Source organism: Euphorbia lathyris, chromosome 3 (genome assembly GCF_963576675.1).
Source record: "Euphorbia lathyris chromosome 3, ddEupLath1.1, whole genome shotgun sequence".
Taxonomy (NCBI): Eukaryota; Viridiplantae; Streptophyta; class Magnoliopsida; order Malpighiales; family Euphorbiaceae; genus Euphorbia; species Euphorbia lathyris.
Window position 1 is genome coordinate 98373588 of NC_088912.1, and position 72089 is coordinate 98445676.

Genomic DNA, 72089 nt, shown 5'->3' on the forward strand with positions numbered 1-72089 from the left:
TATCCTTGCAAGAGAAGTTCACGGCCAGGCCGAAAGTCCTAGTCCACCATCCGCTAATATCGGGGATGGGCTGCAAAAGCATCAAGAAAAATATCAAGAGAACGGCAGATAGCTCATGAGGAAAAAGTAGCAATACGAGAGGGAGTAGATCAAGATACCTCGTGAATGGGGGTACTGCTCTTTCCTTTAGACGAGGCGGATACAGGTGCGCCGCCAATAGTAAGGGACACAGAAGTGTTCTTCTTTTTAGAACGAGAAGACTCTGTATCCGCACTTATCTTCCTCTTCCTGGTTAAAGGAAGATCCTCGGAGGCAGAAGCAGGACCTTGTGAAGCGGAAGCCCTAACCGGGGAAGCCGCCCCAATAGAAGGAATCGTCCCTCCAGAAGGATCCGCCCCTACAACGGAAGCGGTTTCCATCATCCGCTTCTTTCTTCTCGCCAGGGCTTTAGCCTCCCGATCTGCAGCGATTTGAGATAAAGGATCACCCCTGCAAAGGGTTAAAAGAAACCATCAACTTGAAAATAAAAAGTACCTTGCACAAAAACGCGATAAGGAATATAGACAACGCGATCCCCCTCGCGATACGCAATCGCTACTCGGCTCCTTAGCATATGAAAGGCCTGATCGTATGTCCATACAAAAGGAGGAGTGCTCTTCAGGAACTTGATAACGGCGGATTCTTCCTTGCTGGGATACCCGAAGTTCAAACTCTTTACGTTGGGTCGGCTCCAGCAACGAAGGAAGTTCAGGTTTTCCTCATTAAACTTGATAAAAAAGTAAGATCGATCCCACTCGCGGATCTTGTTCAGCTTCTCGTCAAAACCATAGTATCCGCTCTGGCGGATGAAAGTGAAATACCCCGCCGAGCTTTTGAAATGGTGGAGCTTGGAGAAGATTTTGGGCGAAAAGGGAACCTCCAAACAATCCGCCAAGAATTTGTCCAGAGTCAAATCGGCCCAGCCGTTAGGATGCAATTGCCCGGGCGCGATTCCGTAACCGCCTAGGACGGAAGCAATCTCATCCGCCAGCGGATAAGTGAAGCCGCAGATAATCTGGGCCACGAAAATAGTGAAGTACCCCTTTGGGTAATCGTCCGGTCCCCTATCCTCCCCAGGAATGATAGTCTCGAGACCTCGGAGCCAGGGATAATGCTCCCGCAAATCATCGATTGTCTCTTGACAAACCAGACTTCCCGACCTGTCCTTCTTTGGTAACAAACGAGGGGTTGGGACAGGTGGCGGAATCAACTTTTTGGGGTCAAAACCTAAACCCTCGTCGGTTGTATTCGCCAGATGAAGGAAGTCGGCGGGATGAGAATTAGACCCAGGAGAACTGGTTGAAGCTTCCTCAACCATCTCTTCGACCTCGTTAGAGACCTCGCGGACATAATCGTCGTCAAACGGCGCGAAGTCAAGGTCTGACATGAATGATAAAAGGAAAACAGAAGCAAAAAGCCGAACAAGGAACAAATGTGAAAAGAAAAACTTACATGAAAAAGACAACACAGTGAAGTGACGGGATTAAGAGGTCAACGTCGGAAAAGAAGTAACGGAATTAAAAGGTCGACGCCGGAGAAAACGAAAGAGGGGAAATGCACAAATTCAAAACTTTGAAATAATCGGACAAAGGCGAAGCGTCCCCTATAAAAAGACCCTAAAAGGGCTCTTGCTAGACCAATGGGGAGGCATGTGATAACCCGCGAAGCCCAAAACGGGTTATATTCATTTCGCAAGCCCATCCCATATTAAAGCCCCATGGGCTAAGATTGGACGGGACCCGAATGAAGGAAGCGGGCGCAGCGAGTAAACCGCCCCGAATTCCTAAATGGAGCGTCAAGACTCCCACTCAGAACCACGTTCGTTGCCATGAAAGCCACGAAAGGGACATGGCCTAAAAAGGGGTAACCGCCCTCAGAACGTGGCCTACTAAGGAGTAACCGCCCTCGGCGGTTACCCAAAAAACACCTATAAAAGGCCTTAAGAATAAGGGGGGAGGTACATTCACATTTTTCCCACAATATTATTGTCAATTTACCAACCCTCCTACAAAAACTGACTTGATCGTTGGAGAGTTTTCTCGGAGATCCTGTCTCCGGTTCTGTTTTGCAGGTAACTACGGCGGAGATCATCAAATCGGATCCAGCAAGTTATCAGTGTTAAATTAAAAAATTATAAACTTAATTAATAAAAAATAAAAGATTTTGAGCCTTGAGATACTTTTTTTTTCCTTAGATCTACATAGCAAGGCTTAATACATAAAACACCGATGAGTTTGTCTAAAAAATTTAATTGGCCTTCTAAATTTACATAGTGTCTCATTAGCCCTTTCAATTTACTTAAAATACTCTATTAACTATCTGAATTTGTTTAAAATGATCTATTGGTCCTCTAAAATTGTTTACAGTGATTCATTTGTCCCATGAACTTGTTTAAAATTACTTACATTGCAATTTGTTTAAATTTGTAAAAAATTCAAAACTTATAAAAAGTAAAGGCTTAATTCGTGATTTTAAATCTTTAAAATAAATTAACTTTTTAGTTTGTATATTTTTATGGTGTTTTTATAGATTTAGAGACTTAAACATGACACTTTAAGCAAATTTAGAAAGTTAATCAAGTTTTTTTTAACAGGGAGCAATTGATGTATTAAGCCATATATTGACATAAGGGTGTTTGCTTGCTCATTTTCGTGTTCCTGTTTGCCTTTTTAATACAAAATGGAGAGTTTTAGGTGTTTAGTTAGTGACCTCTTATTTGTCTTTTACACTCAAAAAGCAGTAGTAGGTGTTTGGTTAGTGATCTCCTGTTTGTCTTTTACACCTGAAAAACAGTCTTTTACAAAAGCAGAGAATCTCTGCTTTTTTTAAAAACAGATTTTTCCAACAGCAAACAACAACTAGCAACAGCAAACAGCAGGTGAAACAAATGAGACCTACTCGTTAAAATCATTTCATATTAACTTCTAATTATTGGTTAAAAAATGGAATTAATTATTGAATAAATGTATTCAAATTATTAAATATTATTTTGAATAATTACTTATCAACTCAAAATATAAGTCACGGACACTTGTTCTTATCCATATGTTATTGGTGTATTTGTGACACAAAGCCTTTCTTTCTCTGACTTTGATATTGACTAGAGAATTCTTTTTATTTTAAGTATATATTATTTTTCTCTCTTCTATTATTTAAAAGTTCAATTTAAAATTTAAATTTGACATAAAATCAATTTTTTATATTTTTTTATTTATAGTTTGTCCGATTTTTCAGTTCAAGGCTCGGCAGATACTCTTTAAATAGATTATCTACTAATTAAAGTTTCTTACATACGTTAATATTCGAACTCAAAAATTTAGCTTAAGTGACTTGATGCTCTTAACCACTCAAGTCAACTTTAATTTGATTTTTGGAAACATGTTGGGGTAAATTACACTCATCGCCACTGAACTTTATCAATTTTTACGTTATGGCCACTGAACTTCATTTCTTTCCAGTATGGCCACTGAATTTTATACTTTTTAACACCGGTGGTCACTCAATTTTAACTAACTTCTCAAAATGACCATTAACGATCGTTGACGACCTAAAAATGAAAATATTCAAGAATTAAAGTTGTTTAGAATGACATTTACCACGAAACTACATTTTTTATTTTCGAAAATCACATTGTTTAGAGCTTTCTCTCTCTAAAAATTCATTTTCTCTCTCCTAACCAAACGACACCTAAATGACCTCAAAACGAAAATTTTCAAGAATGAAAGTTCCTTAGAATATTATTAACGCTTTGGATTTTTTATTTTTAGCTGTCAACGGTCGTTTTGAGGCGTTGAGTGGCAACCGATGTTAAAAAGTGTAAAGTTCAATGGCTATACTGGGAAGAAATGAAGTTCCGTGGCCATAATGTGAAAATGGGTAAAGTTCAGTGGCCATAGGTATAATTTACCCAAACATGAACCTTAGTTATTAATTTAAGGAATAAGGTAACAAAATAGGCCCAATGATTTTTGGTGAGTATAAATTTAGATTCCATGTACAAAATAATACTAATGTAGGCCTAACGTTGATAAAAAAGTATCAATTTCGATCTTGATAACGAAACGTTACACGTTATCTATATTATTCTGTTAAGTTCTGATTTCTCTTTTCACTACTATTGGTAGAATTATATTAAGTGATATTTTTAAAATAGACCCTAAACCTAAGTGACTACCCATGCAATTTACCACACCTCTGAGCTTCTAAACACTTTAATCATAACTTTCTGAATGCTGATTTGATTCTTTGTTAGGTTTCCTTTTATGAAAAAAGAAATCTAAATGGATCAACAATTTATCATTTCTTATTAAAAAAATATATATCCAAATTTACCTTTTAACTTTTGTGAGGATTCTTAAATTTTATTTTTAATTAACATTTTCAAAAGAAATTTTAAACCTGGATAACAGAACATATAAACCGAGATTCTTAAAATTTTATTTTTAATTAACATTTTCAAAAGAAATTTTGAACCCGGATAACAGAACATATAAACCGAGATTCTTACTTGGATCTAGAGGTAGAGACAAACAATATCGATGGATCCTTCTATCGGGTACCACCTTTTCTCTTTCATCTCTTTATCTTCATCTTTAGAATACTGATGAAGAAATGTACATTTTTTTTCCGCCTCCAAAACAATTAAGCTCAACCCATGTAGGTTAAGTTGTTTATGTTTTACACTCAAATGAGTTAAATGTTTACTCCAACACCATTGTATGAGGCCAAAATTACTTCGTATAAAAACGTTGAGAATAAAATTTTACCGTTTTTTTTTAATTATATATACTTTCCAAAAAACATGAGGGAATTAATGATCAATTTATCCCGAAGTTGACTAGTATTTAGTTCAAGATCAAGTTTGGTATCAATATATTCCTTTAACTTGACACTTGAGATTAAATTAGTTCAAAATGAGGGTAAATTTCATCTATGGTGTATAACGTTTGCCATATTTCACACTTTGATGTACAACCTTCAATTTGTCTCACTAATATGTATGAACTTATGGGTGACTTCCCACTGTGGTGTACAGCCGGTGAAAACCGGTCAACACTAGTCAATGCGCCACATCATCCTTTTTTCATCTATCCCATTTTAAAATATGGAACCCTAAAATTTAAATGTCTAAAATACCCTTATCTCTCTTCATTTATACCTTCATCTTCTCTCTTTACTTCATCCGGTTACTTTCTCTCTCCTTAGTTTCTTTTCATTTATTCACTTCTCTCTCTATCTTTTAACGGATGAAAAAATCTAAATAAAATTGAATTTCAAAAAATTAGATCCACAAAATAAAAACCCATATAAAATGGAATCCAAAAAATTCCATGAATCCAACAAATTAATACAATTGAATCCCTAAACCAAATTATTGCTTCAACACTTTCTGTTTATTATGTTTTACACTGCCTTCTCGTCTTCCTTCACATCCCACTCTCGATGTCCACCGCCTACGCCCACTCCACCGCCGCATGCCGGAAAATCCATCATTTGGTCCATCATATTGAGCATCCATCATTTCTCTTTCTTTTTTTTTTCCAGCAAATCCTTTTTCTATCTACCTCCTCTCTCTTCCCTAAACTCATCTATCAAAGAACTCTCAAAAGTTTCATAAAAAAATAACTCTCAAAAGTCACAGGAATTCTCAAGGAGGGCACAAGTAGTACATGATAACACTCAAAATTAATGAAGAAAAATCTGCAAGCAACGCCTTCTGTAAAACTCTCCTTTTCGTAGAACTCTATATCTCCAGATAAAGCAGGCCTGTAATCGGCAGATCCAGTAGAGAGATTAATCGAGAGATACATCTCTTTTCCAGCCTAAGTGGTTCCAAGCTTAGATTTGGGATTATATATTTTTGAACTATTATATGCTAGATCTGATGAATCTCTCACGCTCTACTTTTGAGAGAAAATGGAGTTTCGTCGCGCGTGGATGAACCTTGAAGATATAATCGTGGAACTTCAATAAAAATTTAACGCCTACATATTTTCTAGTTTTCAATTTTAATTGCTGACCTTTAATAAAACTTTAACACCTACATATTAACAACAGAAACATGGAATTGTCTGATTGTGTTAGTGCCGAGAATGTGTGTAAGGAGGAGCCAACAGTTTGAATTTTAGAGAGAGAGCGCGGGAGTTGGAGAGAGGTTACAAGTAATTTTAGAGAGAGAAAAATGGCTACTAAATTAGAGAGAGAAGGAGTTAGACAGGGAGAAGAGTTAGAGAGAGAAAGGAGTCACGAGAAAGAGAAAGAGAGAGTTGAAAAGGAGATAGTGTATTTTTATTTTTTTATTTTTTTTGGGATAAAGGGTATTTTGGTAATTTTAAATGGGGTGTGTTTAATTAAAGTTGAAAAATGGTGAGGTGGCGCATTGACTAGCGTTGACCGATCATTTTCACCGGCTGTACACCACAGTGTGAGGTCACCCCTAAGTTCATACATATTAGTGAGACAAATTGAAGGTTGTACATCAAAGTGTGAAATAGGGCAAACGTTGTACACCATATGTGAAATTTATCCTTCAAAATAATATGTGTCAGGATGAAAAAACAACATGTTGCAAAGAACTACCAATCATATATTGACATATGATATTTAAAACTAATTTGATCTCAAATGTTAAGGATCATATTGATATCCAGACTTGAATTTTATCTATATTGATGCAACTAGCCAACTTAAAATATTAAATTGAGCGTTAATTTAAACATTAGAGATAAATTTATACTTTATCATTTGTAAAAATATCTAAATGAGATAAATTAAAAATAAGTATAAGGTGCAAAAATTGGTGTATTAAATAGGGACGCTAGCAAGTGTCCTAGGTCGTCTGTAGTATTCGGTAAGACCAAGTGTCGTATTCCACAGGGATTGGTCTTTAGTGAGAGAATAGGTTACCTTAAGTGTTAGATTCTTAACTTGGATGAATAGTGTATAGGATCTTAACATAAACAGAAACTAGTGAAAAATAAACTTAAGGGAATCCAAGATAAACAAGCACAGATCTAGCCATACGCCTAACGAACAACTGTGTCTAACTTTTACCACTGAATGATATAGATCTATATTCATGAGTTGGGTCTCTCCCTCTATGGTAACTAAGGTCCGGTGTCCCATTTCCAAAGATACTAAGTAAGTAATATTAACCAAGTGTCCTTGCGCTAACGTACAAACAAGCATTAAGCAACAGAGAGCATTCATAAAGAAACCCCAATTTGTGTAATTTTCATATCCGTCCACTACAACATATGCCGATTAGCTGTTTCCATTACGTCGGAGCACTGTCGTGTCATCCTCGGAAACTATCAAATAGACTCGATCTTAATCTATTCTTTAAGCATGCTAATAACACTCAATCATGGATAAACATACTTCATTCATTAATAAAAGATACTTACAGTCGCCGTTTAAATGGTTGGCTAGGCCTGCAGATTGACTACTCACTCATTGGCATGAGTGAACAACTTGTTCTTCCCAAAAACATCTTTTCGCGGAAAATAAAAACAGAATATATAAAACTAAGGGTGGCGGTAATGCCGAGAGATCCCCTATTACAATAATCCTTCTCCTATTTATACTCCCCTTACATCAACCCTAATTACAATGGCAAAAAGTCACAAAAAGGTAAAAAAACAAGGACAAGTAAACAATCTCCCTACACTTGGCGCAAGATGGAAAGCTGTCTTGCTTTCCACGTTTTTCTATCTTTCTCTCTCCTGTCTCTTGCTCGACCCGCGCGTTTATCCGTTTTCCTTCCAAATGACCCGTTAAATGCTGTTGTTTAAGCTGTTCTGTTCTATTGAGAGGCTGTTCGTGAAGATTCCTGCTTGAACTGTAATTTCTGGCTGTTTCTTCCATTTCTGGTTGAAAACTAGGACTTTGAAGCTCTTTTCCATGAATGATCGTCCTCATAAATTTGCTCTTCTTACTCGCATCAAAAATCTCCTTAATATTAACAGTCAAAAGAAATTTTACTCTTGATGTCTAAAATGATGCGTAATTTTACCCATAACATTGACATCAAAATATAAATTTGCCCATAACATTTAAGAAATAATTCATCAAATTATCCTATCCGTTTTGAATCTTATCATCTACACCTCACATATGTGTCACCTTATCACTTTTTTTTTGCATGAAAGATTGGGACGCGATTAAGTGGCTAGACATCCCAACTAGGTTGGCACCCCTAACACACCAAAACAACCCGAAATATTATTAATAAAAAAAAGGAAAATTACAAAGGGAGGAAAAGGAAAATAAAAAAGGTTCAAAATAGAAAAATTAAGAAAAACGAACATGAGCAACATTACATAGGTCATCCAAAACAGACGATTGACAAAAATGAGGAGCTGAATGCCACCATGTAAGAGTCGTAGCCGTCTTGCCAAAACGGGCAAGTTGATCCGTCGCCTGATTTCCCTCTCGATATATATGAGTGATTCTGCAATTCATATTCGAGAATCTAGATAAACACTGAAGTCAGTCTTGTCTAATTTTCTAGGGAGCCATGATAATCCTTCTGTTTAGCATATCCACCGCATATGCAAAATCCGATTCAATCCAAAGATTATGCCACCCCCGTTCCCAAGCAGATTCTACTGCAAAAATAATGGCAGACAGATCGACAATGTGCGCATAAGAACTAGAGAGGTTAATAGCATAACAGCCAATATCAAAACCACGAGAATTTCTGAAAATCCCACCAACTCCGGCGATACCCGGCGCACCGTCCGCCACGCCGTCGGTATTAACTTTTATCCAGCCCGACGGCGGCGGGCACCGCGAACAATGATAGGGTCTGGCGGAGGCCTAGCACGACTCGGCAAATTGACAATCCATTTTGGTTCCTGAATGTAAAAATGGAGCCGATTCTGAAGGAATTGGATTGGAGGGAGATCATTTTCAAAAATAGTCATATTCCTGATGTACCAAATGTACCAAACAGCAGTTATAGAAGCCAAATTCCACCATTTTCTCATAGAAATATATAAACGGACAGCTCTAATCCTCCGGAAAAGATTCCCAAAGGTCAGCATACTACTACGGTGTATGCTGAAAACAAAGAAGACAACATTCCATAGACTATTCGACACAGGGCACGTGACGAAAAGATGATCAATTGATTCAATATGGCATTTACACAGTTCACATCCTGAAACAAGTGAAAAACCACATACCTGTAAATTGGTTTGCACCGCAATTTTCCTATGAATCACTAACCAGCAGGTGATAGACCGCCTAGGCGGCACAAAGGCATTCCAAAGGAATTTGTTCCACTCAACTGGAGTGTTGTTGCAGAAGGAGCTATAAAAACTTTTGGCAGTATACATACATGACATAGTCGGCTTCCACACATAAGTATCGGTTCCGTCCCGACTGCCAGAAACCCTCTGAATGTTCAATTGGACAAGATCAGGAAGTCGATGCAAATTAGTCCAAGATTCATCAGCGCGAAAGGAATGAAGCGTGTCATAAAGCTTGCACTGCCGAGCTGATTTGCAACCGTCGATGCAATCCAAGATTCCGTCCAGAAATTCAGTTTAGAGTTGTCTCCAAACCACCAGGTCACTTCCAAACTAATCTGATCATAAATTGGTCGAACAGAGGTCCAAACCGATGAATTTGAAATATAGCGCTTAGGCATACCAGATTGATAAAGGAAATGATTTCGCATCAAAGACGGGATATAACCATTTTTTTGAATCAAATCCCAGCTGAACTTACCAAGAAGAGAATTGTTGAACAGTCCAATATCCTTGATACCTAGCCCCCCAAATTCATACAATTGACAACACTTCTTCCATTTGACAGTAAGAAGCTTTCTCTGATCCTTGTCCCCAGTCCAAAGGAAGTTTCTGAACGCTTTAGCAATCTTTGTGGTGAGAGAGGATGACCACTTGTAAATCATAAGTGAGTGAATTAGAGCACCTGTTAATGCAGATTTTATCAGAGTTAGCCTTCCTGCTAAAGAGAGTGACCGTCCCTTCCAGAGACTAAATTTAGCAAGGAAACGATCCATAAGCAGCTGTAAATAACGAGCCCTTGGAGCCCCCTGAAAAATTGGTACCCAAGATAATTAAACGGCAGCCGAGCAACACGAATACCCAGAATATTAATTAGCCGATTCCTGCACTGATTAGTAATAGATCACAAACATATGAATAAACGTGAAAAAAATTAAAAAATTATACTATATTTAGTACGAGTTGGATAAAAAATTCAAATATTTCATCGAATTTAAAAATATTGATATTAAATTAGAAAAAATGTGAACTCCTTCTTTTAAGAACCAATTGATATGCAACTCTTGCAAAATAAAAAACAAAATAGATGTATTTTACAATGATGTTTGAATTGATCCAACTTACAAACCTTAGAAGTAAAATAGCTATTGACCGATATATTTAGGAGTAAAATTATACTATTTTAAATGTTAGGGGTATATTGCTACTAAGGATATTTTTTTAACCTTATCCCTTGAAAATACAAAAAAAAAAAAAAACATAATAGTTACAACGGCAAATTACACCTATGACCACTGAATTTTACTCGTTTTCACGATATGACTATTAAACTTCAAAATGTAATATAAAAGTCATTCAATTTTATATTTTCTAACAATATGACTACTACACTTTAACCAACTCCTTAAAATTACCGTTAACAACCTCGAGATGGAAATGTTTAAAAATTAAAGTTGTTTAAAACCACATTTACTATGAGATACATTTTTTATTTTTCAAAATTACCATTTCTTGAGTTTTTTTAAAAATTCACTTTTTTTTTTCCAAGCAACACCTAAATAACCTAACGAAAATTATAAATAATTAAAGTTGCTTAAAATATTATCAAATTTTAATTTTTTTTTATTTTGAGGCGTTAATTAAAATTTAGTAGTCATAATATTAGAAAATATAAAATTACTTAATTTTTATATTATATTTTGAAGTTTAATAGTATACGGTAAAAATGAATGAAATTCAAAGGCCATATGTATAATTACCCGTCACAAATAAGTATTGAAATATCCTTCATTTGATATTATCCTATTATAATTTCTTCCAAAATTGCCCCACTTTGAAAACATGGAGTACATAGCCTTATCACTTTGAAAATATCTGAAAACATGGAGTTAAAAGTAGGGTATTGCTATATACCGCACCCAAAATTGCTAGCACCGCGGGTATTGTTATATACCGCACCCAAAATTGCTATCACCGTCCTCATTGGACAATTTTGCCCTTGCCATAAAAATGTTGTCAAAATTGAGGAAAAAAAATTTTGAGAGAAAATTTTGAATTTAGCCTAAACGGATGCGGTATACCGTCCGACCCATGGTCGGAACGGATGCGGCGTCCGTTCCACCATGGGTTGGGTGGTACGCCGCATCCGTTCCCGCCATAGGTCGGACAGTATGCGGCACCCGTTCCGGCCATGGGTGGAACGGATGCGGCATCCGTTCCACCATGGGTCGGGTGGTACGCCGCATCCATTCCCACCATGGGTTGGGTTGTATGATGCATCCGTTTAGGCCAAATTTTGAAATATACAAAATCGTAAAATTTTTAGTGACGAAAAATACTAAATCATTCAATTTTTTGTGACGAAAAATTAAAAATTCTTCTATTTTTTGTGACGAAAAATGCAAAATCGTCATGAAAAATATGTATTATTTTCATGAGTTCTTTGATAAAAAAATATAAATCTTAATGTTTCCGACTCGTAATCATCCATTTTCGAGGTTCCAATTGTCACATATCAATTATTTTCATAATTTTAATTATTGTTGTTCGGGTTTATGATTTTGGAGAGAAAATGCAAGGAAGGTAGAGAAGATTTGAGCAAATTCCATTTTCTTGTTTCAAAAAGTGAGGAGGGCAAATATGTCCAAAATGGACGGTAGACCGGAATTTGGATGCGGTATATAGCAACTCAATAAAAGTATCTAAAATATATAAAACTACTTGTATAGTTTATTAATAAATTTGTTTAAAATATTTCTAGGATAATTAAACAACAGTCAAATTAATTTTTTAAAATTTTCAGTACTATAAGACCAAAATTAATCTTATTTAGAAATATTAAAATTAAATTTGTACTATCTTTTTTATAATTTGTCCGATTTCTCAGTTCGATGCTCCCTGGATACCCTTTAGGAGATCCTCTTCTAATTAAATTTTTATATATGCACTGGGACTCGAACACAGAATTATAAAGCTAACCTTAATCAATAAGTTTGTACCATTTTATTCGTTAAAGCTAAATTTACGCCTTTCAAAATGTTAAGGTAAAATTTATACTTAATGACTGCTTGTTTTCAATTTTTTAAACTGTTTTTTAGCTTTTAAATCTAAACAGGAGACAAGAAATATTTAGCAAAAATTCGAAATAACTGTTTTTTTTTAGAAAAATCAATTAATATCTGTTATTTATTAGTAACAGCTAACAACTAACAGGAACGTAAATAGTAAACAGGAGCTGGTGAACAACGGTTGTTTAGTATTATAATTTTTCCTAAAATTGGGTTTGTTTGGCTACTTGTTGTTTGCTGTTCCTATTTGCTGTTTGCTGTTTGCCTTTCGAAAAGACTACTTTTACAAAAAGCAAAGATTCTTTGTTTTTGTAAAAAACTACTTTTCAACTCTAAAAAGCAAACAGAAAGTGTCTAACTAAGGGGGTGTTTGGTTACTCCTTTTCATGCTCCTTTTGCATTTTCACTTCAAAAGGGAGAGTTTTAGGTGTTTGGTTAGTGACCTCCTATTTGCCTTTTACATCTGAAAAGCAGCATTAGGTGTTTGGTTAGTGATCTCCTGATTGCCTTTTACACCCGAAAAGCAGCCTTTTACAAAAGCAGGGAATCTCTGCTTTTTGGAAAAGCAGCTTTTTCCAACAGCAAACAGCAAACCGTAACAGCAAACAGCAAACAACAACAGCAAACAGTAGGGAAAAAACGGGCCCTAAACATCTATAACCCTTTAGGTGCCCGCTATGGTTACTTTGTTTTTTACAAAGTACCGTTACTTGGTGTGGTTTTCACCATTTGATAATAGAGCATAAAATTAATCCAATGGTGAAAAATAAGTAACCAAAACACCTTTTAGTCTCCTATGAAAACATAGAGTAAAAAACAAAACCTTATCACTTAAAAGAATATCTACAACTGAGATAAATAAAGAATACAAAAAAGGCACAAATCTCACGAGAAGAAAATGGAATACAGTCTGTTTTAGCCAATAATCCACTCACTCACTCCGTGTCTCACTTTCTCCACAAATCTACAAATTCAATTTTGCCCCCTAAAATTATTACACAACTTCAGTTTAGTTCAAATCCAACAGTTTTAAAATTCACAATATTTGATAAATTAACTCAAATTTGATGGATTTTTAAATTTCTTTTTATGAAAATACTTATATTATTCTATTAGATTAAAAAAATATAAGTACAACAAGAAAATTATAAGAAATAAAAATTCATATAAGTACAACAACAACACTGTAAGAAATAAAAATTCATACAAATACAGACTACATCCAATACAAGATCCACGAATAGAAGAGAAACACTGCAAGAAGAAAAAAACTTATAAAAAATACAACTAACACAAATGAAAGATAAATCATATACTTGTTGTAACTCTGAATCCGTAGAAAAACATATGCAATCTCATTTTCGTCATTTAAACCCTTCCAAACATTCAGATCTGTTCATTTCTTTTGCTGCAACCACGTAGATTCAGCGTGTCATCTCTTTTGCTTGCAACCACATTATATAATGCATTATAGCCAATAACCCACTTGCTCTCACTTTCTCCACAAATCTACCAATTCAATTTGCCCTCTGAAGTTAGTGGACATGTTCAATTTAGCCCAAATCAAAATTAGATATCAACCTCATTCAGAATTGTCAATATTTAATAAATTAGCTCAAATTGGACAATTTTTAAGACATTAAAATTGATTGTAATTAGGCTAGTCCGTCAAATATTAACAACTTCAAAACTAAGGGCATATTTGCTCCATTTGTTATTTTCTATTGGAAAAACAGAGATTTCATGTTTCTTGAAAAAAATATTTTTCATGTATAAAAGATAAATAATAATCCCTAACCCAAAAACACATAACACTCTCAATTTTAATATGAAAAGGCAAACATGAGAAAAAAATAAAGTAAGTAAAGACACCCTAAATTAAAGAATAAATTTACACCCATTATCATTGAACTTCAATTTTTAACGGTAAGACCACAGAACTTTACATTTCTTAACACTGGTAGCCACTCAACTTTAACTAATCTCTCAAAATGAAAATATTTAAGAATTAAAGTTGTTCAGAACAATATTTACCACGAAACCACATTTTTTATTTTCCAAAATCACATTTTTTTTAGAGTTTTGTCTCTCTAAAAATTCATTATCTCTTTTAACCAAACAACACATAAATGATCTCAAAACAAAAAATTTCAAGAATTAAAGTTCCTTAAAATATCATTAACTTTTCAAATTTTTTTTTTAGTCCATCAACAATCGTTTTGAAACATCGAGTGTCCACTAATATTAAAAAGCGTAAAGTTCAGTAATCATACCATTAAAAATTAACGTTCAACGATCATAATATTAAAATAAGTAAAGTTCATGTAATTTACCCCTAAATTATACATAAAGACAACTGAATCTATATACCCAAATACAGATTTCAAATTCACCCTTTAATTCACAAAATCCCAATCTCAACCTCAACCTTACCCTCTCTATAAAACCCCCAAACCACCTCTCTATCCTCCCTAAAACCATCAAAGTTTCAACCTTTACAAACTTTCCCCCAAAACCATGAAAACCCATCTTCTCCTCCTCCTCCTTGTCCTCCCCCTCTCTCATACCCTCCAAACCCCCCAATGTGACAAACCCAGCCATGGCTCAGACCTCCAAGTGTTCCACATATACAGCCCATGTTCACCATTCAGGCCAGCCAAGCCATTATCCTGGGAAGAAAGTGTGCTCCAAATGCAGGCCAAAGACCAGGCTAGACTGCAGTATTTGTCTAGCCTTGTGGCTGGGAAATCTGTGGTCCCAATTGCTTCTGGGAGGCAGATAATTCAGAGCCCAACTTATATTGTTAAGGCTAAAATTGGAACTCCTGCTCAGACTTTGCTTATGGCTATGGATACTAGTAATGATGCTGCTTGGATTCCTTGTTCTGGTTGTGTTGGGTGTTCTTCTTCTACTGTTTTTGATTCTGTTAAATCTACTTCTTTTAAATCTGTTGGGTGTGGTGCTGCTCAGTGTAAACAGGTAACTAGTTTCATACTCTGAAACTCGGTTAATAGTGTGTTATTTATTTTGTTTCAGTTTAAAATTTATATTTTTAACAGTTTAAAAACAAAAAACTATGAAGTAAGAATATACAATTTCAAAAGAAAATTTGTTGTTTTTATTTTCCCATTTCCGTACCTGTTTTTAATTCAATTTCTGACACGTGATATAGTTATAAAGTAAGATAATTATGTTAGGTATCAGGAATTGATCGTAGCGATCCGTAAAAGGATAGAAAAATAGGAAAATATCAACAAATTTTGTGTGTGTAATTTTAATAAAAATGAGTAACTGAATTAAATATTTACAACTAATAGCTATAATTTGACAAGGCTATGATTAATAAGTGCGAGATTATGAGTTCGTTTGTTTCGGCTGTTTCTGTTTGCTGTTACTGTTAACTGTTTACTACAGTAGTTGTTTCATAATTTTACCAAATATTTTATATCTCATGTTTTATATTAAAAGACAAAATACAGTTTAAAAAATGGAAACAAACGGACATTAATATTAGAAACTCAATCAAACAAAATAAATTAAATCAAAATATATGAAACAAAATAAAAAAAAAATAAGGAATTAAAAAGATGTCTTGAAAATCATTTCCAATCATTTAAGTTAGATATTTGTTTCAGATATTAGTACATGTAAAAAAAATTGGGGTAAATAATTTATTAGTTACTAATTTTTATCTAATATATTTCTAACTTTTCTATTTTGATAATTTATTATTTAGTTTTTATTTTTTTTTCTTTATTCAAACGTTTAATTAAATTATTAACCAAAACTAGCGAAATAAAACATAATTATTTTGATAAATAATCGGGTAAATTACATTCATGGTCATGTAATTTTATTTATTTTTGTGGTATTGTGACCAAACTTTAAAATATAATATAAAAATCATTAAATTTTACATTTTTTTTAATATTATGATCACTAACTGTAATTAACACCTCAAAATAACTGTAATTAACACCTCAAAATAACTGCTTACAAAATAAAATTTTCTAAGAATTGCCGATCACATTATTATTATATATATTTATTATTGTTATTTTCTTAGGAAATTTCCAATTATTCAATTGATGAATTGTCAGAATTATTCTTCTGCAAATTAGATGTATCTATGTCTCGATCTAGTTTAATAAATTTATATAAATGACTATACTATATATAAATAAAAATAATAAAAACATTTAATTAATTGGCTTGTATAATTATACTATAAAAAATAATTCATAATTAATTATTATTTTTATGGGAAAAGAATTTTTTTATATATAAATATGGGAAAAAGAATTTTTGATTGTATTCTTATGTAACTAATTCACAATTCCAAAGCTCCCAATTATAGCTAAACTCCAAAAAATCCCACCCTAACCCATGTGAAAAATCACAGGTACCCAACCCCACTTGCAGCGGCAGCGCGTGTCAATTCAACATGACCTACGGCAGCTCATCACTTGCCGCTAATCTCTCTAGGGACACACTTACTCTCGCCACGGACCCAATCCCCGGCTACACATTTGGGTGCATTTCAAAGGCCACAGGCACATCTGTCCCTCCACAAGGGCTATTAGGCCTCGGCAGAGGACCTTTATCACTAATGTCCCAAACTCAAAGTTTATATAAATCAACATTTTCTTATTGCTTGCCTAATTTTAGGGCACCTAATTTTTCTGGGTCACTTAGACTTGGACCTACTGCTCAGCCTGTGAGGATTAAGACTACACCTTTGCTTAAAAATCCGAGGAGGTCTTCACTTTATTATGTTAATTTGATGGCTATTAGAGTTGGGAGAAGAGTTGTTGATATTCCTCCGGCTGCTTTGGCTTTCGATCCCGTCACCGGTGCCGGGACTATCTTCGATTCCGGTAATGTTTCCGACGACTCCCTACTTTTGCATTTTGGATATATATCGGTGCACGGATGACGTGGTGCGTCGTGTCAATGTTTTATTACTTTTTTTATTTTATGCATTTCGAGTATATGGTGCACGACTTTGAAAGAATTGAACGAGAAGCCGTATATGAGGTGAAAATCTCATGTACGGTTCTGTAGAGTGGCAGTCTTTTCTGTCAACTTTTCTACTATCACTCTTAAAAAAACCAAATTCTGCCTTGCGTATAGTTGATAAAGTGATGACCTGACGCATCGAGTGAATAATTTGATGACACGTCATATATACTAGTTTAAAGTTTATATTTTACAGTTTAGGATTTAAGATTTTCTATAAATAATTAAATAAAAAATAAATAATTAATTACATATATTAATATTTTATTAGTTTATGTGGCACATGTCATTAAATTATTAGTTTAGTGTATGTGCGTGCATTATATATATATAGTAAAATCTTTCTATAACTAGTAAGTTATTGGTTGAAGTGGTTAGAAGTTTATTTTCCTTAAATAAGGTGTTCAGATCAAATATTGAGAATAACAGAAGTAGTTATTTACGGGATTCGGTTAAGTTTAGTATGGATTCAGTTAAGTTTGAGTATGAATGTGACGTTGGAGTGGTTGGAATTTTAGTTTCCTTAAATAAGGTGTTAGGGTTGATATTGTGAATAGAGAAAGTAGTTATTTATGGAATTCAAGTTAAGTTTGAGTATGAATGTGTTAGAGAGTATAGGAGAAAGTGATAAAACCAATCATATACTGACACTTGCTATTTTCGTTGATTTTATCCTAAATGTCAAGTTTAAATTTTAAAATTTATATTTTAGGGTTTATAATTTTTACATAAATAATTAATTAAAAAATATTTAATTAATTAGTTACATATATTAATATTTTATAAGTTAATGTAGTTACGTGATTTTATTACGTGATTTTAATATATTTTAAATAATTAATATAATATAAATATAATAAAAATAATAATCGTATCAAATGAATCGTGTTAAGTAGAAGTAGATTATTTCCGTAATACAAATTATCGTGTCAAAAATTGATAATACTAAATGAAGATATAAATAATTAACAATAATTATGTTAATAATGGAATGGACATAATAGGACATAATAATCATCAAGAATAATAATTGTAGTGGGCCAAGAGTGTCTAGAATAATTTGTGTATTTAATGGGTTTTTACCTAATATATTTATGGGAAATTTATACAGAAATTCAGATTTGAAAAATTATTTACAACTATATTAAATACTAATTTAAATAATATCAAATTAAGAAAATTATTGTTTTTCATATATTTTAAGAACTATATTTTATGAATTAGAACTGTGTTTTATGAATTAGGGATTTAAAATATATATTTTAGGATTTAGGATTTATGAATTGATGTCTATAATTTATAAATTGAAACATAAAATTATATATTATTTGTGATATATAGAAAATAATGATATATTCAGAATTAAGTTTTTAATTGTAATTTTATAACCATATATGATTTTCATGTAAATAGCCTATATTTATTGATCTTTATTTTAATAATACTTAACTTTTACAGTATGTAAATAAATTTGACCGGTTTTAGTAATAATGTTAGTTAACTTTTTTTCTCCCAATTACAGGCACGGTATTCACCCGACTAGTTGCCCCGGTCTACAACGCCGTTCGTGATGCATACCGAAAACGAATTGGCAACGCAACCGTGACATCCCTAGGTGGATTCGACACATGTTACTCCGCACCCATTGTCTCGCCGACCATAACATTCATGTTTCCCGGCATGAACGTGACAATGCCGCCGGACAACCTACTGATCCACAGCACGGCGGGTGGGCTCTCGTGCTTGGCGATGGCTGCGGCACCGGACAATGTGAATTCGGTACTGAATGTGATAGCAAACATGCAGCAACAGAACCATAGGATTCTATTTGATGTGCCCAATTCAAGGCTGGGTGTGGCACGTGAGCGATGCACGTGATTTTTGTTTAGTTTGCTGCTTTATGTGATTGAGATGAGAGAGAACTTTATATTTAGTATTTCTTTTTCTTGATTTGGATTTGGTGAGCTGTATTTTCTAATAATAGATATATTTCTCGTGATGTTTAGATGTCTTTTTTTTTTTGCAACTAACTTTTAAAATGAAAAAAAAAAAAAAAAATAATAAGCAAGATTGAGAAGTGAGATGAAATTGATGTGATTTTGTTGTTTTAAGATGGTTTTTTCTTTTTCTTTAATGTAATCTTCTTTTGTTTAATGTAGGTGCATTGCGCATAATTTTTAAAACAAAAAAAAATCATTAATAAATATTTTTACTTGAAAAGATGACATTATTAAGCATATCTCAAAATTGACACAAGATTGAGGGACAACGCTCTAATCTCCATGATTATGATCAGTCACTTTAGCTAAAGTATAAGCTATATGATTCGCATATTGATCAACAAATTGAACACTACAATTATGAATAACCTTTACAAGAGCGTTACAGTTATTAAAAATTAAACTAAACATAGATTTCAAATTCTCATGATCATTTATAGCTTGAACTAAAAGTTGGAAATGTGATTGAAGCGTGACATTTTGAAACTCATTTGTCTTCGGCCAGCTTAAAGCTTCACTCACATCAAGACCTTTGACATTCAATATATCAGAAGTGTAAGGAAGCCTATCATTTCCATCAAATGCAAAACTACCAGAGTTCCTCAATATAAACAAGTGTTGCATCGACATTAAAAATAAGTGAACCAGGGGGTAACCAACGAGTTGTATCTTTTACCGTTCAAAATAATATTTTTAGATTTTTTTTTATATTCACATCAAATATATAAAAAGCTTACTTTCCAACTTTTAAAAATGTAAAATTTGTATGCAAACAAGATGGACTTCTCTTAAATAATAATCGTAAAATGTCTCCTATTGAGGAGTTTTTCTTTGCAGGACATTTTCTTCTGTTCTTCTCGTTCTCCTTTGATCATGGATTCCATGAGTTTTTTCCAATCTAGTCAGATGACATGAGTATTCTAAGTTAGAAGTGTCAGAGTATGGGTAATCTTCGGACATTTTGGATGTTAGCGGATCTTGTTTCCCGTTATAAATCCGTTTTTTTTTTATGGAGGTTAAATGTAATAGAAATAAAGTTGAAGCAACAAGATCCAAACTTACTTATGATGAGCTTTTTTATATTAATCCAGTTAATTGTGGGGGTGGGCTTGCTATATTGTGGAAAAATAATTGTACAACTCATCTTTTGAGCCACTCTAGAAATTTCATCGATATTTTAGTGTCCATTTTAGGGTCTCAAAAATGGCGTCTTACTGAGTATTATAGCTTCCTTGAGCGAAGTTGAAGGAGAGACCCTTGGGAGCTGTTGAAATGCCTTTCTCAATCTTCTGATCTTCTTCGGTTCATATTGGTGATTTCAACGATTCTCTCTCTCGATTAGAGAAGAAAGGGTGAAACTGCCACATGCCATCTCTCCTCAGTGGCTTTGGTGATGCGATTGAATGCGATTGAAGGTTGTAGGTTTTCAGAAGTTCATCTAGTTGGTTACCCTATTACTTAGGATAAAGGTAGAGGTTCAAATTGTTTAGTAGAAGAGAAACTGGATCGAGTCATGACTACCCCTAAATGGTTCACGATTTTTACTATGACCAAAGTTTACAATATGGAAGCTCCCTATTTTGATCATACTACTCTCTTCCTCTCTAATGTATGCGTTTCTGTAATTTTCCTTTGAGAATATTGGGCTAAAGAAGTGGACTGTAGAGACAAAATTATGTTGGGCTTGAATTCTAATAATTTATCCGCTGTTCAAGAGCATATCCATTCTTGTGGGGAAACCCTTTTAATTTGGGAAGACCAATTGAGCAATCAATTTAAAGAGAAAATCCATCAATGCAATGATCTATTTTTCAACTTAAGGGCCGACGTGATAGTGAATTTATAGAGCAGGTTGCTATTGCTCGTGACAAGCTTAATTCTCTTTTGGAGCAACGCGAAATCTATTGGAAACAATGCTCCAATTAGCAATGTTAGAATCTGGAGATCAGAATTCAAAAATTTTCCATCAGCCAACATCGAGTAGAAGGAAGAAAAATGCCCTTATTCAATTGAAAGATGCTCAGATATTTATATATTTCTATTATATAATATTTATTATTATTATTTTTAATTAATATAATTCATATTTTAAATGAATTTACATAAATCGGTTAATTCTTGATTAATTTTTGAAGGTTTTATCCGCTAGACTAGTGTCTAGTGACTTTTACAACACTGCTTGCACATATCCAAAGACCGTTCTATTATCTTATCAATGTTAATCATTTTTTTTTTTAGTAAAAATCAAATACCACCTTTTGAAAAACAAATCACATTTCTCTACTTAAAAAATGAACAATTTAATTTTTTCCTTTTTGCTTTTTCTCTGAATAGATGAATCCATAAAAATCTAGAAAATAAGAATATCATGATGTTATGTCACGGGTTGATCTGATCTGATCTGTATTTTTATTTTATAAAACATTGTACTATGTCACGGGTTACTTAAGACTTTGACAGTGGAGAATGATCCAAAAATCATTCAATTTCTCTGATGTAATATGATATTTCACTATCATCCTTTTTTAACTTTCTACTTTTAGAATTTGGATATATATAATAAGGGATTTAGTAGTAATTTCACATCTTCTATACTTTAGAGAATATTAATTTTATTTTTATTATTTAATATGCCACCTCAAAGGTTAGAAATTGTAATGGAAAAAGCAGCCAATTTTATACTTAATTTTTTTTTTAGAAAAAGATTCAGACCATCTATGGCAAATAGATGTTACATGTTGGGTGATTGCTAATTACATGATTATCTTTTCAATTGGGCTCTGTTTTTTATCGTTGAAAAAAACTGAACTGAACTAAATTGAACTGAACTGAACTGAATTGAACTGAACTGAACTGAACTGAATACTACTGAATACTGAATTGAATACTACTGAATACTGAACTTAACTGAATGCTATTGAACTTAACTGAATGCTACCGAACTTAACGAACTTAACAATAATGATGATATTAGACTTTAAAATAATTTTCATGATAATATTGGACATTAATGAACTTATAATAATAATAATGGTTCTAATAAATTTAATAATATCAATAATAAATAAATATATTATTAAAGATAAAACTAAATTGAATATCAAATAAAAGCCCGGGTTGATAAATCTTGGCTCGATAAAAGCCTATGAAATTAAATAAAAATAAGTCTAATTTAAATTAAAAATACAAATTACGTACAAACACAAATTTATATATAATTTAAAGCCTATGAAATTAAATACAAATCTTCATATGAATACATACTCTTGACTTTTTATTTTAATTAAGGGTTAAAGTGCAAAAATAACGTTTTGGGTCAGGAGTAATTTTACCTCTAACATCTAAAATGGTGGAATTTTATCCCTAACATTGATAAATTGGATAAATTTGAGAAATAATTCATAATATGGATGCAATTCCTAATTTTTAAATATGGATGCATACTTTAGTTTTATTTTTTTTCATTAAACCATATATACTTTAATAAACTATCATTTCTTGATTTTTATCTAATTTATAGATAATGATAAACTATAAATAATAATAATAATAAATAATAATAAATTATAGATAAATAATAATAATAATTATAATAAATTATATATAAATAATTATAATATAATAAATAATGATAAATCACTGAATACTGAAACTGGATGCTGAAACTGAATGCTGAACTGAACTGAATTGAATTGAATTGAACTGAACTGAACTGAACTGATTGTTACTGAAATTAAGTGATAAAGAACATGACCTTAGTTGTTTTAACTAGCTGATTTGACTATATGATTGTATAAATTTGTATGGTAAAAAAACCAATTAAAATTCTAAGAACTAACTCTTCTACATAATAATAAAAAAATATATATGAAACTGCTTAAGTGTATTAATAAACTTGTTTGAAAGGTCCGCTATAACAGTCAAGTAACTGTCAAACTAGTTCGTTCAAACTTTCCAGGGTAAAATTGATATTTCTTATAAACGTTAAAGTGAAATTTGTACCGTTTCATATGTTAGGACCAAATTTGCATTTTTTCATAAGCGTTAAGTCACATTTTGCCCTTATCCCAATTGAAATTGTTGGGTGTGGTCTAACTTGTAAGTTTACTTTATTAGTTACTCATTGACCTGCATTGGGGTTATGGGCAGATACAGGAAGAGGACCGGAGGATCCGGACAATTTTCCTTTCAAATCTCAGAGAAATATTATCGAGCTGTGAAAGCTGAATATCTAGAGCTCTTGGAATAGGATTGAGACTCAATGTACCAAATATTGGTTCCGGTCCAAATATCTTAGCACCGATGCTGAGTCTCCTGGGTAAACTCTAATTCAAAGTCAATAACCAAAGAAAGTAGAATCTAACCTTTACAGTGTAGAATAATTTTATGTTTAATGTCTAAAATCGTATAATTTTACCTTTAATATTGGCAGCCAAGAGCAATTTTACCCATTGCATTGATAAGTTGGGTTAATTTCAAACATCATTATAAAACATATATATTTTGTTCCTTATTTTGTACTAATTGCATATCTGTTGGTTCTAAAAAAAGTTTCATATTTTTTATGCTTTGATAATAAAATTAGAGATTAATATTTTAAAATTTGGCAAAAACTTTTGATTATTTTTTGTCCAATTCGTGCAAAATACAGTGTATTTTTTTCATTTTTCATGTCTAATAATATGTCTGTGATCTATTACTAATTAGTGATATAATGACGCACATGTGAAGTGTAGATGACAAGATTTATGACCGAAAAAATAGTTTGATGAACTCAATTTGTCAATATTAGGGGTAAAATTGTCATTGACTCCCAACTTTGATAATACTATTGCACTATTTTAAACGTTAAGGATACAATTGTTCATGCAGTAAATATTAGAGTATTTTTATACCTTATCCCTATTATGTTATAATTTGATTGTCGAAGACCACGTTACAAAAATAAAAATTAAGAATCAATATTATTTTTTCATAGGAACAGAGATTAAAGTTTCTCAAAAATGCAGTTTTGTTCTTATAACTAACTTTATATAGAAATTCTAGTTTAATTTTTTTTTATATAGTTTGTCTGATTTTTCGATTTGAGACTCCTCAGATACTTTTAGATAGATCCTCTCCAATTAAAGCTTTTTGCGTAAACTAGGAAGCAAGTTCGAGATCTAGCTTAAGCAGGATCGGTCTTGACAATTTAGGGGCCATAGGCAAAATAAGTAATAAGAACCCTTTTAATAATAAAAAATTTATACCTAAGAAAATAGGCTTTTTAATTTCAATGGAATTTCAGAAAGAAATAGGTCATCCTACATAATTTTATCACTATTTATATTAAAATAAATTAAATTTCATATATACATATAAAGACTATTTTTTTTTTGCCCCTTCCAGTCCTGGATCCTAAGCCGGCGCACTCCAAACTTATGCTCAGAACCGGCTTTGAACTTAAACGACTTGAGATCCTTAGCTACTTAAATCAATTTTAATTGGTTTCATTTTATTATTTTAATTTACCATTTTTAAAGCTAAATTACCTACAATTGAAAAAAGATAAAATTTAATTAAGTTTCTATTATTGGGACAACATTATCCTATTTTTAAAGATAGAATTGATCTTTTTCAACCATAAATAAATACCCTCTTTATTCTACCAATTAAATTGGTTTATATCGGATTAATTAGGCAAATGATATATGCAACCCTAAAGGTTGTATATAAGCATTAATTCTTCGTATGTTTTCAATAAAATTAAATAAAAATCTTAATTCTAAAACATTTATTTGTATTGGAAATACAATTAATTTACTAGTTTTTATGAATATTTAATAAAGTATCAATAAATGTTATTATAAAATTATCTAGAAAAACCAAATTAACACTAATAATAGTAATTTATGGGTTTTTATTTACAGCCCTTAGGACTGTAAATATCATGACCCTTAATTATAAATATATATATATAAAAAAAAAAACATTACTATGTTGACGTGGATTTGCAACTTATAGCTAAACCAACTATAAAACAAGTAGATGATAAAGTTGACATAAATAAAGTTATTTTAGTGAAAGAAATGTGATGTTTCCGTCTTGTTCTTATTGTCCCTATAAATTAAGCTAAAATTATTTTTAGCCCATATATTTGTCTGCATACTTCCAATATGTCCTTACCTCATTTACTTCTAATTTTTAGAATAATCTGACTTCTAACTACAAACCACATATCTTCCAGTCCACTAATTAACTAGATAAACTAAAAAATAATGTAAGATATGTATAATGACTCGTTAGTTAATAGAAATCTAATTTCAGAAATTCTAAAATTCCAAAAATTTGAAATTCCACACGGAGTTTCAGCAATTTAAAATTACAGAAAGTTTTTGGAATTCTAAAAATTTCTGGAATTTCAAAAACTTTGGAATTCCAGAAATTTGAAATTCTAAAATTTTCTGAAGTATTTCAGGAAAAAAAGAAGAGACTCAAAAAGTCAAAACGTAATAAAAAAATTTCCAAAAAATACCACTTTTTTTTAACGGTATTAAATCATTTGTCTTGATTTTGTTTACGATGCAAACCACATAATTTATTTTGGTGAAAAAAACTCATAAGTGCGAATGTAATACCCTGGTCCAATACCATGTAGATATTGTCCGCTCTGACCTAAATCCAACACCTTGGGTCTGACGACTTTAAAACGCGTTTGCATGTATTGGATTCTCATCTTACTAATAAACCCAAATCACTCTCTCTCCATTTCCGATGTGGGATTCAGTTCATTCCTGCCCCCATCGCCATCCCTTGGAGCCGCTCCTTGCTCAGCTCCGGTGCCACACATTCCGGACCGGATCGTTATTGGAAAAATGTGAAACCACATTGGTTTTTTAATCTAATATTTAATAGCTATAAATTTACATTTGAAATTATTTGAATTAATAACCAATTCAATCCAATCCAACTCAATCAAATCTATTCAATTTCATTATTTAATGGGCTCGATTGAGTTTAATAACCAACCCATAATTTTTTTTAATGGGTTGGGTTTGATTGCATTGTAACCCAAAAAAAAAAATTCATTCTACACTCTTAGTGTAAGATACAACAGTGTTATGAATCCTGGCTTACCAAATCAATTAGGTCATTAAAGATCCATTAACACTACTAATGGAAGATATACTTAAATTTAATAGTTAAAAAATAAATTCTCCACAAATTATTGGCAAGGCTGGAGCGGGAGGAATTTTTCGCAATCATTGAGGATTTCCTAAAGGTTGTTTTGCTTTTTCTATCCTACCATCTTTTGCTTATATGGCTGAATTGAGAACCGTTATTTTCGCAATTAAATTTGCTTGGGAGAAAAATTGGCATCAGCTTTGGGTTGAGTCAGATTCAATGTACGTAGTTAATCTGCTTAAACACCGCTCCATGGATGTTCCTTGGAGTATTCGACAAGAGTGGTTACATTGTCTCAACATTTGCTCTATAATGAACATTATCTTTTCACACATATTTAGGGAAGGAAATAAAGTTGTTGATGCATTGACAAAGTTTGAAATCTCTTCTTCCTTGATCAATTGATGGGCTTTAGTTCCTGCTTTTTGCCATATGTTTATCAATGATGACATTTGCAGTATTTCACAATTGCGTTTTTCTTAACTTTTCATATCTTTTCTCCTCCCCCCTTCTTTTGTTTGTTCTCCTTCCTCTTCTCTTGTTCAAACACCCAATTTTTTCTTTTATTTATATACCGAGGGTTTGTTTGTTCTCCTCCCCCTTCTTTTGTTTGTCAGTTCTTGGGTCATGGGTGCTCATCTCGTCGAAGTTCTGTCTCGTCCCAATTTCTATCAAAAAAAATATTTCATACAATTATAAACTCTATAAATGCAATAAAAATAATAAACATATCAAACAAATTATTGCATTAAATTGTGGATAGCATATTGCTAATGATAATCTGTTGTCTTCATTTTAGCGTTATCTTCCATGCCCCTAAAAAGTGGTTCCTACTTAATTAAAATAATATATTTTGTAAGCCAAAAGGACTCACACAATAAAAAGAGACCACTTTTTCTGAGAGAGACGTAAAAGAAATACTAAAATTATTCTGCATATTGCTTGCAAGAATTAAATTCAAACAAACAAGTGAATGATTATATACAAGATAGCTAATTAATGAACATAATATACAGATAAGAGCCGCGGAATGAAATTCTTCCATCGACCTTCTAATTTAAGTTGCAATTCAACTATTTAAAGGCAACGTCAAATTATTTAAACAACATTAAACAATTAATCTGGTATTCTTTTAGTTAGACTTTTAGTTGCAGATGGTTTAGCTGTTAGCGAATAGACTTACAAGCCAGCTAGATATATGGCCATGTAAGATTGTTTGTAATTAAAATGATGGAAAGAATCTCCAAAAGTTCTAGGGGAAGAAGCTCCAGGGAAGGCTGAAGGAAGTTATGAAGAGGGGCTGAAGCAACCTTAGACAAAGGAAGTTCCGAGAACGAGAACAGGAGCAAGGTTCGCAATCTAAATTTGTTTTGCTTTTTTTAAGCCACGTGCAAATAGACTTCACACTTATATTTAAGCAAAGCACGCATATGTAAGTATGTCATTAGTTCGTCATGAATGTATGCATGATTTCAAGCAATAAATTGGATTTTTCAATCCTAATTGATTCATTCTAGTCAGTCAAATGCCGTCAACAAGTAATCACATGTTTGTCTTGTCTCCGCATACATGTACGATTATAATAGGCCTCAAGCCATTCACAATCACAAGCAATGAAATGAGCTTTATGCATAAACGTCATGAACACATACCAAAAATTCGCTTATTAGCCACTTTGATAGCCAAAAGAAGAGTTTAAATTAGTTTACAAGTCAAGTCGAGTGTCTCAAAAATCCAAACTAACCTAACTAACTAGCAAGCCTAGCTTAAGCATCAAAAAAACATCTCCAAGTTCAAAATCATGTGTCGAACTCCACAAAAGACTAAGAACCCGTCTGGTTTAGCTGATGTCTGTTTGCTGTTGTCTTTTCTCTGCTTTTGAAAAAACTATTTTTCATATATAAAAAGCAAACGATGCTTCCTAACCAAACATCTAAAACTCCTATTTTCAATATGAAAAGACAAACATGAGGAGAAATCTACAGTAAATGAGGCAAGTCCACAACTCTCAATTAGACTTGTCCATGGGCTAGATTGGGCCGGACCTAACAGGCTTTTATATAAAATAAGCTCATCCCAAACCCAACCCAGCCTACAATTAATTTAGACGGGCTCGGGCTTAAAATCAAGGGAAAATTACACAGAAATTCATATAAACCCACATAAAAATATATACATAATTTTTAATTATAAAAAATAAAATTTATATTTAATATATATATATATAAATTTCCTAATTAATATTAATAAAGCGGGGTGGGCTGGACCATTCCGTGCTATATTTATCAATCTCAGACCAGTCCAAAAAATAGGCGGACTTTAACAGACGTGGACTGACTTTAAGATCAATTTTCATTGTCTAAGCTCCGCTCAAAGAACACCTCTATCATTGAATTTCTATGTGCAATTGATTCATCCCTCCTATTGATCATCAAGTGCATATTGGGCTCTCCTTTGGTCAATTGCCTCCAATTTTGCCCGGCTCTTATAGGCCTAGATTTTGATCATCTTTCAATATAGGCCTAGATTTTGGTCTCAAGGGAAATAAACTCATCAGTACTAGAGCAGAAGCTATGAAAGTAAGCAAGTATCTTCAAGTTGTAAAAAATGCTAGGCGATAGTGAAACCTTGGGGATTAATCAGATTTGTATTTTAACACAATTAAATAGAGAAATATGCATATTTACATATATCCTTAAAAATATGTGAAAAAATATATTTCAACAACACTATAATTGAAACAACTAAAGACCCGTTTGTCTACTTGTTGTTTGCTGTTTCTGTTTGTTGTTTACTGTTACGGTTTGCCTTTGGAAAAGACTGTTTTTTCAAAAAACAGGGATTCCCGGCTTTTATAAAAAGCCATTTTTAAACCGTAAAAGGCAAACAAGAGGTGTCTAACCAAACACCTTTAAAACAAGTAAAAAATAAACGTGCATAAGTAATATAATCATTATTGGTATGTAATTTGGGTAAGGTAGTTTTTGTTGTTACTTGTGAAAAAGAAAACCCAATCTATCTGCAACACAATTATTCACTTAAAAAAATTGGCCATTTCCTCAGAGTCCCTATCAAATCCTCAACTTGTTGCCACCACCACCATCCAATTCCAATTCCAATTCCTTTTCCAATCAGATAAGTATTTTTTTATTTTCTTCAATATCATCCCTCCACTCCACTCCATTCTAAAATAATTAGATTAACAAAAGAAAAGAATCAGAGTCTGAAAATAAAGTACAGTACAGATGAGTGGAGGAGCAGCAGTTCCGCCGGAAAGTGAAAGAGATATTGTATTCTCCGCCAGAGAGTTTGCTGTGAACGGTGAGATTATGCTGCTAGTTTTAGTGGTTTTATTTGCTTGTTTTCTTGTAATTATTGTCATATGTAACTGTAACGGTAACTGTGTTGTCTGTAAAACTAATAGTAATAATAACTCCTCCGACCACCACAACCACAACCACAACCAACTTCACCATGTTTCGCCGGTTGTTTCTTATAAGCTTCAACTTCAAGATGGATTCGATATGATGCCTCGCCCTCGCTCTCACTCTACTAATTAAATGCAATTTTTTCATATGTTTACTCAATTCTTAATCTTTATTTTAATAAAATTACCTTTTCTTTTTTTGATTCCCAGTAAAACCTAAGAGCATCCCAAGAGACTAGTAGCGTGCTCTATAAAAATAATATAAATAATTAACTCTCGGTGATTTAAAAGTAACTAAGATATATTATCTCTAAAGGGTTGTTGGATCGGGTCTTTTGGAAGCAAGAGAGCACAGCTAAGTAAGCAAAGAAAGAAGCAAGACCGGGAAGAGACCACTTCTCCAACCTTTAATCCTGCCGGGGAATAACAATTGAAAACTTTCGCCCAGCTAGATATCAATCTGTATCTCAATATTCTTTATATTAACTTCTTATTTATTATTTTATTATTAAAATTATTAGTTATTGTTTATATTTACTAATAGTGAGACGAGAGAGACTTTTCAATAATAAATTATTAATAAAAATGAATTTAGGAGACAACTCCTACCGAAGGATCCCGTCAATGCCTCTGTCGGTATTCCGTTCCGGAGGATCTCTCTGTGGTCCTCGCCCTAGAATGGGCACGCACTGTGGACTCGGTCCGCCCACAGTGTTCATAGAGTTTCCCTCTATGGAGACATCCGCCTTCCTTCACGAGGACGTATGCCCGACTCTCCTGTCTCTAATGGACGAAGGTGGATCGTTTAAGCCAGTTTCGACTATTGACCCAGAGGGTGGCGGAGATCCAACGCCAGGGTACACTAAGAGGTAGTGAGAGAGACTCTCTGTTAATAGAAAGGATATAGATGCTCTTAGTAATTTGAGGAGCCACTAAAATACTTGTTGGAGCTGATTTTCAACCCTCTTTCCTTAAATTTTAACTTAAAAGCCAAAAATTAAGAGACAGTTGGAGATGCTCTAATAACTTGTCATTTTCGATGAAAACATGATTTTCGAGCTACTGATTTGATTATGCACTAGGGTGCTCATACATGTACATATACTGGTGCGCCAAACGGCATTTTTAGAAAACATAAGACACGGATACGGCGAGGACATGGCAAATTTATATATATGTCTGACACTCGTACAGTAATCTCTGCTTCTTAGATTATGCACCATTTAAGTTTAATTCAAAGTTGGAATGTTTTTGGTTCCTTGTTGGTTTTGGACTTTTAAAGTTTGTTAAAAAAAAACCAAAACCTGCTCTGAAAATTCAGATTTGGTATCCCGACGATAAAATTTTATACTTAAATCATTATTTCTAAAGTTTGGGACTATTAGGGGTGTTTGTTTCATGTTAGGATTATATAGCCACCAAAAACTGAAGCATTTTAGAGCTTTTCACGAAAAGTTATTTTTTGGAGCTTTTCATGAAAAGTTATTTGTAGTTGTTTTTTATGGATAAAATTGTCCTTTTTATTCCCGCATAATATTTTTCTCCTTTAACACTGCTTCTATTTCTATAATATAGTTACCGAGAGAACATGGTTTCTTTGCGTTGAATAAATTTTTTTAGATTAGTATCCATATCAGACATTTTAAATACTAAGTTTAACATAATTTTACCAAACGCTAATAATAAATAAGTAATAATAAACAGCTAACAGCAATAACAAACAGCTTAAAGTAGCCGTAAAAAGCTAACACCAACCGCAACAGCTGAACCAAACAGATCCTTAATATTGAGAGGTTACAGTAGAAGGTTCATGCGCTAAAAGAGTGTAGAAACTAATTCCTAGACCTTGGATTAGGAGTTGATCATCTCAGTTGGTTTGTTCAATCTCTTTTCATTATTTCCATTTTCTCAATATTGAACTAATCATCCCAAAGGCTCCAATCGGTGAGACGCCGGTTTTGATCACATGGACCTTAATGACCATGCAGTATTTGGTCATTCACCATGAAATCTAGGCTTATTAAAATCCTAAGGTGAAGATTCAAAGCATCATGCGGTTTAAATTTAATAAGCCTAGATCTAACAGTGAATGACCAAATTCACTTGGTCATTAAGGTCCATGTGAATATTCCTGCACGACTATTTACCTCTCATTCCATTTTCATACTCCTTTTTAAACTTTGGTTACATGTCAAGTTTCACCCTATAACAAAATCAAAGTTAATCTTTTTTTCTCTTCAAAAAGCAAGTTTGTTTAATCCCTTATTCTATATGCCAATTTGTTGAATCAAATTTGGGGTTTAGAGTTCAAGATAGCAACATGTTCCAAGTAGATTGAATTAGTTTCAAGTTCAGTTTTCACTTTACAAACTATCATAAATTCATTTGTTTCTTGAAATTTCTTCCCCTAATCAGAGATTCCAGACTACTAACTTCATTTTAGTGTCACGGTAAAGGTTGTTGGATAGGTGTGAGGTCAAAAAAACTCATAGCCGGAAAATTACCGAAAATGACACAGTTATACCTATATGTATCGGCCCCATACATTCCAATTCCAAATTTTTGTCTTGACATTTTGATCATTCCATCATGTCCTAAATATCAAAATGGGGCTATGTTTCAAATTTGGTGGTATTTGGAGGTGTCTAGACAAAATTATGTTCTTTTGAGCATTTAATCAAACACTTGATATGCATATATTCTCAACATCAATTTCAAGTTTCTTAACATTATTTCTGGTTTAAATATGTAAGATTGACATGCAATTATCATCCAGAATACACCAAAATCATAAATTCAAGCATTTTCATGCATCAATTTCATTAAAAAAAAAATCAAGAAATTTCATACCCTAACACCCCATTCAATCCGTCAACCACGCATGCATAGTTGAGAAAAATTCAATAATCAGAAAATAAAGAGAGGAGAAAGTGGTTAATACAAGCTTACTTGATGTTTGTTTCCCTTGATTTGAAAGATTTTTGAGTTGTTGATGGAGTGATTTCGATTCAGAAAGAAAGAAAAAAAGAGAAAAGGGAAGAAGATGCAAATGGCGTGATAAAGCTAATGGAGATGTGTTTTCATTTGTTATTTTTTTACTTCAAACTTTTTAATTTCATTTTATCAACGAGTAATCAAATAATTAGGATAAAAGTAGCCTATTGAGAATAAAATGAGGGAAAACCGATCAAAGTGGTTTGACCATGTAAGACAAAAAGCGCTTGATGCACCGGTTAGGAGAACTGAAGAGTGTCAAATGGATGTAGTGGCGAGGGGTAGGGGAAGACCTAAGCAAACTTGGAGGACGGTGATCGATAGTGATATGAGTTTATTAGGGATTGAGGAAAATATGGCAGTGGATAGGACATAGTGGAGGGAGAGAATTTGTATCGCTAACACGATTTGATTGCATGGTTTTATATGATGGTTCATGTTAGCCGACCCCGAATCATTTCGGGACTAAAGTTTTGTTGTTGTTTGTTTAATAATTAGATTCATTAAACACTAGAAGGGCAATTATTTTACTTATTCATATATAAACACAGCCGCGTGACACTTATGAAGTCCACTTATGAAGTCCGAACCACCACCCGAAAAGAGAACACGTGGAATCATCGCAAAGAGTCGGTCTTGACTTTAGGAAATCTTTATAGACCCGTCAATGATCAACTCATTGTAATAATCATAGTAAATCCCGTGAAACACGAGCTAAGTGGGTCTGAGAGATACTAAATCCTGATATGTGGACACACATTCACTTATCAACAGGTGACACATAATACGATCCGCTACCGAATTTATAACAACTTCTGATAGATCACAGTATAATTCATTCATAAGCTACAGAATTTATAATTCATTCCTTAAGCTTACACCAATAACCTTACACTGATAACTTTGATTTTATGGAAGTTATAAAATAAAAGGACATTTCAAGCGAACTGGAACACTTCAGGAATGTGGCAGTACATGGAAATTTTGTCGTTGCAAAGAAGCACTATAAATTAAAGATTGAAAGGTAAAGTAAGGGACTTTCAACTACAAAGAATGTCTTATTTTTTAGTCCAAATTCCAATTCAATTTATTTCCTTCGTTTCGTTATAGAAAAATCTCAGTATAGGAATACACTTTGAACTGGACTGTTTATATTTACTAAATACAGGTTGATAAAAAAAAAATCACCCTTGAGAGCTGCTACTCCTGTTGAGAGTTGTTGTTGCGCCGTCGGCTAGGGTTCTAGCAATTGCTCTTCTACTCCTCGCCACTCGAAATCAATCACGTCCCCTCTGCTCCACCGCGTCGACCAAATCCCTAGCTTTTTACCCTTGCCAAATAACCATATTTCCCTGTCCGATTTTACTGGATTAACCCCTCGCCCAAAGGCATAATGGAAGATCAGCTAAACTAATTGAAAATAGTTGATGACGGATTCGAGTTCGTGACTCCCCCATCTGATCTAGCGGCTGTTGATTACAAGTGGTGTCTTGTGGGATCACTAATCACTGATAGAAACTACAATTTTCAGGTCTTCAAACATCGTATGGCCAGTATCTGGAGACCGGGCAAAGGTATGTCGATAACTGAAATTGGGGGTAAACTGTTGATATTCCGTTTCTTTCATCCCTATGACTTAAAATGGGTGATGAACAACGGACCTTGGACCTTCGACAATCACCTGTTAATTTTGTATCAATTGAAGGAGGAAGGAAGAACCTGTTGAAGCAAAATTGACGCACGTCAATTTTTGGGTACAAGTCCATGGTCTCACTCAACAATTGTTTACAGACACAGTTGCTAGAGCATTGGGGAATTTTGTAGGCTTATATGTCTCGATGGATCCAAAGAAAAAATGGCTGAATGATATGAGTCATTTACATATCCGTGTCAACATTGATGTAAGACAGCCATTGCAGAGAGGAAAGTAAGTTAGAAGGGCTGGAGGAGAGTGGCTGCACTGCAAATTCAAATATGAAAAATTACCCACATTCTGCTTTATATGCGGGCTCATAGGTCATCTGGATCGGCATTGTGAGATTTTCTTCAGTAGTGAGGAAGAGGAGATCATCAGGGAGTGGGATGTCTCGCTTAGGGCACCATTATGTCGTGCAAATCCCCTTGGAGGAGAAAAGTTGTTGAAGGAGGAGACGGACATGGACACAATAGAGTTGGGAATAGGGTCAGGGAGGTTCAGTTGTAACTCAGCAGAGAAAAAGCAACGTCAGGGTCAGCGAACAAACCTCAGTCACTTAGCAAGGAATTTTGGGGTGAGCATCTTTGATCAACAGAACAGTATGAATCATGCAGCTAAAGGCAAACAGCCTGAAATAGGGCTGGAAGTTGTGGATGAGAGGAAAAGGAGGAGAGGTGAAGAATCAGGAGGGAGTGGGGCTTCGGGTGAAAAGATACTGGAGGTCAGTATCCAAAATATGGAGGTTGATCGACCTCTTCTTGAACCGACAGGGGGAACTGAGCATTATGAACAAGGGCAGGAACAGATCAACCCAAACATCCAGTCAGAAAGGGAGTCTCAAACCAGCAACGTGAACCAGTCGGTTCGCCCACAGAAATGAAGATTTTTAGCTGGAACTGCCAAGGTCTAGGCAATGCCAAGGCAGTTCCCATCCTGTGTGAACTCATAAGAGTTCACAGACCTGATATCATTTTCTTGTACGAGACTTTAGTTGGTCATTCGCGATTGGAGACCATCAGAATGAAGCTGGGATTTAAAGGGTGTTTTGTGGTGGATTGTATCGGGAGGAGTGGTGGTATTTGTGCCATGTGGAAAGAGGAGAAGTTATGTACATTAAATTCCTTCTCTTCTAACCATATTGACTTGACAGTCAGTGACACTGTTGGAGGAGATTGGCGTATTTTCGGTTTTTATGGGTTTCCGGAGAGAGCTAGACGAAGGTCTTCTTTGATTTACTAAGAAGCTTTGATGCCGCCTCTTCTTTACCTTGGGCTATCATTGATGATTTCAACGACCTATTGGTTCACAGTGATAAGTTGGGGTTGAATGAACATCCGGAGTGGTATTTCAGGGGATTCAGGAAAGCAATTGATGATCTTAATGACATTCCGTTACAAGGTTATCAGTTTACTTGGATCAGACACAGGGGAAAACCGAATGAAATACAGGAGAAGTTGGATAGAAGCTTATGCAGTAGCAGTTGGCAATCACGATTCCCTGACCATTTCTGTATCAACGGTACGGCTCCTACATCCGACCATTCACCTATTATTCTTCACACGACACCTGTTCTTAAACAAAATGCCCATAAAAAATTTCGCTTTGAGAACAGATGGACACGTGTGGAGGAATTTAGAAATGTTGTTGTTGAGGCGTGGCGGACGGCGAGTCAGCCAGGGGTGGAGGAACGGCTGAACAGGTTAGCGGAAACCTTATCACGATGGAATAGAAATTTGGGGGCTGATTTTAGAAGAAGAATTAAAGAGCTTTAGACTAGAATGGAACAATTAAGGGCTAGAAGGGGACAGGAGGCGATGAAAGAGTATGAAGAGGCTAGAACTGAGTTGGTTTGCTTACTTGTTCAAGAGGAAGATCACTGGAGGTAACATGCGAAAATACTTTGGCTTCAGGAGGGAGATTCAAATACCAGATTTTATCACTTGTTTGCAAATGGGAGAAAGAAACAGAACCGCATATCTCGCTTAAAAAATGAAGATGGGGACTGGATCGATGATACAACAGGTATAGGCAGTATTGCAACCTCTTATTTCCAGGCTGTATTCTCTGACAGTAACAGCAATTGGCGGGAGGTTGTCGACAAGATTTAGCCAAAGGTCACTGATCAAGACAATGCTCAACTTTTGAGACCCCTCTCTAAATGTGAATTCCGGGCAGCGCTATTTGAGATGCATCCTGACAAGTCGCCGAGGCCAGACGGGTTTAATCCGGTTTTTATCAACATTTTTGGGATCTGATCGGAGACGATGTGTACGCGGCAGGGGTAAATTGGTTTGAACAAGGTACGCTCCCAACTGATCTGAACAAGACCATCATCACACTTATCCCAAAGTGTGACAGTCCATCTTCTATGTCTGAATTTCGCCCAATTGCTTTATGTAACGTGCTCCTCAAAATTTTTACAAAAGTCCTTGCAAACAGACTGAAAGTTCTCCTGCCCTCATTGATATCTGAGAACCAATCCGCCTTCATTAAGAGCCGGTCCATTCATGATAATGTCCTTATTGCTTTCGAACTTATTCATAGCATCAATAAAAATACAACTAAGAAAGTGGGTAATGTGGCATTGAAAGTGGATATGAGCAAGGCATATGATAGGGTGGATTGGAATTACTTGAGGGAGCTACTTTTGAAGCTGGGATTCGCTGAAAAATGGGTCAGATTAACAATGATGTGTGTGTCTTCAGTGCAGTATATGATCAAAATAAATGATCAGTTAGTAGGCCCGGTGACTCCTAGAAGAGGATTAAGGCAAGGAGACCCCTTATCCCCGTACTTATTCTTGTTATGTGTTGAGGGGTTATCGGCTTTATTATCAGACAGCGAAATGAAGGGGGATTTACACGGGTGCCATGTGGTTAGAGGTGCTCCTTCAGTCTCACACTTATTATTTGCAGATGATGCATTTCTCTTTTGTCAGGCCACGATTGCAGAAGCCAGAGTTCTTAAGAAGGTACTGAGAAAGTATGAGATGGCATCAGGACAGGCTATCAACTATCTAAAATCGGGAATTATGTTCAGTAAGAATGTGGCGGAGGAGCTAGGTGTCAGAGTGGCTAGTATCCTCGGTATTACAGCTCCGTTAAACACAGGAAGATATGTGGGCCTTCCCTCACTTGTTGGTAGATCGAAGAAAGCAATTTTTGCTCATTTTCGAGATAAGCTCTGGAAACGCCTTCAGCGCTGGAGGGGGAAGGTATTTCAAAAGCGGGAAAGGAAACTCTCATCCATGCAGCAGGTCAAGCTATTCCTATTTACTTTATGAGTGTGTTCTTACTTCCAATTTCAACTGCAGATGAGCTTCAAAAAATGTTAAATTCTTTCTGGTGGGGTAATAAGAAGACAGGGGAGAGGGGCATGAACTTGTTGTCGTGGGACAAGTTCTGTGCTCCCAAACTATTTGAAGGACTTAGTTTTCATAATTTCACTGCCTTTAATCTTGCTATGTTGGGAAAACAGAGGTGGCGATTGTTTTCTAACCCATCTTCGCTTGTTAGCAAAATCTTCAAAGCAAAATACTACCCAAAAGGGGATTTCATGAGCGCTTTACTCGGGCACTCACCTAGCTTTATTTGGCAAAGTTTATAGAGCTCCCAATTAATAGTAAGAGAGGGGGTCAGATGGAAAATCGGGAATGGGCATTCAATAAATGTTTGGAAGGAAAGATGGCTCAGAGGAGAGGGGTATGGTCATATTCGAACCCCAATGATTGAAGGTCTCGAAGGGTTAAAGGTATGTGATCTCTTTATTCCGAATACGAGAGAGTGGGATGTGGAGTTATTAGAGGAACTCTTTGAAGTAAATGATATCAATGAAATGCAGAAAATTAGAGTGGCAAATTCTGAACATATTGATAGTCTAATTTGGCAACATCATTCATCCGGGAGGTATACGGTTAAAAGTGCGTATAGGCTGGCCACTGAAATGGAGAACGGTGACAGGTATCATGTTCCCGGAGCATGGAGGAAAATTTGGACCGCTGAAATCCCACATAAGGTGCGCCATTTCGGATGGCAATTAGCACGGAACTGTTTGCCGACTCGTCATAACTTACAAGCTCGAGGGGTTCAAGTTGAGAGCAACTGTGTAAATTGCAATGGCCCATGGGAAGATAACTGGCATACTTTTATGGAGTGTCCGTGTGCTGGTCGGGTTTGGAATAAACTTGGTTTGCTCGGTCGCATCAACGCAGCAGCGAACAATGCGGAAAATTTCTCAATGCTGGTCAGTAACTTTCTGAACTCTGCATCTGATAGGGAGGCTGCGGTTTTCTTAATGAATGCGTGGAGTATATGGCAAGCTCGCAACGTTCGGTTATGGCAGCAGGAAATCCGATCTACGGAGTCTATTGCGACTTTAGCAAACGTGGTATGGACTGATTGGCTCAAGGCGTCGGAATTGAAAAACAGAACGGATGTGGAAGCAGTGCGGAACAGAACTGATCTTCGCCAAGAGTCTGGGGTCTGCTCATTATGGCATCTGCCAAGGGGAACTCGTTTCTCTTGCTGTACTGACGCCGACATATTCGAGGAGGAGGGTCAGTTCGGAGTCGGGGCGATAATCAGAGACTCAAGCGGATCCTTCGTCGGAGGCCGGAATGCTAAAATGGATAGCAGACAACCAGTAAAAGAATGTGAAGCTGAGGCGCTAATTCACGCAATTAAATGGGCATCAGAGGCTCAATTCAAGAATGTTGACTTTGAGGTTGATGCTAAACTCGTTGTGGAGGCGATTAACTCGCAAACAACTGACGTCACTGAATTCGGCGACCAGATTTTAATAATTAGATCACTACTTTCATCCAACGACTCTTACTCAGTCAAATGGATCAGGCGGCAAGCTAATGGGGCGGCACATGCATTGGCCCAGTCCTCTCGTTTTAACACTTGCCCACTATTCTTTAATTCATTACCGAGTTTCATTTCTGTACCTATTTACATTTTAACAATAATAAAACTTTCCAATTATTAGTATTCATAAATGTAAAGTTATTTGAAAATAATAAACATTAATGAAACAAATTAAATATTTAACTTTCAAGTTAGAATTTGTGATTCCAACATATTTAGGCAAAATATACATATTATAATTATTAGATATGATTTCTTAGTGTGACAAATAACATTTTAGTCCAAGTTGAAACCAATTTTTTTCTATAGAATCGTGTATTTTTATATGGAGGATTTTAATGTAATTTTACATTCCAAAACCTTCTTATTATACTTTTTTAGTTAAATTCAGTAAGTCAATTTTCAGTTTAATTTCAATTCAATTCAATTCAATCAATCAATTACTTTTAGCACATTATCTTCAATTAAGTTTCTATTTGCTAAAGTTAAGTGCAGACTAGTTTTTTCACAAATTTTCCCACACACTCACACCACCAGTTTGAAAATGCAAGAAACACAAACTATAAAGGCTTAATACATCAGTTACCCCTGAACTTGTCTGAACTTGTCCAAAATGATTAATTGACACTCTAAAAATGTTGTCTCATTAACCCCATAAACTTGCTTAAAATGTCATGATTAAATCCCTAAAGTATACAAATGTACAAAACAGAAAGTTAAAGACTTAAAAAATCACGAATTAGACCTTTATTTTTTAAATTTTGAATTTTTTTTTTTTTACGACAGATTGCAATTTATATATCACTTTAAACAAATTCAGATGGCAAATGGATTACTGTAAGCAAGTTCAAGGGGCCAATAGGCCACTTTAAATAAATTCATGTGACTGATAGATTATTTTAAGCAAGTTGAGAGACTAATTAAACACCATCTAAGTTCAAGGATCAATCAAACTTTTTGGACAAGTTCGGGAGCCTTTTGATGTATTAAGCCAACTATAAAAGAAGTTTATTAGTGAACAAAACATAAATAAAGTTATTTTAGTAAACACTAAACTATGCTAAACAACATTAAACCATTAATCTGGTATTCTTCTAATGGCTGGTGGTTAAGCTGTTAGCGGATATGCCTGCAAACCAGCTAGATATGTGGCTTCAACTGATGCAGTTCCTTCTTTCTCAAAATCATCCCAGGAACTGGTTGACAGTATCACAAAATCAGCCAGCTTCCCCGGAGACAACGATCCGACCTCATTTTCCAGAAAGCACGCCTCAGCAGCCAAAATCGTATGCCTGCCATTGAATAGCATGAATTTCGTCATAAAAGCTAACCATAAATCAGTTCCAACGTACAGTAAACAAAAGTCATAGATTCTTGGCAACATGTGACTTATGTTACATGGAAACGGAAACGGAAACTGAAACAGAAATATCAAGATACCAAAAGATTGAACTTATCGGCAATACGTACGATATTATTGCATCTTTCAATGAAAGGCACTCAGATGGAATCCACGAACGTTCCCAACCAGGAGGTATTCTTTTCATTGCTGTTTTAATGGCTCCCAAAGGATCAATATTAGCCACCTGAAACAGCGAAGTTTATATAAGATTTCTGAAGCATGGCATCTGATGAAATGACTGGCCAATCGGAATGACTAAGTCCCTGAAATCGGTAACGATTTAGTACTTACCGGCCAGTCAGAACCTAAAGCCAACAGAGCATTGCTCATTAGGAGTGATCGGAATTGATAAGGTCCCTTTTCAGCCCTGTCCACTCCAAGCTTCTTTCTTGCAGAATCAGCATCGTCAAGTAGATGGTCCGGCTGTTGCATTATGAAGTAGCAATATGCAATCAATCAAGAAGTTATCCTCTCACAGAGCAGAACAAGAGACGGACACCGACACTGACACATATTCTTCTAAACAGGGACCAGACCAGATAGAAAGGTGGAACTTTTAGCATGAATCCCTCTATGTGTTTGGAGCAAGAAAGGAAGGTGATTAATCCTCACCATTCAAGTTGGGGAATCATTAATCACACCATTTAGGAGCTGTTCTTCATTACTGAATGCCCCGTAAGAAGAAAAAGTACCTGAACTGAAGCAATGATCTGTTGTTCACCAAATCGAGCAGGTGTTCCAGATGCCAAATGCTGAGCATGCTCAATCTGAGAGAAACAAACGAAACGAGTATAAATTATTGAAAGTAGTTGTTTTGAAATTCCAGGAGAAAACGAAAATCTGATTCCCTAGAAAATCTATACCCTAAATCTTCGATCCCTTTTTCCATTTGTTGATGCAACTGATTCATACAAATCCAGAACCATGTCATTTGCTCTGTCACCTATTGCATGAATGGCAACCTGAAATATATCCAAATTTCTTAAAACAAATGCATAGGTCTCTAGACAGATATAATAGGCAACACGCTTATTTGTGCGCTTGATCAATTCAATTTTTACTCAATAAGCCCCTGATCTTTTAAATGGATACATTAAGGCCTTGATCAATTATTTTTTAACACATTAAGCCTTTGATCCCTTAAATGTATACATTAAGCTCTTAATCAATTTTTTAACCTCTTAACCCATCTAGTTATGTGTGTGATTTAAAATCTGTTTAGCGCCAGCATGTCATTGGTCCCCTAAAGTAATAGTGACATGTTGGCATTTCTACAAGCACTAAACAGAGTTTGAATCACACATAACTGAACCGTCCAAGGTAGACTTAATTTATTCAAAAAATAATTGATCCAGAGCTTAATGTGTCCATTTAAAAGATCGGGGACCTAATGGTTTTTAAAAAATTGATTAAGGGCTTAATGTATCTCTTTAAAAGATCAAGGGCTTAATCAGTAAACTTTGAATGAATCGGGGGCTTAAATATCAATATTTCCAGTATAATACTCTTGTATTAAGTCTAAGACAAGACAAGGAGAAACCTGAAGACCAACTTTATCAGCTTCCATAGTCATATTGAGAAGATTTTCAAAATCTGAAACTTGTAAGCCATAATTGTGAGGCTCATCAACGTAAGGCTAAAAAAACAGAACAAACGTTTCAAAGATAAGTGAGATGAGATTAGAGGGACAGATCTAGCTCGAGTCCACTTAAACAAGTTTGCATATGACCAATTTATCGAAAAGGCCAGCAGAAACATGCTCACTTTGTTCTTACCTCATAAAAGAGTGCACTATTAGAACCCAAAGATCCATCAGCAAAAGCTTTAACACCACCTAAATAAATCCAATCACTTAGAGAACGACCTGTTTTTGTCATAAGATCCTGGGTCGGTAAATGATACTTCGTTAGTGACAACAAGAACAGAGACTAGAAAATACTAAAGAGGTAACTTCAATAATCTTTACATGTAAGCGTGACCACGTTTCCATTGGGAAAAACAAGCAGACCCTAGTCCTCATCTTGCCTAAAGAATCAGCCCATTGATACAATTCTGTTCCAATGAGAAAAATAAATAAGTAATAAAGGTAGAAAACCATACAAAATCTGGAATTATTACAGTGATGCAAGGTTTATCATTATTGAAATTTATGGATCAATTCGTTCTAAGAAAGATGTATTTTGAAAAAATCGGACCGATTTGAAAGATCCAAACATTCAACACTGTTACTAAATGGCATGGATGCAAGGAAAATTTCTTCTAGGAACCCCTTGCTTCTTTGGTGAAAGACTTCCTTGTAGAAATTGTTTTCTTTAATACACCCTTGTGGTGGGACCCCTCCCCGGACCCTCGCTTAGCGGGGACGCGTAATGCGACCGGGCCACCACCTTTTTATCTCATTTCCAAAACCATTTTTCTTAGAATGAGAACCAGAGGTTGAAGCAAACATGTCATTATAAACTAAAATCGGATCAATACTTAACTCTTTATCCATGTCAATCTTAAGAACAAGAAAGATGAAGGAATTTTAATGTCAGGATATTAATCCATCCTTTCTGGCATAAAATGGCTCTTGAACTTCCAAAACATATTTTATGAGTCTCAATGCTGTTAGGTTACTATCATTAATAACTATTATCATAAATCTATTCACAATTATAAGATCATAAGATATTCTAGCTTATAAAAGATCAACAACAACAACAACAACAAAGCCTTAGTCCCGAAATGATTCGGGGTCGGCTAACATGAACCATCATATATAACCGTGAAATCAAGTCGTGTCAGCGACAGCTTATAAAAGATCATGGAAAAAAAAAAAAAATTGCTCCATTGAACATCACCAATTGCCAAGGGCTTAGAACAGAAACCTGTCAAATCCTCCCAAGAATGCTCTGTTGATGCACCGGGAAGGTATCTTCCAAAATCAACAACAGCTGTTACCCCTTTTGCCAAGGCAAGATTGCTAGCAGCAAGCAAAGCCTCCCTTCTTTCATCTGCTGAGACCTCAGGGATCCAGGGGAAAACAAGTTTCATTGCAGCATCTATTACCAATCCAGTAGGTTCTGAATGATAACGGCCCAAAATAATTAATACTCAAATTGTAAATAACTTTTAACATTGAAACAAATCCTACAAGAATTCATTCAAGGCAAACTGCACGCTGTTATCAATAATTAGCATAAACATTGACAGTTGCAATTATTTGATTTACGGCCTCTTTGGTTTAATTGTTGGTGTTTACAATTTGTTGTTGTTGTTTCTGGTAGATGTTAGCTGATTTTCCTTCTGAAATAGCTATCATAATTGCTTTTCAATCCTAACCACACGTTTTATATCAATTGTTTGGAGTAAAACAGTGTACTAGATAAACATAAGGCATTAAAAATCTGAAAAAATAAGTAAAGTGATCTAGCCTCCCCTTCCCAAAGCGTAATGACAAAGGGCATTTCAATAAAACAGACAAAAGACTCGCTGTTGCTCAGAGAAGCAATGTAAACAGTAAGGAATCAGTAACCTTCATTTAAATTGTGGAAGACATCATACGAACCGATCCAGAAGCATCATACCCGGTGTACTATTGATTTATTACCTTGAGTTAGACTGTACTGCTTAAATCAAGAAGACTTGACAATCTACCTTTAAATTTCTTTTACCAAAAGACAGTATTAGGCAACGATAGACTGGAGCTCAACGACAGACTAATTTATGCTACTACATATCTTTCTATCCTAATATCACAAAACTTAGAAGTGCAGTATTAATAATGAAACTAAATCGATAACAAGGTGTATTAAGCGATTGCCTAGACTAATCACTACCTCCATGAACAGACTTCATAATAGTTCCACCAATAGGATCTTCTGATACTTTACTTATCCCAGCTATCCTCAGTGTCACTGAATTAGCCAAGCCCATATGACCATCCATCCTAGTTAACCACACCTGCACAACAAAAATTTCGGTCAAAATTCAAAGCCGTGATAGTAAATGCACAGTATCAAACAAGTTATGGGTTCTTACAGGATTGTATGGCGTGATATCATCGATCCAAGACACTGATGGTAATTCTCCCCCCCATAGATCATTGTTCCATCCACCTCCCAACAGCCAAGAACCTTCTTTTAGATCTGAAAGATGATATTTTTGCATAAATCATTCCCAGAACCAATTGAATGATTTGATAAATCAATAAATCATGCAACTGAACCATCAATATAGTAGTCCCTACACTAGTACCATTTTAGAATCCGTAGTTCTGCAATTTTGCAGGAATTAAATAGCTGATGACTAATACTGAATCATGTTGCTAGGAAAAGTGATTACTGATTAAAGTTCTTATTTTGACTGACATGTTCTTCCCCAATATCGCACCATGTTTATAGTGCGCTATATAAGAGTAATGACAATTGGACAAAATGCACGATATCTACATGACACCTCATCATTCTCATTTCTCAGACACTTTTTAGTGTAAATGGAAAGAGCTTTTGCATAAATGTACATGAAATTATAGACATGTGGGGCACATAAAACCAAGAGAATCCAAAATTTAGTCTTAGAGTTATTTCACCAGGAATATAGTCTCATAGTTATTTATGTGCACTAAGAAAATATAGTTAATATTAATATGGTTAAAGTAGTTATCTTCTAAAAAATGCTCTATTATTTTTTTTTTTTTTTTTTTTTTTTGAAGTTGCTCTATTAACTTATTTACTCATCTTAAGATCTAGTAATTGAGGAGTATCAACCATGAATTTTAAACAGGCATAAAAAAGATGATGAATCTTTATAGAAGGAAATGCTATTATTAATTTTGTGATGGATGAAAAAGGAAAACAGTACTATAATTTTATTAAGGAGGGAGTAACATTTGTTTTGGTGTGCAACATTTCAGAAGCAATTAAACTTATAATGTACTGAAAAAATCATAATATTGCAGCAAGCATGAAGATTACTTCTTACAGCTTCTCTGATTCTTCTCACAAATTCATCTTTTCGATTTACACCATGCAATTCCACACGCATCATCTGTATTGCATTGGTACAATCTCAACACCATGTATAAAGACAACAACTAGAGGAGATAACAAAGACAGCATCTATAAAAGAATAGTATGAGACAGTGCAGTGATAAAGAGAATTCTGTGAAGTGAAGTCAGGACAGAAGAGAAAAAAGTGTGAAGACCCAAAACAGGGTCAGATTATCAACTAAAACACAACAGGGATTGCTGCTTGAGCCCTAATGAGATAAGGAAATTCAAGGGCTTATTACATAATTACACACCTAATCTTGTCAATTATACACCTTCAACACCATTAATTACTGATTCGAGAGACTTCAAAGTTGACACACACCGCGGAGTCAAACTTTCACCTAAACATGTTTTGCCTAAACACGTTTCATGACATGTCAATAAATTTAAACAAAAAAGGGTCTAAGAAGTCTAAAATTGAAAGTTTAGGAGTGTGATAGTTCCAACTATAAGTTCAGGGTGACTAATGGCAAAAAGTGACAAGTTCAGTTCAGGTGTGTAATTATGTATTAAGCCAAACTCCAGCTCAAAAACTAGATTTGTCACTGCTTCAAGAAATCAATTTGAACATGTAATTATTGATGAAAAGAAATTAATTCCGAGAATTCAAGCGCGATTGTATACCTGCAATCCACCAAAGATGAAGTGGACATGGGAATCAATAAATCCAGGAACTACTAATTTCCCTTCAAGATCCAACACCTTGGTCTTATCGCCGGCCAAATCCTGCATTACCTCATTAACTCAGATTATAGGAAAATGCTTATTATGATTCTTCAAACAAAGAATTCACTCAATAAAAGCAAAAAAAATTACGAACCTGAAGAGAAGAATAATTTCCAACTCGGAGAATCCTGCCGTTTCGAACGGCCATGGAATCGGCGAAGATCATGGAAGCGTCGCTGGTGAAAATTACCCCATTTTTCACAATCAAATCCGCAGTTGATTCCATTGACGCTCGTAATCCCAAATTCAACCATTCTAAAAACAGCAGAAAACCGATAAATCAATTCAAACTTCGAAATTCGACATTTATGATGCAAAAGGCGGAAATTGAAAGCATATTACGGTGTGGCGAGTTGAAATGAGGAAGCAAGTAAATGGATAAAAGGAGTGCGATTGAAGCCGAGATGATTGGGAATAGATTCATGGCGGGAAAGAGGATGGACTGAGTGAGTGTCTTCTACAGTATCTGCTTCTCTTGAAGATTCTACTTAGGCCCGTTTAACTTTTATTTGAACATCACATTGCAGCTCGCAAATAAGTTTATCAATACAGATTTTTTTTTTTTTTTTTGCTGTGATTAATTTTTAAGCGACAGATTTAGCTTATTTTGTTTAATTGTTATAGTTATTATTTTTTTTTTTTGAACCCATTGTTATAGTTTTTTTTTTTTGAAAGAACCCATTGTTATAGTTATTGTTAGTTGTCCTAAGTTGTTTATTATTTTATTTTTTTTAATAAAGAACAAATTCATTAATACAAATTCGAATATAATGATTCAACAATAAAATTAGAAGGAATAGTAATTCACTTTTAAAATTCTAATAAAGCAGAATGATTTACAAAGTTAATAATTATATTATTAAAAGAATTACGAAAAGCTTTACACTCGTAAACAATAATTTTATAAGTTGAGCAAAAGCTAGGTTGGTGGAGATGGTCAACCACAACTAACGCATCGGATTCCACTCTAATCCTATCCAACCTTTCAAAACCATGGCCGCCTGGGCGTTTAAAATCGAAAATTCGTCCCGATTTTTTCCGATTAGTCTCTCTAGGCGTTTTTTTTACTCCTATGCAATTTGTAGCCTCTTGGCCGCCACTTAGGCCGCTTGGATAGTGTCGTCAAAGCCACGATGAACAAAAACGTTTTTTATTGTGATTTTTTTTTACTTTATTATAATTCACTTTTAGTTGTTTGAATGATAGTATTGTTAAAATATTGATATTTACATATTTTTAATGATATATTAAAAATTTACGTGTTTTTTCTATATCCACCTGACTAGCACTTAGCGTTTTTTACAATCTTGTTTTTAACCAACTGAGCTTCACCCTCCATTCGCAAAAAAAAATTCCAAATTTCCTACTCCCGAAAGCACAAAAATTCCCATTGTAATCGAGTAGCATTGCCTCGATACCAACAAACCCCGCTCCAGGATGCATCTACATTCAATTTTAACGCATATGGTGGAGGACACGACCAAGCCTGTAACCCAACAGTTCCCAAACCAACTGCCTTCAAACTCATCTAAGCATCATGTTGATTCTTTAAGACCGAAACACATAATTTAATGACACTTTCCGCAACAACAGCATTACCATTCCAAACTATAAAGTTCTTACCATACCACACAGGGGCGGAGCCAGAGGGGGCGGGGAGGGTCGGCCGACCCTCCGACTCCGCTGGAAACCCCATGGGAGGGGGTTTTAACCCTGGCTCCGCCAGGGAACCGCCATGACTCCAGCCATGGCGGCGACCGAAGAAGAAAACCCTTCTTCTTCGATGATGCTGGAACAATACAAAGGTGGAAAGGGCGAAATTGCCCTTTCCACCTCTTTAATTTTTTAAACCTTTAATACTAAAACGACGTCGTTTTGGTATTAAGGGTTTAAAAGAATAAAGAGGAGGAAAGAACAAGTTCGCCATTTCTACCTCTTGCTCTTGAGGACCATTACTCCACCTCTTCCTTCTTTTCTTATTTTTACGTCAGCGCACACAAAATGTGATAATTTGGGAAAAAAATTCCAAATTGCTCCATAATTTGGGAAAAATTTTCTAAATTGCTCCATTTAAATTTTTGGGTTAAGGTGTAAAAATACCCTTAATGTTTTTTGTTAGGAACAATTTTATCCCTAATATTGGAAGTTAAGAGCAATTTTACCCCTAACGTTGATTAATTGGGTCAATTTGAAAAATATTCATCAAACTATCTTCTCGGTCATAAATCTTGTCATCTACATTTCATACGTGCCTAATTTGATCAATAACAAATCACAAACATATGTTGGAATGTGAAAAAATATAATGTATTTTTGTACAAATTAGACAAAAAAAAAATAAAAAATTTACCAAATTTATAAATATTATTCTCCAATTCTATTATTAAATTATAAAAAACATGAAATCTTTTTTAGAACAAATTATTATGCAATTAGTGCAGAATAAAGAATATAAATATTGTGTTTTATAATTATTTCTCAAATTGACCTAACTTATCAACGTTATGGGTAAAATTGTTTTTGAATGTTAATGTCAGGGGTAAAATTGCACAATTTTAGACGTGAGAGATAAAATTGTTCATGATCCAAAACATTAGGGATATTTTTATACCTTAACCTTAATTTTTTTTTTCTATGGTTTAGCCCCTCCGACTTATATGTCCTGGCTCCGCCACTAATACCACATGCTCCAAATTACTGTTACCCAAACACAACATTAAAAACATCCAAAACGTTTTTCATCCAGTTTTGGATCAAATTCAATGCTACTTTTACAAAAAAAAAAAAAAAAAAAAAAAAAAAAAAAAAAATTAAATTGCTCTATGAATTTCATAATCTCGTCTATAAGTGAGGTATTAGAGTCCTTTTGACCCGTGATGTCTTCCACCATCCCTTCGATCTGCAAGTTTCCTTTGCCCTTCGTGGGACCTTCACTATATTCATCTCTAGAGCTGATATATTCATTTTTTTAATCTCATCTCTACACTCATTGCGTAAATTTATGCAAACCGTGAATTTAAGAATAGGTTCTGATATATACCAGAACTTCAAAAGTACGTTCTCAATGAAAATAGCCTCAGCCCTTCCTCCCAATTTTGACTAATTTGCAAAATTGAGGACCTGCCGACTCACTGGTATAAGCATTTCGACGCTCAAGTCAGCACAATACTCAAATCTAGAGAGTAGGACTGATCCTGAGATTTTAGAGGCTCATGGGAGAAATACCGAATGAGGCCCTAATAAATAAGTGCAAATGAAAAATAAAGTACAAAAGTCAATTGTATAAAAGAAGATTACTTAAAAATAACATTTTTTTTGTTTCATTTAACAAACGATCTAATAAAAACATTTTATATTGCTTTAAGTACCCAATTTCTTATGCAAAATAATGTCTACGAGCATTTCTAGATGCAAATTTCTCAAATTTAATAAATTATGAAAGAGTTCTAAGATTTTATGCTCTTTATGACACAAAACATGATAACAGAAAAATGAAAAACCAAATCTGAAAATCACATCTCTTAACGGGCTTTAGCGGCTAAGTTCTGAAAATTGTAAAATTTTGATACGTTTCTCCCAAATTGCCTCTGAAGACCAAGTAAATCAGAATCTAATAGTTTCTCAAGTAAAAAAAAAGGCTATTAGCAATTGGAAGTTTCACAGTGAGGTAATTTGAGAACAAAATTGATTATATAGCTCATGAATTGAAGATGGAGGTTAATATTACCGTCTAATATTCTTTAGGATTTGAGTGTGATTAAAGAAGGGAGAGATAAATTTTAAATTTTTGTTATGATTGATGGGTGGGAGAGATAATTATAGGAAGATTTTGAGATAAATTAGGGAATTGATATACAACGTTTTTATTAGGAAATTTGGAAAGAATCTAAGATAAATTGGGGGATTTGGAAAGACTATTTAGTTTTTTTTTTTTTTTTGGTAGGAAAAACAAACAAACAACCCAACAAAAATTAACCCGGAATTAGCCTAGGAAAGCTAACCCCCACAACGTCATCAGAAAGCAAAGGTAATAGGAAATCAGGAGGAGAAGAGAAAATAGGAACGCCCAAGGCCCTCTCATGCCCCTCAGCAGCAAGCCGATTAGTCACCCGATTCTGCTCTCGGTAAACGTGACAAAAGTTGATAGAATCAAAAGAGGAGCAACTCCTTCTAATAGCTTTAACTAAAGACTATTTAGTAATTGATGTCTACATTTTTAATCAAGTATATTTTTTTTAATTTAATATAATACCAATGTTTTTAATTTGGAAAGACTAATTTGGAAAGAATCTAATGACAATCAAGTATACTTTTTTTTTTAATTTAATCAAGTATAATTTAAAAGTATATAATAATACTAGTACATTACTACAATTGGGCCCCCTCTCATCCCTGGGCCCTGGACAGGCGCCCCTCCTGCCCAGGCTCAGGGACGGGCCTGCTAGAGAGTAAAGTGAAAAGCAGATGCTATGGTTTTACATATACCTTTATGATCTCATGTTCCTTGTTTATATATGCAATATACCCTTTTTAAACTATTTTATGTTATTTACATGTGTCACGTTGTTACTGGAACATCTAACCTTTTCCAAAACAGACCTTTCAGCCTTTTAGCGTGAGGGTACCTTGATATTTTGAGTTGCTAATACCATGCAAAATGACATCACATGGATGACGTCAGCTCCATCCCCTTTAAGATTATATGTGCAAAGGAGCTTTCTTAAGGGCAGCGATGAAGGCTCCAACCTCCTCACACGAAGGAACTTTCAAGAATCCTACATGACAAAGTATTCCTCCCAGGACTTAGTTTCCTCGAGAGACACGAATATCCTCAATTCATAAGGATTCCTAATGAGTGAAAGGCTTAACCTAAAAAACCTATATGTAAACATGTATAAATACAAGATACGGTACGTTAACTCAACTCATCCACACCCTTCAATCCGATCTAAATCACAAACATGACTTAGGTTTCGGAGCAGGTTCGTCGGACTCCGACTCCGTCTGACCTATTTTACAGATACGATGACAAATTGTCAAGGCGATTTGAACATGTAGACAAAATTAAATACTCGGTTATCAGTTGGATAAACACGACCACCTCATACCAGATCCTTCCCGAACTACACCGAAAATAGTCTTTTACTTCTTTGAGACACATTCGATTGGCTTTTAAATTAAAATCCGATAACAACTTTATGAAATTAGATTGTTATATACGTAAAACATATGAAACATATGGATATGACACTATAACATCTTTAACAACTTTATAATGAACTTTATTTATAATGCATATAGAAAGCATCCCATTATTTATCATTGATGATGTATCATAAAATATATAAACTAATTTCCACTAACTGTTTTTTAAACAGGAAAGTAAGCACTTGTATATATTCTCATTGGATGGCTAAACTTCTTAGTGGAATTACTTGATAATCCATGAATTCTTTTTTCCACTTGAGATTTGAAGCTTTTTTTTCTGAAAAATGGAAGATTTTGTAGGAGAGAAAACAGAAAAGAAATGGATAGATACAATCTCAGAAAAGCTAAAATCTTATATTTTATGTGTATTTTGTTCTTTTTGCTTTGCAGGATTCAACATAATCTCCAAGGTTTCTTTAGATAAAGGCATGAGTCTTTATGTTCTTGTGGCTTATGCATATGTTTTTGGAACTGTCACTACAGCTATTCTTGCACTGCTCTTTGAAAGGTTTGTTCTCTCTCCCTTTGCGTAGCGATGTAAACTGAGCGGAGATTTTCCGTTTCCATCGGGGATACGTCATGATGGGGATGGAAAATCTCCGATTGGAATTTCCACGAGTTAGAGGATAGGGGTTGTTTTGTCCCCGCAAGTGGGAACGGGGCGGGACAAGGATAAGTGTTCTCGGCTCGTAGGGATGTAAACTGACGGAGATTTTTCTATCTCCTTTTGGGATCCGCCATGATGGGGATGGAAAATCCCTGATTAGAATTTCCACGAGATAGGGATAGGGGTTGTTTTGCCCCGCAAGTGGGAACGGGGCATGAACAAGGATAGATGTATTCTCGTCCTGTTGGGATCCATGTACTGTCCCTAATATACCTCCATAGGGATTCTTGTGAATTCTCTGATTACTTCTTCGTTTAATATTTATTTTATATTTTTTTGTTTTGTATTTCTTTTTAGAATTATTGGGTTAGGTTAGTTTTATGCTTTGGTTCTATCACTCAATTCAAATTTAATCTTATGATTTATCGTTATATTATTCCAAATTTAAAAAAGATGGAAAAATTAGAATAAAAGTTATATATATACATATATATTAAAAAAACATAATGAAATTGAGAATGGAGGATCTACGTGGAACGAGGATAGAGACAAAACCATCTTCATTTAGGTTTCGGGGACCAGAGCGGGGATTTCTAAATAGATCGGAAGCAGAAATGAGGAATGTAATCCCCACCAGCCTTGTTTACATCTATCTTTGTGTTATATTTTGTTATTTGGTTATGTAGAAATAACAGCGGAATGAAAATTCCCCATTCCTTACCGGGTCCTATCCCTGAAGGCAGAGATAGGGAGAAGTCTCTTGTTTGCTCACAAGATGTCTCTTGTTTGCTCGCAAGAAGGAACATGGTGCGGTTTATAATGATGTGTACCATAGTTCTGTCGAGATTTCCCTCTCGTCCTATTATGTAACTTGAGGAAGAAAATCTGATGTCCCCATTTTAGTATCCTCTTCCATGTCCCTCTCATAAAAAGTGGTTTCATTTAATTAACATAATATATTTTAATAGCCAAAGGGATTCACGCGATAAAAATAGACCATTTATTGTAAAAGGGACATGGAAGGAAGGATACACTGAAATGGGAACAACAAATTTTCTTCCGTAACTTGGGATAAGAATCAATATATTGTCCTAAGGTTATTGAATAAATTCAATTTTATCCTCATTTTACACAATAAGTTTAATTTTACAATTTTTAAAGAATTTCGATGCTTATTTTCAGCGCCATTTACTTAAAAAAGAATAAAATTGAACTAAATTTTATATAACATAGATAAAATTAAACTAAAATTTATATTTAACTATTATTTCGTGTATTTATTATTAATTTTTTATCTGATTTCTTCTTTAGTGATAGAATTTTCAAATGCCTTTTTTCGTAAAGTAGCACTATTTTACGGGAAAAGACATTTAAAAATTCCATCAATAAAAAGAGGGATCGCGTAAGAAAATCACATGTTCCTGCCACGTCTCGCTATCATTTCTACTCGTACAATTTTTCATTTATTAAAGAATAATCTATTTAATTTTCAGGAATAATGAGAGCAAAATAAGTTTACCAATTTGCATTCAAATCTTCTTCCTGGGTCTTCTGGGGTAAGTAGAGAGCTATTTTTACTTCTATTGTTCTTTGTTTTAGAGATGCTATTTCCAAAATTGTGGTGAATTAAGCAGGGATAGATATGATCTGTTTCGATCTGAAAACCGAACCAAATCAAATAAAACTGAACCGAACATCAGGATTTTTTTTGTAAACCGAGAGCTACCAAATTTTAATTCGTTTCTGTTTGATTTATGTCAGAACCGAATAGCAGTTCCATAATTTCTTTCTTGGAATTATAAAAAAGAATTAATATATGTATAGCATTCATAACATACCGTCATAAAATAAATATATCAATCATATCCAAAGTTTTTTTTCTTTTTTTTAAAGATGCATACATATCCAAACCTTTTTTTTTTTGAAACAACATACATATCCAAACTTAATCATAATATTTCAATACAATTAAAAAAATCCCATAAATAAGTATATAGTAACAGAACCAACAAGTTGCTTTAAGTTTTAGGTAAAAAAAATATAATTAAACCTCAGAATTTTTTCACATTGACTTTTTTATTTATTATAAAGCATTATCTAGCCTATGATATATCCAAAATTATATCATTGGATCTCTAACCTATTATTTAATCACATTTAGTTCTTGACCTATCCAATTTAGTGAAATTTCATCCAATTTATATGAATACTTAACGGAAAACAAATAACGATATTTTAGCACTTGAACTTGTATAAAAAAAAGCAAAAAAACAAAAAATGAATCCTAAACTAAAATCTATTAAGTTCAAGTGTAAAAATATCATTACTTATCAATGAGATAATGATTAGGTTAAGCTTGAATCCAAATTGGGTGAAAGTTCACCAATTTGGGATAGATCAGGAGCCAAGTGTGACCAAATAATAGGTCATGAGCCAAATGATAAAATTTTGGATAGATCATGGGCCAAATAGTACTTTAAGCCTTGAATTTGTTATAGATTTGGCTCTTATTTAACTTTTCCGTCGAGTTTAGGAGATAAGAAGATCGATTTGGAGATTTTAATGTTGAAAATCACAAAATGGGAGAGGAAAAAATCGAGTTTGGAAGAATATACTGGAAATTAATTTTTATAATTTTATTTTAGTTTTTAATTTTTATCTCTCCTAGTCAAGGAATTCTTATTTTTATTTGTCCATGTTAACAAGCCGAATCGCCCTAACAATGTATGCAGTCCAAACTCGACGAAAAAGTTAAATAAGGAGCTAATCCATAATAGAATTAATGATCAATGGCTCAATGTGGAAAAATAAAAAGTTAGAGACTTAATCCTTCAAACAGCCAACATTCAGAGGTTTAATTATTCTTTTTGCCTAATTTCTATTAAATATTTACATTTTTTACAATTCTCATCAGAACAATTGTAATTTAATTAAAATTAGGTGAATTGAAATACAATAGCCAATATAATTTCAGCAGAAGCAACGAGAATATAGTAACAGATCCATACGAAAAGTGTTAAAAATCTAAACCTCATAATATAACTTCAGTTCGGTTTTATTCGATTTAAAACCAAACCAAATCAAACTTAACCAAAAATAAAAATTACTAAGAAACTAGAATCAAACCGAATTCGTTTTTTTTTTCAGTGTTTAATTTGGTTTTCGCTCTTTAAGGGGAGTCGGCTTAGGCGCTAGCTTACGATCTCTTATTTAGGGGTCTGATTTTTTCCTTTTTTAAATCTAAAACTTATTTTAATTACAATATATAATAACTATTAAAATCTCAATTACTAAAAATTTATTTATATAAATAATTATTATATCGTATTTATGATTAAATACAGAAAATAAAAATACAACCAGTTAAAATGGAATTGAAAGGATGATAACACATGTTATTTTTTTTTTTCAATCACCGTCTCTTAATAACAATAGCACAACATTGATCTTAAAAATTTATTTCAGAACTTATCTTTTAATAATAATATAATAAGTACAAATTTAGTTAAGTGGTTGTTAGGAGAGAGGTGATTTAACATTTCCATACAAAACAATATAATTTTAAACCTAACATCGTTAACAAAAGATTGTTTTTAAATAAAATATTGTGTAAATAATTTATTAGTCCCCATATTTTTATGTAACACACTGTTTAGTCTTTTTATTTTGAAAAACACATTATAAGGTTCTTATGTTTTGTCAATATTAATATTTTGGTCATTTTGACTATTTTTTCTTAGATTTTTGACCGAACATATCTTAGGTTTCAGGACAGGTATAGTAGAATATAAAATGATCATGTACTCTGTTATTTTCCGTTTATCTGTTTATGTCAAATATAACGGTTAAAAATCTAAAAAAAAAATAAGTAGAAGGACCAAAGGGTTAATATGATAAAAAAAAATAGAAATCTTATAATGTATTTTTAGAAATAAGGGGACTAAACAATATGTTGGGTGAAAAGTGAGGTATCAACAAAAAAAATATGCAATTTCAAGCGGAAGGTTGCCAGAAATGAAATTGCACATAAAAAATCTTTTTTCATTAACAAGACTTGAAATTGCATTGTATGGCAAACATTGGACTTAAAATTATATTATTTTGTACATGTAAGCTAAATCGGTTCTTTCTTGATATAATCATATTGGACTAAATTGGCACCCTATCACACAATAATATAACTATTAATTGATTCGCTTTTTATAAATTACCCTGAAAGTTTGATACTTATTTAGTTATTCTTATCTAATAAATAATAATTAAATTTATAAAAAGATGAAAAATAATAAATTAAATTTATAAAAGAATAGAGTATAAATACTTGAATCGCCCTTACAGTTGTTCTTATAAAAAGGGTGTTGTTATACCCAACCAACATTTTCCACCCCTAATCCCATGAAATGATGAAACTGCCCTTATTGTTTTAGTCTTTGTAAAATATAATTTTTTTTTCTCTCTACGGAACATGGACGTGTGGCTATCACGCCTGACCACGTGGTGAGGCGTGATGTTCACATGCCTACGTGTGAATTTTCTTTTTCCAATTTTATATTTTAATTATTATTATTCTAAACAATTATAATTATTATAATTATTCCAAAAAATTCTAAATATTTTAATTATTAACATTATAATTTGAATTATAATTTATAATTAAATAATATACATAAAGTATCAAATATGTATTAAAATGGGTTAAAAACAATAAGTTCTAAAGAATTCTAAATATTAAAAAATTACAACAAGTCAATTTATCCGGTTCCATTCCTTCATGGATCGGTGTGTGATAGATTTAAGAAAGACAGTTCACATGTCCACGTGTGAATATTTTTTTTCTTCCAATTTTACATTTTAATTATTATTATTCTAAACAATTATAAATAGTATAATTATTCTAAAAAATTCTAGATATTTTAATTATTAACATTATAATTTGAATTATAATTTATAATTAAATAATATATATGAAGTATCAAATATATATTAAAATGTGTGGTGTATATCAACACCACGCCTTCTCGTATCCTCGACATCTATATCTAGCTGCCTAGCTGCTGATGGGATAGATTTCCCAACTACACTCTCCCTCTCCATCTACACATATAAAATTTAACTACAATTAAACAAAGTAAAATTTACAACAATTAAATTTAACTAAAATTAACAAATTAAAATTTAGAACAACTAAATTTAACTAAAATTAACAAATTAAAATTTACATCATAAAAAATTTAGTAAATTAAATTAAACAAACTAAAAATAACAAAAATCTAATTAAATTAAACTAAATTAAAAAAAATTGCTCATACGCCACACAGGCGTATGGGCATCGCGCCCTCACCTTTGTGAGGGCATGAGGCTAACACGCCGCACCACAGGTGACGGCGTATGAATATCACGCCATCGCCTGTGGTGAGGCGTGAGGCTATCACGTCGTCACCTGTGGTGCGACGTGATGTTCATACGCCGCACCAGTAGTGACGGCGTGATCGCCACACACTCCGTATTCCGATTTAAAAAACAGCCAAATCCGATGCAATAAAACGTACAAAAAAAACATCAAAATCAAATGGAAATACGTACCATAGGTCCTTTTCCTTTGCCGTCCCTCCGCCGATCGATGTTTTCGTTGATAAATTAGTCCAAATTAGATTAAAGAGAGTTTAGATTGTTTGAGAGGATTTGAAAATTATGAAATTTGACTAAAGAGTATTTCGGTCTTTTCCGGGGGCTGAAGGTGGGAAATTGAGACTGGATATAATAGTCCACTATAAAAATCGGTACTTTGTATGCCAGCAGTGTGACTAATGTAGTGCACTTAATTCAACGTAACTTCGGAAATAGTTTGAAATTAATCATAAATGGAGAAATTGTTTGCAAATTCACCATAAATGTGTGAATAAATTGCATATTTGGCCCTTTTTTCTGATACTTTTTTCATGTGATCAGAGTATTGGCAAGAATATTCTATTATGCTGGACTAGAATGCACTTCATCAACTTTTGCAGGTGCCATGCTCAATTTAATTCCATCTGTCACCTTTATTTTGGCAATTTTATGCAGGTATGATTGGAATTACACAACTAAATTCATAAAAAAAAAAAAAAAAACATTAGAGTTAATTTCGAATAAAACAATGTGGTTCACATTTAGACCTGGGCTCGGGCCGGGCCTGTCGAGCTTTTCACAAAGCATGACGAGCCCAAGCCCAGTCCAGCCTGCAAGAAATTTAGTCGGACTCGGGCTCGGACTGGGCTCAGACCTAAGAAATGAATCTCAAACCCACCCGTCCAAGTCCATCTGTAAATTAAAAAAAAATACAATTAAATTTAAAATAATACCATAAACAATTCAATGAATTAACATAATAACTAAATCCACTAATAACAAAAAAAAAAAAAAAAAATCGCTAACACCGCATTTTAAATATTTAAGAAAATAAAATCAGCAAACTTAAATTATTTATATTTATCTTTATATAAATATATTATAATTTATATTTATATTTATATAATATATATATATATATATATTATATCGGGTCGGGCCAGGACGATGTAAAATTGGTAAAGCCCAAGCCCGTCTAGTTTTTGGCAGGCTTTTATGGACTTGGACCGGACCTGGTAGCATTTTTATGTGTCCAAACCCGACTAAATGGGCCTGGACCTGGGCCGGCCGGACGGGCTCACCGGCCCATGCCCAGGTCTCACATTACTCAGTATCTGTGTTTAAATTTTTATTTTTCCAAATTTGGCCTGTAATGATTTCAAAATGAAAATGTTCAATAAGTAAATGATATTTTAAGCAATTTTAATTCTTCAACTTTTTAGATTTAAGGTTATTTATGTGTTGTTTTTTTATGAGAGAAAAAGTTAATTTTTAGAAAGAGAAAACTCCAAAAATAATGATTTTAAAAAATAAAAAATGTAGTTCCATATTAAATATGATACGAAACAATTTTAATTCTTAAAAATTTTCATTTTGATGTCGTTATCGATCAAATTTGAAAAAATAAAAATTTTGTCAACCACATATACCGATCTACAGAAAATGTAAAACCACATATGACATTTATATAAAATTAACCCAAAAATTTAACAAAAGGAAAAGTAAAAAGATCATTTTTTCATTTTGACAAGTTAGTATCTATAAAAAAAAAAGTGTGCAAATGAATATTAAGGTTTTTGTTTTACTAAAACCGATGATAGTTTAGTTTGATACTATAAAAATGACAGTTAACGATCTCAAAATGAAAAATTTCAAGAATTAAAATGGTTTAATATCACATATATTTTTCAAAATATTTTGGAGTTTCTCTTTAAACATACACTTTCTCTCTCCTTACCAAACAAAACCTAAATAACCTTAAAATTAAAAAGTAGGAATTAAAGTTGCTCATAATATCAACCAACTTTGTATTTTTTTCAATTTTTTTATCGTCAATGCTCATTTTAATTTTAAAGTCATTGTTTTCAGTAAAACGAAAAGTCTCAGTCATCTTCTGGTCGCAAAAGAAATATCAATCCATGTTTGAACAAATAAAATTTTACATGTTCCAATTTAACAAAACGTGAAATCACATGTTTTTTTTAACTTTATCCTTAAAAAATATCATATTCTGATTTATAAATACCTAAAATCATATGATTGTTTTTAATAAAATAAAATTAGGATTAATTTGACTATTAAAAATTCCAGATTTTTCTCACAATGTTCAGGATGGAAAAATTAAACTTGAAGGAGGTGAGTGGGCAAGCAAAGGTTGGAGGAACAATAGTAGCATTTGGTGGTGCAACAGTCATGACATTGTATAAGGGCATTACTGTAATTTCAGGCCATAATAATCATCATCCAGCTTCATCAAAACAAGTTTTAGATGGGAACTTAATAAAGGGTTCTCTTTTCCTCCTCCTTCAAAGTTTCTTTTATGCATCAAGCTATGTTTTACAGGTAATTATTTTATAGGATTAAACCACTGTTAACGGACCTCACTGAATTTACATGATTGTTTTAAAATGACTACTCAATTACAAATTGTCTTGATAAAAATCACCCAACTTTTAGTTTTGTCTCCTTTAAGTCATTTTAACGATTTCAGTGAACTCAGGTGTCTAACCGAAACGACACGTGACAGCCACATGTCGGTTACTTTTATGAAAAAACTAAATTTTGTTTTTTTTAATAAAAAATAACCAACATGTGGCTGTCAGGTGGCGCATAAATGGATGTCATTTGTCGTTTTAATCAAATATCCGAGTTGACTCATGTTGATGTGTCACTCATGTCATTATTCTGATCCATTTTAATCACTGAAATCGTCGGAGTTACCTAATTGAAACAAAACTCAAAATTGAGTGCTTTTATTGAGACAAATTGAAGTTGAATGACCATTTTGAGACAATCATCTAACTTCAGTGATCAACGGCACATTTAACCCCACTATTAACCAATAACGTATTCTGTTAGATTTTTACATTCTTCATATATTATTTGGTAACATTTATCACCTCATTTATTCAAAATATTAGTCTATGTCTTCTAACTTATTATTTAGTATTATTCCTGACCTATTAAAAGTTATGAAATCTCAATCAATATGAACGGAGGATAGATAAGTTAACAATTTTGTCAAGTTTTTAATGATCAAGTTTTCATTAGGTGAGTTTACGTTTTAATAGACCTATTAATTTATTTTTTATATTGGTTGAGATTTCACAAATATAAATTTAAGGGAAATTTTTACTAAGTAATATATAGAGAAACCCAAATATTTTAAATCGATTATAGGTAAATTTTTACCTACTGTTTGCTATTAGAAAAAACCGTTATTCCAAAAAATATGAATTCTCTGTTTTTATTGCTTTTATAAAAAAATAAAAGACAAACACTTTAAACTATCCTTTTCATTTAAAAGAGCAAACATGAGCACAAAAAGCATCAACCAAACACCCCTTTATTTAATTCTAAACTTTAATTTTTATTGGGGATAAAGGAATGAAAATATACTAATCATAGTTACATAAAAAGTTATAAATAGTATAATTGAATATCTAACTATTGAGAGAATTTTCAGGCATCAACAATTAAAAAGTATCCAGCTCCTATTGCTCTTACCACACTCACATGCCTATCAGGCATTCCAATTGCAACAAGCATAGCTGCAATTCTAGATCACAAGCCTTCATCATGGAAATTGTCCTTCGATATTACTCTTGTTGCTCCTATTTATTGTGTAAGTGCAATATCTTCAAACTAATTTCTCAATTTTTTTTAGGGATAAGGAGTAAATTTGCCATTAAAAAATTACTGGATTAAAGATAACGGGTAAATTACACCTATGGCCACTGAATTTTACACATTTTAACTAACTCCGCAAAATGATAGTTAACGATCTCAAAATGAAAATATTTAAGAATTAAAGTTGTTCAGAACGACATTTACCATCAAACCACATTTTTTATTTTACAAAATCACATTTTTTGGAGTTTTCTTTCTTTAAAAATTCACTCACTCTCCGAACCAAACAACTTCAAAACAAAAACTTTCAAAAATTAAAGTTCCTTAAACTATTATTAACTCTTTGAATTTTTTTATTTTGAGACCGTCAACGGTCGTTTTGAGGCATTGAGTGGCCACCAGTGCTAAAAAGTATAAAGTCCAGTGATTATACCGTTAAGAATTGAAGTTCAGTAACAACAATGTTAAAATAAGTAGTTCAATGGCCATGGGTGTAATTTACCCTAAAGATAACAATGTTTAAAAAAAATGTTTAAAAACAATGTTTTTGATTAAACAAACACCTCTTGTTTTTATTTTTATTGAACAAAACAGACTAGTATGCCTGTAGTAGAAACTCAAGTTCAATGTTGAGCCAGCCACACACCTAATTTTTTTTATTGGACTAATTAATTAATGCAGGGCATCATGGTGTATGGAATTACAACTTACATTAACACTGTAGTAATGCGAACGAAGGGTCCAGTTTTCGTGACTGCATTTTTTCCTCTGATAACTGTAATTGTTGCTATAATGGGATTGCTGATTCTAAACGAGGCATTGCATCTGGGAGGGTAATTAATTACTAATTAATCATCTCTTAAACCCGATTTCAATTATACAAAATTTTATGTCTCTTTTAAGTTCTTGTAAACACTTGTTTTGTTTTGCAGGATTATTGGAGCTGTATTGATAATTATTGGCTTGTATGCAATGTTATGGGGACAAGAATATGAGAAAAAGAGAAGGATATTAGAGCCCCCAATTTGTGATGAAGCCATTCAGGTCAAATCACAAAAAAAATAACTATTGATTTTGTCTGTTTTGGTGCAACTAATAGTTGTTTAGTGTTACCTGTTTGGCTGTTCCCGGCGTAGTTAGTAGGCGCAACTAGTAGATATTAGACTATTCTCCTTCTAAAATAGCTATCACAATGTTGGTTAATTCTAACCAAATAATTCTAGCTATAGTTTTGCTGAACCTAGTGTTTATATTATGTTTTAATACATAATCATAAATCAATAACTTAAAATACTTTGAAGGTAAAACAAATTGTTAATTAAGTATTAATTATATAGGTTAAAGCTATTTATTATTTTGATAAAAAAAACTGTTTATTATACATATAACTAACTAAATAAATAATATATTAGCAATTATATTACATCAACTTAATAGATTTTTTAACCAAACATGCTAGTAAAACTGCTATCCAATTCCATTCCATTGTAACTCTCATTTCAATTTTGGCGCGGAAACTACTTGGTTTGAGCTAGTCGTAGATAGATCTGGAGCAAACAGGGTATTGGATATAGATCTGGAGCAAACAGGGTATTGGATATGGACTCATTTCAAGCCTAATTCCATTTCTGTAACTTGCAATATTTGATTCCATTTGCGTAATTATGCAACAGTCAAGAAACAGAAATAAGCAAATATAGAACAAAAACTATATTGGATTGAACTTTGAAGGAAAGAACATTGACCTGTTTACAAATCTAACCGACTCACTCCTTTTTCGTGTCACCAAATGCAAAAGGCTCAAAATAAACTTCGACTCAAAACAGAAAGAGTTAATACTGAAATTTATTTAACAGACAGGACACGTCATCATCAGCTAAAGAAAAGAAAAGAAATGAATCAGAATCACCTCCCTTCCAAAAGGCCAGAGTTATCATCCGTAGCCACAGATGACTTCACTTGAGGCATAGGAACTCCATCGCAACTTCCATTGTTATCCATAAGTGCTGAGCAAGCTCCTCCCGCAACTGGTGCGTGAGTTGCACTCTCCGATTGCCTCCCCATAACTCCATCAAAAGCAGCAACGGCTGGATCAATCCTCGGAAATGGCAGATAAACAGCGTGCACCATAATCTTCGTATTGCGTATCACATCAGGAATTTTAACTCTTACATAGTTAATCCTCATCGGAGACACCGCTGGATTGCCTCCTCCAGCGCCAGTAACCACCAGAGTGTGACCTCTATCAAGCGTCGGGAGCCTGCTGCCCACCGGAAGCTTCTCTAGGTCCGCGTGAGTCAAATAAACGTTAGGCACAATATGAAACCTGATGTGACTGATGTATGACTGAGATCCAGAGAAAATTGATGCGTCGTCGAGAGCAAACATCGTCATATTGTTTAGCGACACCAGCTCAACGTATTTCGCTCTCATCGCCAGAGAGAGGATGCTGAAGCCATTGTTGCGAAGCCTAACCATAGCATCGCGCAGCATCGAGCGCATGATAGCAGGATGCGGCAGGAACTGGTGGTGGACTTGGCGGGAAACGCGATCTTGCTGATTAAACGGAAATGTAAGCGAATTTAATCTCTCTACATCGCATGAATTAGGCGAGAGAGGAACAACATAGCCTTGAATTCCATGAATAACAATGAGACCATTGTTGAACAGATCTGGATGCGTGATCTCCACGCCGCCAACGAAAACCTTAGCAGCGGTGGATGCTGATGTTGAGACGTTTTTCATGGAAGTGGACGTTATAGTTAGGCAACGGCCAGGACTTAGAGTTTCGATCTTAGTACCAAAGGCAAGGTTACGGAGATACTCAATGGTGTAAAGGCCAGGAACAATATGTTCACGGAGGATATGACGAACGGAACAAGATAAGCAAGTATGAAGAGAAGAATCAGAAGGAGCAAAGAGTGTAGAGGGGCCTGACCAGGTAGTGGCGGGTGAATCGGAAGAAAGAGATGGAGCGGCCAAGGAAAGCTCGTTGAAGCCGAGATGAGAAAGGATCGGAGCGAGGATCGCTGTGTGAGAGAATAATGTGTTCTCCTGGAGTTCGTTAGAGACCATCGGCGGAGGTGACGGTGGTAAGAGAGTGTCGGAGGCGGAGGCGGAGACGGAGGCGAAGTTGAGACCTCCAGCATTGGCTTGGGAGATGAAGAAAGAAAGGATCAGGAACACAAAGGAAACCGAAAAGGGCAGAGAAATCGCCATGAGAAAGTTGTGAGTGAGAGAGTGAGAGAAATGAGTGTACTGTAAAGAGGAAATCAGGATTTTGGTGGAAGAGAGATATTTATAGGAGGAAGAGAAGTTTCGTCTGTACGGAATTGCCAAAAATAAAGGTCACTGATGGAATTAAATAGAATATCTTAATTCCAGCATAATATAATTATTTTAGCCACATGATGACATAAATGGATGAGTAGAAAAAAAAAAATTGTACGTAGTTTCGAGTTATTCGATTGAGAATTTTTTTAAAAACCAATTCTAAAGAAATATTTAGATTTTTTTCTTATGAAATTGTAACAATTTATGATTTTTATCTACCACATATGATGGTTAAAGTATTAACAAAAATAATTGCTTTATTATTATTTTTTTAAAGAAAAAAATTGCTTTATTTTATATATTTATTATATATAGTTTTTGTTTTATGTCTTAAATAAATTTCACATTGATAGTATTTTACAATTTAGATTAACAATTTCAATCCAAAACGCTATATTTATAATTAAAAGAGTTCTATAACGCTGTCAGCGATAGATACACTTACGAACTAAAAAAAAGAGTTCTATAATGCACATAAAAGCTAAACTCGTCTTATTACAACAGGCCGAGTTCAAGATATTCTAAACTTTTCACCATCCGCCAAATTTATACGTATTACTACTTGGCAACTAAGTGAGGGTTGAAATTCTCTTTCTCTATATATGCATTCTCTCTCATCTTTCTAATCTGATCGTCAGAGTGTATTCATGCGACCATCCTCAGCATAGGACGTAACGACTCAATAGACTTCTACCAGAGATTATTGATACTTATCTTTTGGCATCGTGAGCGTAGAACTAAAAATTAATCTCCATGTACAAAATAAAAAGAAAACATGGTAGGAACTCCTCCTTTAGGATCTACTCTAGTGAAGGAAGTTGTTAACAACACTAAAGAGTCGAAAGACAATGAAAAAGAAAGCACGTCGATAAACTTGGAGAACATTGTATGCATCTAGGAGGAAAGGAAACATAGCCAGAAAATAACGACCCACCATAATATTAATGGAGACTCTCTAGAGCTTTCTAACACCCAAGCTCAATATACAGAGACTTGGAGGCAAATGAATAAAGACCAAAAAGTGATTCATAAGGACAATCAGAAACTATGAGAATTTCTTCAAACAAAAAACCAATTGGAATGGGAGTGACGAGTCACTAGACTTACTCAAGCACCCCACATAGCTATGGGCTCCCCACGGGAGGTTGGTCCTAAAATGGCCCAACAGTCGCAAACGATCCTTAAGCTTCAAAGATCCCAGGCAAAAGGTTGGTCGAGGACAATGAAACATGGGAAACAAAGTTCCAAATATTCTTAGACCATAAGGCTTTGGGAGGAGTCATCGAAGGTCAGGTTAAATCCAACAGAATGCCTTTGATAACAAATCATCAAGTTTGACTTTTGTCCGAACTAGAAGACTAACAAATTCCTTACCTACATAGATATAGAAGATCCCAATGAGCATTGTGTCATGTCCATGAGTATGATCTTCATACTCGAAGGAAGACTATGTCATGTGAAAAGTATTTATGATAGCTTAGTGGGGGTGGCACATGAGTGTTCAAGGAGCTGGAGTTAGAATCAATTGACTCTTTTGAGCTCCTTAAAGATATGTTTACGCTAGGTTCATACGAGTTATAAGGGAGAGGATGATAAACTCAAATTTGAATGACATACGACGATGTATAGAAGAACGCTTAAGAGACTACTTGGCTCGATTCCACCACATGTATTCATAGGTAAAGTTCATGTACTTGGAGATCTCAATTTTTGCTATGGCCAAAGGAATGAACTATGAACCCCTTTAGGAGAAATGCTACACTGACCCCTTCCCCCCCCCCCCCCACCCGCGCCCCCACCCACACACACAAAAGTTTGAAGAATTGATGGAGATTGGGCATCCGATATGACGATAACAAAAGTCTCGCATACTATGCGCATGGAGAAAAGGAGAGGAGCCAAAAAGAACATGGCAAGGAAGATAAAGGCAAACATGTAGTGGACCATTAAGACTCTCACGCTTTGACGAGATGTTGCACCCTTCCCATATCATAGTTGAGATGATGAGACCAGAAAGGCACCACGATATGAAAATAGATCAGACCGCACGACGAGGAGGTCAATTACTCTTAAGATTTCCACCCATCGTAGAATCAATACATGCCTATCAGATCTCACATATCTTATTGACCACATAGAGTTAAGTAGTCCCTATATTCCACCCCATCCAAAGACAAATACTACAAGTTCCATAAGAAGAACGACCACACAACAGTTGAATGAAAGCACTTTTCTAGAGAAGTAGACATGTTGCTCAAGTAGGGACCAGGCCAAAATCCAGATCATGCCAACAAAGCACTTAGCATTATAAGGAACAAACTATAAGGTATTTCACCTTTATCTTTTTGTATGATTTTCAGGATTATTTCGTATCATTTTGAGTCAATTAATGTCAATTTTGTAGTTTTTATCCTACTTTCATCTACTTTTAGTTTTTATTGAATATTGCTATTTACCGCCCCCTTTTATTGTTATCGCCCCCTACATACCCATTACGCCCTCCCTATTATTTAAAAAAAAAACAGTTTGAACTCACCTCTCTCTCTCCCTAACAAAGCAGAAAATTGAAAATTATGGATCCGAGAACTCCGAAACACGAGGATTCCGAAGACGAGGTAACGATCTAGCTTTAAGTTTTAGTTTTATTGTTATTTTTTTTTCTGTTTTTTTTTTTTTTGCGAGGGTGGGTCACAGACCTGCCATCACAAACGGGAGGCGGGTCCAGTATGTTGAAACACATTTCCACATGATTTTGATTTGACAAAATTATTTATGTGAATGATAAAAATATTCTAACACATTAAATTTAAATGTTTTGATTTATTCACACTAATGTGTTTGTTCAATGTTGAGTTAATTTGATTTATAAGACATTAAGATAAAAAGCCTAAAGGCCCATAAGAGGAAGTCAAGCCCAAGTCAACAGATCAAGACCTCACGGCCCAGGAAGACAAAACGCAGTCGTTCTAAGCAAAGTGCTAGCTCAGCACGAAGAAGGATCGAGAAGCCTTCTATCAATTGCTTCAAGATGAAGCTGCTGAGTTAAACGACAAGAAGTACAAGTGAACGGCTGAACAGAACCAACTTAGAGACAAAGTATTTCTACTTTGGGTAAAGCTCAGAAGACGGAGTAAGCTGTCTGGAAGTCTTTACTATAAATGTCGAAACATTCTGTTCATCTGACGAAAAGCTGCTGAGCACTGCCGTAGACAGAAGATGCAAGAATCTCATTGGCCAACGACACTGAGCACGTCCTGAGTGAAAGCGACAGGAAGCCGTTAGCCTCCAACGGTTATTTCGAAATTCAAAATCACATGTGCTCGAAGTGTCATTATAAATAGGCCTTTCAAATGCTTCATTTGATGCAGATCTTCAATCAAGTCGAAACGCTGACCAAATTCATACTTGAAGTTCTGTGAGAAAAGCAAAGCAAATATTACACCAATTCCAATCATTATGTAAAAGTCTAGAGTGATTTTATTCATCTAAAGTGTCTTAGCAATTGTTGTTTAGGACAAACACTTATCATTTCTAGAAGAATAGAAAGGAGAAGCTGAGTACTCGGTTATAGTACTCAGCGGTAGTTATAGGAGTGAGTAGAGGAATAGAGGAAGGTACTCTTGTCTACTCAGTTTCTGTTGTAAAAGGTTTCATGCTCTACCTTTAAAGAGCTCACTAGAGGATTCAAAAAGCTCGGAATGAGTTCCGAGGACTAGACGTAGGCGGACAGGCCGAACCAGGATATGTCTGCTGAGTAACATATTTCTAACCTTTCAACTCCTTTATATATTGCTTGCTATAAAACTGACTAAGTAACAAACTCACGCTGAGTTGAGTGTACTAAGAAGTTGAGTTCAGGAATAGACTGAAGTGCTATCTCCTGACTCAAGGAAAGAAACATACTTAGTCACCAGTTGACTAAGTTTGTGTCTTAAAACTACTTAGCGCTGCTGTGTAAACCTTTTCTCAACGAAAAGAAGTCAGCCTTAACGGACAAAATTTTAAATAGTTCCTATCCCCCCCCCCCTTGGAACTAACCTTGTCACGTTATACGGGACCAACAAGTGGTATCAGAGCTTAAAAGCTCACTGAGCAAGATATAACTATCTTGAGCTGATCCCCACAATGGCTGAGAACAGCATTCGTTTCCTCCTAGGAAATCAGACAACTCAGATTCTTCCTGAGGGACTGTCCATTACTCAGCCTCCTCTGTTCTTCGGGTCTAACTACACCTTTTGGAAGAACATAATGAAAAATTTCATTCAGGCAATAAATATGAGTGCATGGCTTTCTATAGTCCAAGGCCCATTTGTTCCTGTTGAAACTGTTGACGGCCAAACGGTTGTCAAAGCTGAGGTTAAGTGGACAGAAGATGACCTCAAGAAGCTACAAAATCATGCTTCGGCTATAAACATGCTTCACTGTGCGTTAGATGCTGCAGAGTACAACAAAATTTCAGGTTGTGAGTCAGCGCAGGAAATCTGGAAGAAACTGGAGGTCACCTATGAAGGACCCAACAAAGTTAAGGAGTCCAAGGTGAACCAGCACATGAGGTTGTATGAGCTGTTTAAAATGAATGATGATGAAGGAATCTCTGAAATGAACTCAAGATTCACAAACATAATCAATGAGCTCAAAAGACTTGGCAAGATCTTTACTGAGGAAGAACAAGTCAAGAAGATACTGAGGAGCCTTTCTAAAAGCTGGCAAGCTAAGAAAACTGCTGTTGAGGAAGCTCAAGACTTGACCACCTACAAGTATGATGAACTCATTGGATCTCTGCTGACCCATGAGATCTCAATGAAGAATTTTGAGGTGAAGGAGAAGTCTGAAGATAAGAAGCAAAAGTCTCTTGTCATGAAAGCTTACTCCACTGATGGGAGCTCAACAAACGATGAAGAAATGGCCATGTTCACTAGAAAAATGAAAAGGTTGTTCAGAAAGAATGATAAATATTCCAAGAAGCCTTACAAGAAGTTTGACAAGTACAAAGCTGAGTCTAGCGACAACAAGTACAAGAAGGACAGCTCAAAGCCCATCACATGCTTTGAATGTCATCAAACTGGCCATATCAAATCAAGTTGTCCTACCTTGAGGAAGGAAAAGAAGAACAACAAGAAGGCAATGGTGGCAACCTGGAGTGATAGTGATGAGTCATCATCATCAGGAGCTGATGCCACTGAGTCAGCAAAGATCTGCTTCATGGCAGATGAGCTTGCTGAGCCTTGTGTTTTTGAGCATGCTGACCCCTCCATTGCATCTGACAATGAGGCACACTCAACTGAGGTAATATCACTACCCCTGCTCAGAAATGAAATGATAAATGCCATGAGTGACCTCTACACACTTATCAAAAAGTGTAACAAGAAGGTTAGAGCACTCAGTAGGCGATGTGATGAGATTGAAGAGGTCAAACTTAGTGACCTTCGATATCTCCTCTAGGACAACTCAACCTTGCATAGTAACATAGAAACTATGCACAGGTTTGTCTCTGAGGTCCAATCAGATTCTAAGAAACTGAGAAAGGACATCACATCTATTTAGAACCAATTCAAAGTTCCGAATAAAAGAAATATTCCTCTGAACACTCAGTACCGAAGTACTAGTCAGCAGAGATGGAATCCTCAGCGGAATGTCCAGTGTGACTTCTGTGGGAAGAAAGGACACACCACAAAGGTGTGCTGGCATGCTCAGCACTGGGGTGCTGACCAGTCAGTGAGATATCTCAAACGGAAGGTCAGCTGTGACTTCTGTGGGAAAAATGGACACACTGTCCAAGTGTGTCGTCATAAGATTAAATATGATGCTTTACCTGCTCAGCCTAACAAACAAGGACCCAAAAAGACTTGGGTACCTAAAGATAACTAGCTATATTGCAGGTAAGCCTGAGGTGTGCTGAGAAGTCAAAGATGTGGTACATTGACAGCGCATGCTCGAGGCATATGACTGGTGATGAAACTCAGTTCATCACACTTGTGCGTAAACGAGGTGGAAGCGTAAGTTTCGGAGACAACAAAAAGGGTAAGATAGTAGGGTCAGGAACCGTTGGTGGTAATCCTACTATTGAGTCAGTCTCCCTAGTCAGTGGACTTAAATATAACTTACTCAGCGTAGCTCAGCTATGTGATAACGGGAGAAAAGTTATATTTGATGACACTAGATGTAAAATACTCGAGGGAAAAACAAATGAATTGATTTTAACTGCCCCTCATATTGATAATGTCTTTATGCTGAATTTGGAAAAGAAATTGTCAAAAATTGTATGCTTAGTGTCAAAGGAATAAAATTCCTAGCTATGGCACAAGAGACTTGGTCATGTGAGCATGGACCTCCTGGCCAAACTAGCAAGAAAGCAATTAGTTGAGGAAATGCCAGAACTTAAGTTCGAAAAGGATCAATTATGCAATGCTTGTCAGGCTGGAAAACAAACTAAAACATCTTTTCATAGTAAAAACATTGTCTCAACCAAGCGTCCACTCGAGTTGCTACACTTGGATCTCTTCGGACCAGTCCAGCCGCTGAGCTTGGGTGGTAGGAGATTTTCCTTGGTCATTGTAGATGACTTTTCTCGGTACACTTGGATCATCTTGCTGAGTAGTAAGGATGAAACCTTTGAGATGTTTTCAACATTAGTAAGAAAACTTGAAAATGATAAAGACCTAAAGTTAGCTCACATCCGAAGTGATAATGGTGGAGAATTAAAAAACCAACAGTTTGTTGAATTCTATGAAGCCAGCGGCATTGACCATAATTTTTCTGCTCCTAGAACGCCTCAACAGAATGGGGTAGTTGAGAGGAAAAATAGAACCTTGGTTGAAATAGCCAGGACAATGCTGAGTGAGCATAGGCTTCCAAATTACTTTTGGGGAGAAGCTGTGAACACAACTTGCTACATACTTAATAGGGCTCTAGTCAGACCCATATTAAAGAAGACTCCCTACGAAGTTTGGAAAGGATGAAAACCCAACATTGGATACTTTCGTGCCTTCGGCTGTAAATGTTTTATTCTAA

The 72089-nt window shown here is 34.4% G+C and overlaps 4 protein-coding genes and 1 long non-coding RNA gene across 6 annotated transcripts; 2 read left to right on the forward strand and 3 right to left on the reverse strand.

The window, feature by feature from the left end:
• The first annotated feature begins 14812 nt into the window (after positions 1–14812).
• Positions 14813–19379, forward strand: LOC136223823 (aspartyl protease AED3-like). The gene is made up of 3 exons (XM_066011996.1): positions 14813–15340; positions 16764–17238; positions 18903–19379. The coding sequence occupies exons 1-3, from the start codon at positions 14879–14881 to the stop codon at positions 19256–19258; spliced, it is 1293 nt and encodes a 430-aa protein (XP_065868068.1). The 5' UTR covers positions 14813–14878; the 3' UTR covers positions 19259–19379.
• A 7353-nt stretch (positions 19380–26732) lies between these two features.
• Positions 26733–33037, reverse strand: LOC136223824 (uncharacterized). The gene is made up of 2 exons (XR_010686142.1): positions 32921–33037; positions 26733–27212 (listed from the first exon to the last, which is right to left on the reverse strand). It is a non-coding gene; the product is annotated as an uncharacterized lncRNA (long non-coding RNA).
• Positions 33038–40005: 6968 nt separating this feature from the next.
• LOC136223825 (protein LONG AFTER FAR-RED 3) lies at positions 40006–47269 on the reverse strand. The gene is made up of 15 exons (XM_066011997.1): positions 47036–47269; positions 46788–46948; positions 46592–46693; positions 45890–45962; positions 44955–45061; positions 44753–44876; positions 43802–43996; positions 42898–42983; positions 42707–42814; positions 42472–42567; positions 41795–41893; positions 41624–41698; positions 41223–41354; positions 41000–41115; positions 40006–40821 (listed from the first exon to the last, which is right to left on the reverse strand). Exons 1-15 carry the CDS (start codon positions 47115–47117, stop codon positions 40638–40640), a joined length of 1740 nt encoding a protein of 579 aa, XP_065868069.1. The 5' UTR covers positions 47118–47269; the 3' UTR covers positions 40006–40637.
• Positions 47270–52061: 4792 nt separating this feature from the next.
• LOC136223332 (WAT1-related protein At5g07050-like) lies at positions 52062–63059 on the forward strand. 2 transcript variants are annotated; one of them, XM_066011262.1, is made up of 7 exons: positions 52063–52409; positions 54002–54064; positions 58458–58571; positions 60227–60458; positions 61582–61740; positions 62427–62578; positions 62678–63058. In XM_066011262.1, exons 1-7 carry the CDS (start codon positions 52186–52188, stop codon positions 62808–62810), a joined length of 1077 nt encoding a protein of 358 aa, XP_065867334.1. In that variant the 5' UTR covers positions 52063–52185; the 3' UTR covers positions 62811–63058. The 2 variants fall into 2 exon arrangements, with proteins under 2 accessions (XP_065867335.1, XP_065867334.1); XM_066011263.1 differs by lacking the exon at positions 58458–58571 and having other exon boundaries at positions 52062–52409; positions 62678–63059.
• Positions 63060–63463: 404 nt separating this feature from the next.
• LOC136224443 (fasciclin-like arabinogalactan protein 21) lies at positions 63464–64985 on the reverse strand. Its single transcript, XM_066012778.1, has one exon. It carries the CDS (start codon positions 64962–64964, stop codon positions 63651–63653), a length of 1314 nt encoding a protein of 437 aa, XP_065868850.1. The 5' UTR covers positions 64965–64985; the 3' UTR covers positions 63464–63650.
• Positions 64986–72089: the final 7104 nt, after the last annotated feature.

Excerpts from the sequence above, each read along its gene's own strand:
- LOC136223823 (XM_066011996.1), top strand. The coding sequence starts at position 14,879 with ATGAAAACCCATCTTCTCCTCCTCCTCCTTGTCCTCCCCCTCTCTCAT. Across the intron at positions 15,341-16,763 it reads GTGCTGCTCAGTGTAAACAG|GTACCCAACCCCACTTGCAG; the intron begins GTAACTAGTTTC and ends GAAAAATCACAG. Across the intron at positions 17,239-18,902 it reads CGGGACTATCTTCGATTCCG|GCACGGTATTCACCCGACTA; the intron begins GTAATGTTTCCG and ends TCCCAATTACAG.
- LOC136223825 (XM_066011997.1), bottom strand. The coding sequence starts at position 47,117 with ATGAATCTATTCCCAATCATCTCGGCTTCAATCGCACTCCTTTTATCC. Across the intron at positions 45,062-45,889 it reads AATCAGAGAAGCTGTAAGAA|ATCTAAAAGAAGGTTCTTGG; the intron begins GTAATCTTCATG and ends ATCATCTTTCAG. Across the intron at positions 42,568-42,706 it reads ATAGTGCACTCTTTTATGAG|CCTTACGTTGATGAGCCTCA; the intron begins GTAAGAACAAAG and ends CTGTTTTTTTAG.
- LOC136223332 (XM_066011262.1), top strand. The coding sequence starts at position 52,186 with ATGGAAGATTTTGTAGGAGAGAAAACAGAAAAGAAATGGATAGATACA. Across the intron at positions 54,065-58,457 it reads TTCTTCCTGGGTCTTCTGGG|AGTATTGGCAAGAATATTCT; the intron begins GTAAGTAGAGAG and ends TCATGTGATCAG. Across the intron at positions 60,459-61,581 it reads CATCAAGCTATGTTTTACAG|GCATCAACAATTAAAAAGTA; the intron begins GTAATTATTTTA and ends GAGAATTTTCAG.
- LOC136224443 (XM_066012778.1), bottom strand. The coding sequence starts at position 64,964 with ATGGCGATTTCTCTGCCCTTTTCGGTTTCCTTTGTGTTCCTGATCCTT.